General features: G+C 52.4%; 1 protein-coding gene across 4 annotated transcripts; it reads right to left on the bottom strand.

The window, feature by feature from the left end:
- Positions 1–26,671: 26,671 nt before the first annotated feature.
- RGS10 (regulator of G protein signaling 10) lies at positions 26,672–62,578 on the bottom strand. 4 transcript variants are annotated; one of them, XM_084246083.1, is made up of 5 exons: positions 62,431–62,578; positions 49,905–50,023; positions 48,671–48,757; positions 37,926–38,069; positions 26,672–26,856 (listed from the first exon to the last, which is right to left on the bottom strand). In XM_084246083.1, the coding sequence occupies exons 1-5, from the start codon at positions 62,477–62,479 to the stop codon at positions 26,710–26,712; spliced, it is 546 nt and encodes a 181-aa protein (XP_084102209.1). In that variant the 5' UTR covers positions 62,480–62,578; the 3' UTR covers positions 26,672–26,709. The 4 variants fall into 4 exon arrangements, with proteins under 4 accessions (XP_084102209.1, XP_084102210.1, XP_084102211.1 ...); XM_084246084.1 differs by having other exon boundaries at positions 37,926–38,063; XM_084246085.1 differs by having other exon boundaries at positions 49,920–50,023.
- Positions 62,579–70,473: the final 7,895 nt, after the last annotated feature.

The following is a 70,473-nucleotide window of genomic DNA, read 5'->3' as shown; positions in this document are numbered from 1 at the left end:
TGCTTCTGCTGACCTCTTCTTCTGGTCCTTCTGCCCGTGACAGTCGCCCCCCGTGACTGCCACAGCCTTTGCTGAGTGAGCCCTGTCCTCCAAGGGAGGCCTCGGGGCCCCCTGCACGTGCCCACCTCAGCCCACCCCGGCCCACCTGGCCCCTGGAGCCACCCACAGACGGCCCAGCTGAAGGCACCACCCCAGCCCGCTCCAGAGCCTTTGACTGATTCCAAACCCAGCAGATGGCCCCTAACAGGGTGGGGGGAGGGTGATTTGGGGGGTTACCCAGGGGCCTGAGCCCCTCTACCTGCGTGCCTTACCCCACAGAGGCCCTACCTCGGACGTGGGCTCTACAGTGGGGCCTTTGGCTGAAGTGGGCAGGGCCCCTGGAAGTGGGCAGGACAGTCCAGGGTCTCAGTCCCAGTCAAAGACCCACAAGCTCCTTCTCCCCCCACCTGCTGGGCTTTGTGTAGAACGTGCTGGGCTCTGTACTCAACCCCTGCCATCCATGACCTTGAACAGCACTAAGCCTGACCTCAGTGAAGTGGGGTAACTCCTGCACATCTCTGAACCCCACTTGATTCTTGACCTCGTGTAGGGTAAATGAGGTTGGTCAGGCCTTTGTGCCATTGGCCTCTGTGGCTTTCACCTGCGGCCTTGATCTTGTTCATGTAGAAGGCGCGTGGGTGTGGGGCATGCGTACCTGACTATGGACTCCTGAGCATGGGTGTGTGTGCGTGTGTGTAAAGGCAGGACAGGACACAGTACAGATTTTCTGATCCCATGCAGACCGGGTAAAGGAGGAGTCAGAGTCCTCAGTGGTTTTTTGCAGGTCTTTTATTGGGGTTCACCAGGCATATGGCAGGCAGGGGTGCTGGGGGGCCAGAAGGCTGGCAGGCCTCCCAGCCCCCAGCAAATTCTCACTCTATCTGGGCTCTCTGGCGTTTTCTGCTTCTGCTTCGGGCTTCTTCTCTTTCGGCTTCTTCTGGTGTCCCCGTGACGCCGCCCTTAAAGGCACAGTCTTAGCGCAGGTGTACCCACTTCAGGTGCCCGCCATCAGGCATGCATTCAGGACCACAGGGTTCCCTCATCTATCCTGATGGCGGGAGGGCAGAAAAGCCTGATACCTTTTACCTTACCATACAGTGTGCAAGTGTGCACACCTGTGCCTAGGAGGGAAGGAATAAAGGGCAGGTCACCCTGGAGAAGGGGGCTTGGGAGCGACAGAGAAGCCAGAGCGCTCAAAAGTGCCTTGTCTTGCAGATTTGACCTTGGAAGCAGGTGTGTAGCGGCAGGAGGACACGGAGCAGGATCTCTAGGATCTGAGCAGACGGGGTAAAGGAGGAGAGAGTCCTCGAACCTCAGTGACTTTTCAGGCTTTTATTGGGATTTACCAGGCACACGGCAGGCAGGGGTGCTGGGGGGCCGGGAGGCTGGCACCTCAGCCCCCAGCAAGTCTTCACTCTGTCTGGGCTCTGTGGCCTTCTCTGGTGGTTTCTGCTTCTCTTTCGCTCTCGTTCTCTCTGCTTCTCTGCTCTTCTGGCGTCCCCGTGACGCCGCCCTTTTAAGCCCAGTCTCTCAGCCCAGGTGTAGCTACTTACGCAGGCCCACACCCTACTCCAGGTGTCTGCCATCAGGCATGCATCAGGACCGCAAGGATCCATTATTAATCCTAATGGTGGGAGGGCAGAAAAGCCTGAAAATCACTTACCCTACAAGGTGTCATCTGAAAAACAAACCGGGGTTAGAGGGTAGAGCCCTTCGTTGGAAAGGACTATTTACTGCAAAGGAGGAAGGAAGCTTTGGTGCAGGATGGAGAATATCACAGAAGGGAGCGTGCTTGGACTTAAGCTTTGACTTAAGATGGTCAAGCCTCTCAAGGGCAGGGGTCTTCTCCAGAGGAGAGAGCAAGGTACCTGTCAGAGCACCACACTCCCCACCCCCGTTCTTTCTAGAAAAGAGAATGGTTTTCTTTTTTTTTTTTAAAGTATTTATTTATGCATACAAGAGCTAGGGTACAGGCCAGAGATGCGGGGGCGGGAGGTGGTGGTGAGAGGATTCACCAGAGAGAACGGGGAGCAGAACAGGCCGATTCACTGAAACACACCGCTGAGGGGCACAGCAGGGAGACAGGAGGGGTCTGCTGCGCCTTGTGGGTTGCTCCCTGGCTGGCCGGGGATTGAACTCGTGCAGCAGAGGCTGCAGATTGCTTCATAGTGAGATACTTAACCCCTTGCGCCACCAGGGAGACCCAAGGAGAGAATGGTTTTCCCTGAGACTAACCTTTTCACGCCGGGAGGGAGGTTGCATTCAGGTCCTGGAGGGAGGAGAGACATTGAATCAACACTTGGTAGCAGGCATTTTAGTGCAGTGGCTCTGTGGGGATGACCGTTCAGCTAGTCATTTAGAGACAAGGAAGGAGAATTCAAGCTTCCACATCTGGCCTCGCCACAGGTGAACACAGAGACATCCTGGGACTTATCAAATCATGGGAGTGGGGGTGTGGGAGTTAGCTGGTTTTCAGAACGCAGAGGGGCAAGGGGATTCCTTTAATCCACCCTGAGTTCCAGGAGCACAGGGCTCAGGTGAAATTCAACAGTGTCACATGTACGTGTGTTGGACAGTAGAAACAAAATAAAAAATTCAGAGTTCCCTAGAAATCAAACTTGTACAAAAATGAACAACAATGTAAAAATATATAAATTATTTTTTTTAAAAAGAAAGAGTTCCCTAAATCTCAAAAGACCAATCTGTCTGGATAGGCAGTTGTTAGCAGAAGCACAGAGAACATTACCAAGTGACTAAAGCACAGACATGTGACTGTGTGTCGCATAGTGGGACACAAAAGGACAAAAGAATGTTAAAAATCTTACTGTTTCACTAAATATACTGTTAGTGATAATATGGACATAACTGTGCTATTATCTATTATTATTATATATTATAGGACAAAATAAGTAATTGTGTCAATGTCTTTAAGAGCAAAAATTTTTGGCGTGAGAAAGAATAAAAATATAAGATCAAAGAAATTAAATAAAAATTAATCTAACACAAAATCAGCTTTAAGCACTTAAATATTTCTGTGCTAAACTAAATTCTCACTGCCAGAGATGAAAGGAATGAAGGAAGATACAGCTGTGAAGTGGGAAGCTCGATTTTATCCATTTTCTCCCAAATTTGACTGTAAACTCAGTGCAATTCTAATCAAAGCCTCCGCAGATATTTTTGTACAAATTGATCATCTAATGCAGAAATGTACATGAAAATGTAACATACCTAGAATAACCGAAACAATCTTGAAAAAGAATAACGTTGGATGAATTATGCTACATATTTTAAGACTCACTATAAAGCAAGAGTGTGAAATGAAGCAGTGGGGAGCTGGCCGGGCCAGACAAATAGATGGAACAGAATAGACCATCCAGAAATAGACCCACACTTGTGTGATCCATTGATTTCAACAAAAGACTCAAAGCAATTCAATGGGGAAAGGAAAATCTTTTCAACAAAGGATGCTGGATCGGCTGTATATCTGTCTAAAAAAGTTTGAAAAGTAAAAACTGATGATGGGTTTTTGTTATCTTTTAGAAGTACATGCTGAACTGTTCATGGACAAATGGTCTCATGTCTTGCTTCAAAATAATTGGGGAGTGAGGAGTGAGGAGGATGCACTGGGGACAACTCTACAATAAGGTTTTTTTTTTAAAGATGTATTTATTTATGCATACAAGAGCTGGGGTACAGACCAGAGACATGGGGGCTGAGAGGATTCACCAGAGACAAAATGAGGAGCAGAACAGGCAGATTGAGTGAAATACAATGCTGAGGGGAGCAGCAGGTGAGTCAGGAGAGGTCTGCTGCGCCATGTGGGTTGCTCCCTGGCCGGTGGGGATTGAACTCGTGCTGCAGAGTCTTTGGATTTCTTCATAGTGCGGTGCTTAACCCCTTGCACCACCAGGGAGGCCAATAAGGAGTGATTTTTAAAGAGTTCTGCTTGCAATACTGGAAGGGAGCAGAGCCAGAATTCCATCGGAGGCCTTCCAACTCCGAAGTCAACTCCCCAACCACCCTGCCTATTTCTTTTTTTTTTTTTAAACCCTATTTCTTTTTTGAGATTTATTTATTTATGCATACAAGACCTGGGGGGTAGGCCAAGGGTGCGGGAGGGTGAGAGGATTCACCAGAGACAGAATGGGGAGCAGAAAAGACAGACCCCCTGAAATACACTGCTGAGGGGAGCAGCAGGAGGGACAGGAGAGGTCTGCTGCGCCATGAGGGTAGCTCCTTGGCCGGGGATGGAACTCAGGCCTCAGTGGCTGGCGATAGCTTCATAGTGCTGAGACTTTAACCCCTGCGCCACTAGGGAGGCCCCACAGCCTGGCTATTTCTAAAACAAGCTGGTCATTGTAGCTCCTATGCAGAGCTCACACTTACAAGGATTATCTCACTTAACCTCAACGGCGAGTTAGGGTTGACTACGCTTACTCCACCCATTTACAAATCAGGATGCTGAGGCCCAGGCAGGGAAACAATGGGCCAGAGCTCTTCTGGCTACGGAAGTAGAGGTGCTGGGATTTGCACCCAGACGATGGGGTTCCAGAACTCACTGGCTTAGACTCTGGGCCACACTGATGCTATGATGAAGACATTGCTTGCATTTCCCAAACAAAGGCAACTGCTTCAGAAAGACAAATGCTCAGACAGGGAATGCCAAAGCCTGGGGCTCGCCGAGGCTTTGGTGGTCTAGTCCAATGTCATTTTATGAAACCGGAGCCCCCTATAGTGCAAGAAGCTATTGCCCAACAGTCAGCCTGGTTTGTGGGAGATACTTTAAGAGAATAATCTTCCCTACCTTCTCCATCTTCCGCCCATGAAACAGAACCAACTAAAACCAGCCAGTATGTGCGGTCACAGAGGCCCTTCCAGGGGCTGTGCTGATGGCGGTTCCGCGTTGAGAAGGGGTTGTTCCCCACCTCTGGTCCAGGTTCCTGCTAAAGCGGGAGAATGCATGTCGTTGGCTTCTGCAGAGACCGCATCTGAACAAACAGCAGCACTCAACCAAGAGGGTGGGCCAGGTTGTCAGAGGGCTCGCCCTGGCTTGGCTCCGGTGTGGATGTGGTGCCCAGGGGAGGATGCCCTCCTGACTCCCATGGCGTCTCCTCTCCCCCCTGCACCCGCTGTGGCTGCTGCTGGCCAAATGGCAGAAGCAAATTCCTGGGGCCTGGGAGGGGGGTCCGGAAGGGGACCTGAGTGCTCCGAGTGACGCCTCTAGGTTTGTGCCACTGTCAACGTGTCTGAAAGTGACATGGAAAGAACTGACAGTGACGCTGACCATTTTTATTAGTTACTCCTCTTGAAAGCCAGCCTGTCAGCCGGCACCATGCACACCCCCTGGGTAGCACCGCTGTCTTCCCGTCTGCAGCTGAAGCAAGAGGCAGAGCCTGATGTAAATATGGTCTCTCTGACACAGCCAAGCCCAGGTTCTTGACACCCCCGCCCCAGACCCACAGGCCGGCATGCGGAGTGGCACACGGAGTCTAGGGCCCCTGGTGCTGCTGACTTCCTGGGGACCAGCTGCATCGAGGGGGTGTGAGTCCGACACAGCAAAGCCCCACAGCCCAGCAGGGCGAGGGGAGGGGGGACTTCAGGAGCAGCTGTTCTCCGGCTCACACTCTGGAGGCTGGAAGGCCAGGATCAAGGCCGTGGGCAGGGCCGGCTTTTCCAGACGCCTCTCTCCTCGCCTCTTCTCCCGGTGTCCTCACAAGTCCTCCCTCTGTCCCTCCCGGCGTCTAATCTCCTCTTGGAAGGACCCCAGCCATGGTGGACCAGGGCCACGCCGTGACTTCCTTCCACGCTGACCACCTCTTTAACCAGCCCATGTCTGCCCTGAGTCACGCGGGCCTGTTCTCTCAGCTGTTTACCGCAACGGCCGACCCAGACAGGCTGGGCTTTTGAGATTCAGGGAACCCTATTTTTTTATTTGTTTATGTATTTTACATGGTTGTTCATTTTTGTACAAGTTTGATTTCTAGGGAAGTCTTTACATTTTTTATTTTTCTACTGTGCAACACACACGTGACGCTGTTGAATTCACCCGAGCCCTGCGCCCCTGGAACTCCGCGTGGGTTAAAGCCTTGCCCCTCTCCTTGCCCCTCTCCTTGCCCCTCTCCTTGCCCCTCTCCTTGCCCCTCCGCCTTCTGAACACCAGCGAACTCCCCCCACCCCGGTCCCCGTGACTTGGTAAGCACAGTCCAGGGGCGACAGCGAGGACGTCCGCTCGTACAGCTCCTGCGGACACGAGGCCCAAGGAAGGACCCGGAGGCAGCTCTCAAGTCTCGGCAGCAGCACAGGTGAGGGGAGGCCAGGGCCGGGCCACGGGGGACCCTGGGGGTGCTGACTGGCTGGAGAGAGCTGCAAGTACTGTGTGCCAGGCACTCGGGTGCAGGGGGGCTGACAGACAACGCCCTCAAACCCCGCAGAGCCTGCCCGGCAGAGAGGCAGCCAGCACCGAAGAGGAAGAGACTGCAAGAGACCCGAGACTCGGTGAGTGCTGCGGACAGAACCGGCGGCGAGTCAGAGTGAAAGAGAGAGAAGCTAAGCCAGCATGGGTGGGAGTCCAAAGACTGGAAGCAAAAGTGGGGTGTCAAGGATCCCACAGCTGCCTAAGTTCGCCATAGAGATAAGCCTGCGCAAACCCCCTCCAGGGCCAGATGTGCTGCGTCTGACTGTGACCTGCTCTGCTCTGGCCCACTTAGCCCCAGGCTGACGCCCTCAGGGCTTTCGTGAATTAGTGACTCCCTGGTTTTACTTCCCCTCAAAGGCCAGTCTTTCCACTCATCTGGCTCTCAGCATCACTGTTTCATCTATAAAAAGTGGTGTCTCCCCACCCTGAGGGAATGGAGCGCTCCCTGCAGATGTAGGTAGTGACTGCGGACATTTGTGTCTCCACTCGGAATAGATTCCTGATTAGGATCCTGACCAAGCACCTCAAGGGTGTGGACCAGAGTCTACTCCACACACATGATTCCACTGTTTATACTAACGGGCTTCAAAGCGAATGACACACAGGGTAATGGTGGGGTGAGGAAGAGCCTCAGACCGCAGATATTATAGATGAAATGCTACCACCGCACTAGCTGTTTTCTGTTTGTTCCGTTTGTTTTGTTTTCTTTTTCCTCCTTTTTTGCCTTCTGTGGGTTTAACTGAACAATTTTCATGATTCCCTGCAACTCCTCTATTGCACTGTATTTTACACCTCTTTTTAAAACCTCTTAGTAGTTGCCATAGGATTGACAATCTGTATTTTTAAACTATCTTGAGTCTACCTGTAAACGAGTCATAGAAGGGTCTCGCTGGTGGCACAGGGGTTAAGTCTGAGTGCTGTCAAGCTATTGCCAGCCACCGTGGCATGAGTTTGATCCCCAGCCAGGGAGCTACCCACAGGGCATAGCAGACCTCGCCTGTCTTGCCCGCTGCTCCCCTCAGCAGTGTATTTCAGCAGATCTGCCTGTTCTGCTCCCCACTCTGTCTCTGGTGAATCTTCTCACCCCCTTCACCTCTGGCCTGTAACCCCAGTTATTGGATGCATAAATGAATAAAAATAAATCTTTAAATAAATAAATGAGTCATAGAAGTGAAACTGAGGCTAAATTGCTTTCAGACCCTAAAGAGCACGAAAGAATAAAACGCATTTAAACTTTTCATTTGGGGGCTTGTACTTACAGATGGTTTATCTGCCCAAGCAAACAGCCTAGAGCTGGGCCGTCTCCCAGGTCACCTGGGAACCGAGAATGCAAAGAATGAAGTGGGGTGAGGGTGTATGGGGGGGGTGGCAATGGAAATCAAAACTCCAGTGACCTAAAGAAAGCCTCTTCACACTTGGCGTATGAAGTGCCCCAGGAAGAGCCAGTACACTTCAGTCCAGTCTACATTTCTTTGCCCCAACATGATTTCACCTTTTGATCTTCGCCCTTTGTCTCCCGAATTGCTTAGTTTCCTTTTCTCCAAAAGACTAGAGATATTAAAACTTCCAAATATTTGTAATTCAGGGTATAAGCACTTGTCATTACAGCCCTGTGACAACAGTCCTAGCTCAAGTTATTGAGGGAAAAATTCTGCTCCTCTGGGGGGCCCCCACGTGTGTGTCTCCCCTTATCCAGTGGCAAGAGTTCCAGAAGACGGACCTTCACCCATCGGCTCTCAAGGATGAGGAGCGGGGTGTAGACAGGAGGGACAAATCACGAGCCTGGTAATCGCAGGTTCCTTGGCCTCGGTCCATTCCTGAAAACTACGGAAAACCAGGCAAGACGGGCTGAGACTGTGCTGGAGAGCCCCAGCCTGAGGAAAGACCCAGCCCATCGCCAGAAGCCAGGAGTCAAGATAACACCAGACCAGAGCATCCGCCCAGACCCCGCAGACCCTGCCCCTTAACCCTGGTCGGCTTATGGGTCTTTGAGATTTTAGTCGGATGATCCGCCCTCCTCAGGCTACCGGCCCCTACATGAACCTGATGTCCTCCCACCAGCTCTTGTCTCCGGAGTTTCGATTTTTAAGCAATGAGTAGCCAGACCCTCCTAGTTCTGGTAACAGCCGAGGATCTTAAAACAGTGCATGTCCCCTTCCTCTCGCCTGTGTTTGTTATTTCATCATACATTTTGCTTTTGCACACGCTAGAAGCCTACACTTTGTTGTTGCTATTGCTTCCAAAATTCTGCTCCTTACATAAGTTAAAAATAAGGAAAAAATGTGTCGTTTACCTTTGCCTATTCCTTTCCCAGTGTTCTTCATCTCTGTGTAGATTCAAGTTTCTAATCTACATCATATTTTTTTTCCTGCCTAAAGAATTTCTTTCATCATTTCCTTTTTGATCTGCCAGCAACAAAATTCCTCAGTTTTTATTTGTCTGAGAAGGTCTTTATTTTTTGGTTCCATTTTTTTTTTAAGATTTATTTATTTATTTACACAAGCACTGGGTACAGTCAGAAGCGTGGGAGGGTGAGAGAATTCACCAGAGCCAGAGCGGGGAGCAGAGCAGGCAGAAGGACCGAAGTACACTGCTGAGGGGAGCAGCGGGCGGCAGGAGAGGTCTGCGCGCCATGTGGGACCCTCCTCCGGTGGCCGGGGAGCAGCCGGGGATCAAACCAGTGCTGCAGAGGCTGCGGGCAGCTTCGCAACCCAGCGCCCAACCACTGCGCTTCCGTTTCTAAAGACCTTGCTCTGAATCCATTAAATCAGAATATGCATCAGGTGCCTGATGCACGTCCTCCTTCCAGCCTCTCTGTGAAAGGGGCTGACTGTCCCCACCTGGTAAGGTCACATGAGGATTTAAGGAGGCGCCTGGCAGGAGCCCCTCACCCCAGGTCTGGAGGAAAAGCCCTGGAAATCCTGGTCCTTGTTACAATCATCCCAGCCAGGCCGGGGTGTCAGTCCCCTGCCGAGATGAGCAAACAGATCTGGGGGCTGAAGTTGCTGCCCGAGGTGAGGTCAAGGTCCTGCGGAGGAAGTGGCAGGGCTGGGATTTGAACCCAGCGCTATCTAGCCTCAGAGGCTGTTCTCTTTCCTGTGGAACAGAGCAGAGCACCAGGAGCCACTCCTGCACCGCCCCGTCCTGCACAGCCTCACTGCCCCTGACGTGAGTGGCCAGCTGGCCAAGAAGGCCGGGATCCTGCGCTCCAATGCCCTGGGGGCGGGGGTCTTGCCAGGTTCCGCATCTCACAAAGTGCGAGAAGCTGGATGCAGGTCCCTTCCATCCTTTCTCGTCAGTCTCTGCAGGCCCTCTTTGCTGCAGGTCAAACATGCACAGCCCCTCGGGGATTTAAAAGCCTACACCCCAGCAGAGCCCCCCATCCCCCCCCCCACCCTGGCCCCCACCGCTGGTCAGGGAGCCTCTATTTCCCAGGGCCTGGAGGCTGCGCAGGAGGCAGGGAGTTGGGTCCCCTGCTGTGACCGCTGACACTGCCTTGAACCCGGAGGGAGACCCCGAGTGCAACCCCAACCTGGAGAGGGCTCCAAGAACCAGGCAGAGCCTGGAGAGGTGCACCCCACTATCCCAGCAAGAGGAACAGGGGCGGAGGGAGACCCCATCCCCGGATTCTCTTCCTTCTAGAAAGCGCCAAGAAGAGCATTTGTGGTGAGGGGGTGTGCTGGGCAGGAGGACCAGGATCCCCGAAACTCTAAATGCCCTTCACACCTCCCTGTGACCTCAGGGCAGAAAAGGGGCAGGGGAAGTCTCTGTTTCCCCTGATGAAGGCTCAATTCACCCACTAAACTGCCCCAGCCCCTCAGTAACTGCAGTGGCCCACTGCCCCCTGAAGGCTGCTGGGAGTGTGGGGGTAGGGGGAGCAGGGCAAGTGCCCAGTAAGCCTCGGTGTCGCCCCACCCAACCCCCACCGCCCTGGTCCCTTTGCCTCTCCCCTGCTCTCTGCAGGAGGGATCTGCTGCTCCTGGCCCATGTCCCCCCAAATCTGTTTGCTCCTTTTCTCTGTCACTGCTGCTCTCCGGCCCCATCCCTGTCTCTGCCTTTTTCTCATATTCTCAGCCTCCTGCCTCCCCTCTCCTCAGTGCTCCCCTCCCCCCAGCTTCTTCTCCCTCTGAAAAGAGCCCATGCCCTGGGCCAAACCCCAGACTTCTGAGGTTGCAGGAAGGTGGTGGAGTGTGGGGACTCAGAGGCCGGGCCCCCAGAAGCCTCTCTGGGAAGCAGTCAGCCCCTGGCCAAGGTCGAGCACAGCAGGCCCAACGCCCCTTCTCCGAATGGATTTCACTTGTGTCTGACGCACCCCACATGGGGCAGTAAGAGCCACCCCCTTCCCCTGGGCCCTCCACCCAGGGGCTCCTGGTGTCCAGGCAGCGTGATCCCCGCCAGCGGGTCTGAGGGCGGCTAAAGGCACCGTCTGGCTTCTTCCTACAGCCCGTCCAGCCCAGCTCGGTTTGGAATCGCTCGCGTTTGGCACTCGCCGGGCTGGAGTGATGTTGTGTGCTGCAGGCCTGGGGCCGCGAGGGCAGGGCAGGGGCGCACGAGGCCCTCCTCATCTGCGGAAACTCAGGACACCTGGCTTTGCCAGGACTGGGAGCCAAGCGTGGCTCCACCTGGCCTGCGGGCCTGGAGGGCAGCACACCTGAGCTGGCAGGGCTGGGTCGTGGACTGTCCACACGGCCCGTGGCACCCACTCCACCTGGTGCAGAGCCCCAAGCCCGGGCACCCCTTACCGCTGACCAAGCCCTGCCAGGCTCACCCCCCTGCAGTTTCCAGCCACCCCCCCCCCCCCCGCCCTGGCTGCCCAGGCCCCATTTTAACTGGACGCAGGTTGGCACAGAGCTAACCAGCAGCTCCCAACCAACTTCCTCACCACCTAGTTTTGGGTTCTAAAGCCATTGTGATGCCAATCGCACAAACAGGAGCCCGGCCCAGCAACAACAGAAGGGGAAGGAACAGTAAGGATGTGAGGGACTCTGGATTCTGACAGCAGGTCCTTGGGGGTCCCGAGAGGCCCGTTTCTATGGCCCCACCCTTGACGAGGACCCGGCATCTGGGCCGCGTTACTGGCCCAGCTACAAAGGCGTCCCCTTCCCAGGAGCGTTTCCAAAAACAACTGGAGGGTTTGCGGTTGGGAAGTGTAGGTCAGGGATTCTGCTCGTGTTTCTGCCAGCTGTACAGAGGGTTCTTCCAAGGGAACGGGGCGCTTGGAGGGTTTGAACACAACGGCACAGAAGGCACAGGACGGTCCTGCACAGCCCTGCAGGCCCAGGCTCTGGGCGGCCTTTCGGGAAAGGCCTGTCCTGCCGCAGCTGGCCGGGAGGTGGGTGCTGGGCTCCGCCAAGGGGCCAGTGGTGCGGGGTGGTCCAGACTGCCCACCTCCTTGCAACATAATTTGTGGATATTCTCAAAGTCTGAAAAGAACACATTAAAAAAATGTTTATCCTCTCAAGAAGAATGGCGTTGACCTTAACCTCGGCCACACTAACTGTGCAATAATGGGTGTTTCTCTCCTCCCCGCGTCATGTCCCGTTTTCTCCTTTTGCCCGTGGCCCAGCGGAGGATCGAGTCCGCTCTTGGTTTTTGGTTTGTTTTTTTTTGTTTTTGTTTTTTTCAGTGATCCCACTGGTCCTATGAATTACGAAGATAGACAGACAGACAAATGACAGATACAGAGACTGATGAGGCTATCGGGGGCACTTTCAAGACCACCAACCTTCCCACCCCCCCCATTCCTGCCCCACCTTCTGCCCCTCCTCTTCCTCCAGTCCAGACCAGTCCAGACCAGTCCAGACCAGAGGGTCAACAATCCTTATCAACCCACTGGCTGAAGTCAGCCAGAGCAACAGGCCTTAATTTTTTAAAAACAGGACTATAAACCAAACACATTTATTGTTTTTTCCAGATATGTAAAAAGAAAACATGTTCTTGTTATTGAAAGTGGAGAGGGAGGGAAGGAAATGGGCGGTGGCCACCAAAGGAACAGATCCCCACTGAAGTGGCCAGGCTGGTGTTGACTCGAGGGGCCCAGCCCCGGAAGGTCACGGCCTCGCTCTGTGGAGCGTGTGGTCAATGGGGCTGGGGATGGCCCAGGAGCCACTGGAAGGAGGAAGGAGGCAAGTCTGGGCTAGTGCTGCTCAGTGTGGGGTCCTGGGGGCCGGGCTTTGGGGAAAGGTACCCCACGCTCCCCCCGAGAGTCTCTGTGTCCAAGGAGGTCACACCAGAGACTCAACTCTGCCCACACGATAGAGACAGGGCCTTGGTGTCATGGGGGGAATTCCACCACCATCCAGGCAGGGAGCACATTTCCCTGGTGAGCTGGTCTTGCTGGCCCACGAGGTGAGAAACCACACTGCAAGTGGTTGTGGGGTGGAGAGAGGCATTTCTTTTCTCCCAACCTGGGTCTTCCAGAGACTAACGACCTGCTGGGCCCTTGTCCTGAGTCCCGGGAGCCCATCCCCATCTGGAGGAAACCAGCCACATTGGTCTTCAACATGGCGGCTTCTCCCGGGAGGAGTCCCAGGGAAACGTCGACCAAGCACCATCTTCACCAGATGCAAAGGGAGTACAGAGAGGGACGGTGGGGCCCGTGTTGTTGAGGAGGGCAGAGCTGGGAGACGGCGGTCTCAGCACCTTGAGAGTACAGCGTGGTCCCAGCTGACGCCAACTCCCCGCCAGGCCGGCCTTGCCGGACAGTGGCCACCAGTGTGCCTTGTTGGTGTTTGGTGAATCTCAGGCATCTCTGGGGGTGCTCAACCCCATCCCACCCACCAAGTCTTCAGTTGCTCCCCACTTATGGCCTTAAGCCTCTGGGGAATGACAAATACAAGGTTCCCCCTCGGAAAGATGGCGGAACCTTGAACTAGAGAGTAAAAAAGAGACCACATTCACATAGATTTTATTGCAGGATGTTGCTATAATTGTTCTATATTATTAGTGATTATTATTAGTGCCCAACTTATAACTTAACTTCATCATAAAGTATGTGTAGGAAGAAGCAGGGGCCTCACAGGCCAGTACTCCCCAGGGGTCCTGGAACCCCTGCATTTGCATGTCAGGGCTGCCACAATGAGGTCACACAAACCGGGGGCTTGAACTGCAGAATTTATTTCCTCTGGACATCCCAGATCAAGACGTCAAGGATTGATTTCTGCTGAGCGCTGCCCACCAGCCTGCTGGCCCCACGGTTGTCTCTCAGTGGTCTGTTATTTGTCTACTCTGGTCTACTCTTGTCTGTCCTGGTCTACTCTTCTTACAAGAACCCTGGATTGCATGGGGGCCCACCCCAATGACTTCATTTTAACTCAGCAGCTCTTAAAAGACCCTCTCCCCACACATATTTCTATTCTGAGGTGCTGGGAGCTGGGATTGTAGCATATAAATTGGGGTGGACATGCAGTTCTGCCTATCGTCCCTCAATTTAGTGCTCCCCTGAGCTCTGTCTTCTGTTCATCTGTCTTCTCTCCTGTTTAGTAAAGAGAGAGACCCCAGGCTTGGAGACTTGAACCAGAGTTCATCGTGTCCTATCTCCATCAAGCGTGTCTTGACACTGTCTTCTAGCACACAAGACACGGATTTGTCACTTCAGCAGTGATATAATTTTTAAAACTAAATATACTTAAATGAGGAGGTGATTGAATTTTCAGTATTAGGAGGTGCATTGTGAGGAGACCCAGGGACTGGGGTTTGGGGAACTGTGAGGTAGCCTGAGAGGCTTAGCCTGGAGGTTTAGCAAATGTATTGGATTCATCCAATGAGCTGTGGCCAATGTCCTAAGGCCGGCTGTGTCAGAGCATGAACTGGGCCCCGGGACCCTACATCCATGTCCGGAGCTCTCCTGGCACACCCGGTGCTGGGCCGATTGGTATTTGGTGCCAGACTCAGGTGGCCTGGCGTCTCAGTCTGTTTGGCTGCTGTAACAAAATACTGCAGAGTGGGGTCTTATAAGCAGCCAACATTGACTTCTCGCTGTTCTGAAAGCTGGAAGTTTAAGATTAGGGTGCCAGGAGGCTGCAAACACGGCGGGGGTGGGAGGTTACTCAGAGGTGAGGGGCCCACCAACAGAAATTTAAAACTCCAGTTCTCTGGGGTAAAAAAGGCCTCCTCATACTTCTGCGTGACTATGCGGTAACTAGCCAAGAACATCAGCCAAGTCCACGTCTTAGCTCACTCTTTAGTCAATAAGATCTAACGCCTTTGTTCTCAAACCTCGTCCTCCAAACCTATATCACCTCTTTCCTTTTCTTTCTTTTTTCGAAAGATTTAATTATTTATGCATACAAGAACTGGGGTATAGGTCAGAGGTGTAGAGGGTGGTGAGAGGATTCATCAGGGACAAAGTGGGGGGCAGAACAGGCGGATCTACTGAAACACACTGTTGAGGGGAGCAGCATGCGAGTCAGGAGAGATCTGCTGTGCCATGTGGGTCAGCTCCCTGGCCGGCCAGGGATTGTAGTCATGCTGCAGTGGCTGTGGATTGCTCCATAGTGCTGAGACTTAACCCTTTGCGCCACCTGGGAGGCCTCTTTCCTCTTCTTAACTGGAGATTTGAGGTTACATTTTGCCTTCTTGCCAATCAATTTGTAACCAAGCTTTCTTTTCTCAAAACCTGGTGTCATGGTATCAGACAACGCACATTGGGTAGGGAGCCCGAGGCTCAGTGCCACATAGATCAAAGCCGTTCCATGGGGTTCAAAGTTGCAGGAAGGGGAACCACTGCAGAATGTACATGCTTGATGCTGAACCAACAGCCAGGTGGGAGGAAAACTAGCGAGTTGAGAGCTTGGGGGCATGAAGCTGGGGCTGCGTTGTTAAGTCAGTGCTACAAAGGGAGCTTTAAGTGGGGTGTGCACCTGAAATCTACAAAGACCCAAGGATACAGTGGAAATGATGCAGGACTGGACACCAAACTCTCTGTTGGGATGCCAAGGGGAGCAGGAGGAAGCACAGGGAAAGTCACATGATTTCTCTCTCCACATCTGAACTGAAGGAATAAAGAGGTCAGTCTCTTCCCACTCTAGATCTCTATGAGACTTACAGCAAATTTTGCCAAGTTAGTAGCATCTTGGAACCTAGTTTTTCTACACGAAAGAAAAAATAGTGCAATAAGCTGGTTTCACCTCTGAAGAAACTCTGTGGTTTCTCCATCCTGAAATTGAGCAAAACTGAAACATCAGAAAATTCTTTCCTTCAGTTGTATCTCTTCAAATCTCCCAGGGTGACACCTGATCTATCCCCTCACCCTGTTTCCATATAGAAACTGGTGGGGGGGGTGCCTCCCTGGTGGCACAAGGGGTTAAGCACAGCACTGTGAAGCTATCCACAGCCTCTGCAGCACGAGTTCAATCCCCAGCCAGGGAGCTACCCACATGGCGCAGCAGATCTCCCCTGACTCGCACGCTGCTCTGCTCTGCAGTGTATTTCAGTAGATCTACCTGTTCTGTTCCCCACTCTGTCTCTGGTGATCCTCTCACCCCCCGCACCTCTGGCCTGTACCCCAGCTCTTATATGCATAAATAAATAAATCTTTAAAAAAAAAAAAAAGAAGCTGGTGAGGGATATAGCGCAGGGGTAGAGCATTTGACAGCATCATATAGAAGCTGGATGAACAAGCTTATCTCAAAATATATTTTCTTGTCCCTCTTTCTCCTCCCTCTGCACTTGCCTCCTTCCAGGCCCATAGAAGGAAAGTTCTTGTTTGAAGAGGTAATGTATAAGCCCCCCTTTTGAAATGAACAGCCAAGTCATTTGTTTGCTTTTCTTTTTCATCTAAATTCCGAATCCTGCAGAACCAGCACCTGCCATTTTTTCCTATCGTATCCTTTGAACTTGCCACAAGTCAACCATAGAACATTTCATTTGTCACTTGCAATATTTGTTGCCTTCCCCCACCCCTGTTTGCTTCCAAGAAACACACTGTCCCTCCTTCCTACCCCGCTTCCCAGTAACAACCAAATGGAAATAAGCACTTGAGCAGCAGCGCCCTTGCTTGGCCCCGGCGGACACCGAGGAGGGGAGAAGGGCCCAGCCCCCTCACCTTCCTCCCTCATGTCTGAGCTGAAAACCCGAGAGAGTAACGGCTGGGGGCACACGGGCACATTCAGACGGGACAGATGTAATTAGCAGCAGCAGGTCTTTGTGTGTGCAGAGCAGACAGCAGAATGCCACCACCCACATGACGCTTTGACAAATCGACTGTCACTCATTTTCCCAGACGATTCAATGGGGTTTTCAAAAGTGCCTACAACCAGCCAAGAAAGGCACAAAGAAACCGAACACACCCAGAATATCAATCCAGCCTTGTGTTCCAAAGTTGCTTGAGACTTTCTCTAGAGACAGGGAAGTTAAACTCACCTGATGATGCCTCAAGACGAAGTTCAGATGGGTAGGGTGAGCCTGGAGCTCAGCGCCCACGGGCTGCCGGTGGGAAAAGCACTGGAGTCACAGAAAAGGAAACTGTTCCTCGTGCAGCTGTCAGATCTGCCTCTGAATCTTACTTGTCCCGTCTGCTTAGTGGGCACAGCATACCCGTGTGCTCTCTCGACTGGCAGGGAGGCTGGAAGGGGATGGCTGGGAAGAGCAAGGGTGTTGTGATCCGTAGAGTAGGGGTTGGTAAGGGAGTCAGAGAGGTGGTACCATTCCTAGGGCACATCCAGTGACTAGAGGCCTCCCTCACCACCCCTGACTGCCCTGAGCGTTGGCTCCTCCCCAGCAGCAACGCCAGCGGCCTCAATGCCTAAAGCCAAGCTCAAGGGCTAATCATGCAACCCTTATAAAACCCAGGCCTCCCAGACATGCTACTCTGGCATGGGGACTGTTTCAAACCGAGGTCCTTCAGGCTCACAAGACACTTTCCCAACTCCCTTAACTACCCAGAGAATAAAAATTGGGGGTTTTACCCTGAATTAGGATGTTAACCAGATATAAGCTTTCTAGTCAAGAAACCTAACTACAAAGCATCTAGTCTTCATCCTATAATCACCTTTTCCTTGTCATTTGAGTCCTCTCCTCTCTCCTGAACTCCACGTCTCTGTCAAATTCTTTGTATCCCCTCATTGTGTCCCACTGGCTTTACAGTGTACATCCATGTAGATTCGCCACACACATATAACTAAGTTTGTTCATTTCCCCTACTACTCTGATCATGTTAATTTGATGCTCAACCAGCCAGCGAGGAATCCTGAGGGGTGGAAGAAACTTCTGACACTTGAGGCAAGGGAGCTCCTGTTGAAACAGAGTCCTGAAGTAGATGTGTAAGTGACAAAGCAGGTACTTGGAACCCACTTGATCACTTTCTCTGGGGTGGGACTCAGGCAGGTTCAGCTGAATAATGAACCTTCTGGAAGTTTCCAAAGGCCGCTAAAGTAGGACACACTGCTCTCGGCGAGGACGTGGTCTTCTCTGTTCCCTTCATCGAGACAAGCCTCTGCTTGCTCACTTTGTCCTCAAACTGCTTGAAATCCTTGCAGCTAAACGACCAGACACTACACACATATTTTGGTGCCCAAGCTGCCTGCCGGGGTGCCCAAATGTCACAGCAAACTGGCGGGAGTACCATAGGATATTTTCAGTTACAAAGGGAATACAACAATCGTTGCCGCTGTGAGTTTCACTGGTTTAAGTTATACTTTAAGGTTATACTTAGCCTGGTTTCTTCAAAAGGGCAGTGTAATAAAAAATCAGGAAGACTGGGAGACAGGTCTAAATTGAGAGGCATCACGATGTCTGACCTTTGATCAGATCCTGGTTTGAACAAAGACATTTCAAAGTGTTCTACACCTTGGTATGTTGGAACAAAGAGTAGGTATGAGATGACATAGAAATAGTTGTTCATTTTATAGGGCATAATAAACATCTTCATTTTAGGTGAAGCATCACATCTCGTTTTCTTTAAAATAGTTTGGCAAAAAATATGAAAAGAAGGAGCAAATGTGGCAGCGGCAATAATGATTAAATGCAGACCATGGTTTTATTGCAACTATTTTTACACAGTTGGCAGTTTCAACACTAGATCATGCTACTTTCTTCCGATCCAGTCATCTCTTTGCAAAGCAGGGTTTTCAGTGATTGCTGTGGTAAAAAGTGCCACACAACAATCACTGTGAATGTAAGGGTGGTTGTGTCCACCTGACACCAAGGTTTGGGAAGCCGTGTGGCACCCCAGGAAGGAACACAGTCCCGTAGTAAGCAATTTTGGTTATTTGGGAGTAAAAAGGAAATACTCTTTATTCACTGTAATTTTGTATTTTCTTAATTAGCTACTAAGTTGCTAGGACTTTTTGAAGATTTATTTTATTTCTTTAGGCGTCCAAGAACTGGGGTGTAGGCCAGAGGTGTGGGGGGGTGAGAGGATTCACCAGACACAGTGGGGAGCAGAACAGGCAGATCTACTGAAATCCACTGCTGAGGGGAGCAGCGGGCGAGACAGGAGAGGCTTGCTGTGCCATGTGGGCAGCTCCCTGGCTGGGGATGGAACTCATGGCTGCAGTGGCTGACGATAGATAGCTTGATAGCTCTGAGACTTTAACCCCTGAGCCACCAGGGAGGCCCTGTTAGGACTCTGTGAACGTTGTGGAATTCTTCCTATCTCAGGCCTCTTTAAAGTGATGGGTTGGGGGTAAGAAACAGAAGCGCTGGCTGGGTAAGCAGGGCTGTGAAGACATGGACCCACTGAAGTCCTTTCCAACCTGGACACAGCAAAGGCAAAATGGCACCTTGGCTGCTGAAGATTTTGCAGGAACTGCTTTCACTCTGGGAAAAAGAAGAAAATTTCAAAGAGTTCCTTGCTTGAGGAGGGGCCACTCGGCTGTCACTCCACACCGCACGAGGCAGAGCTGGGGACAGGGATGAACCCATGTGCTGAGAACTGAGATCAGCCACCAAGGTAGGGCCTGGCTCCTCGGCACCCCCCACCCCAATGTCACCCAGGCCCCCAGCCCCAGAGCTCGCATCGAATTGCTGCTTTGGAGTGGACTTCTGGAGAAGCTGCCCCTTTAAAACGGTACCCCCCGGCTGACAGTGTTCTAGAGCTGGATCTGGTGCTGGCCACACGTGTGGAGACCCATGTGGACGTTCGCTGAGCTGCCTGCTTGGGACTGATAAACTTCGCCGAAGGTTAGCTGGACCTTAGCTTTAAAAAGTCTACTGCGGAGGGAAGAGAGGCCTTTTAACCTTATCTTGGAAGCTTCAAAAATTACAACTACAAAAAAATACTCTCTGCTTTTCTGAGCAAACGCCCACGATAAAAGATGAGGATTTATAGGTACACTCTTAAACCCAGGAATGGGAGAGAGTGAGATTTTATGCCTCAAACCATTTTAAAGCTTTAAGCCTCCGGGCACACTGCCAGGCACTTCTGGATCTCTTTGTTAATAAAACGTTAGTACCAGGCAGTACAAAGTCCTGCCGTTTTTAAGTAATAAACTTGCCTCAAAACCTAACTCCATGTGTTTTTTAAAACGCAGCATTTAGTAACGAAACCGTCTCCCCCTGATGGCTGGATGGGATATCTGGGTTAAAGATTCGGTGAAACCAAAGCAGCCTGAAGTACCTCAAAACCTCCTCCTCCCACCTCAGCAGCCTGGAACTGGGGGGGGCCCAGGGAGGCCCCCCGGCTGCCCCGCCCCTCCGCCCAGGCCGGCCATTCACGCCTGGCAGCCGGGACCGCGGGCTGGGCCCGGCGGATCCCTTCGCACAAGGAGCCCTTTGCAGTCAGAGAGGCGCAGGGGCCACGGCCAGTCCTGCTCTGGGGCGCGGGACACCCCTGGGCCTGGGACAGCGCCCCACCGCGCAGGCCCGCCTCCTGCAGAGACCCCCCCACCCCCGCCCCCCAGCGGCGGCCTCTCCCTCCGCGGCTCGGCAGCGCCCCCGTGAGGCCCGCGTGAGGCCGGGTCCGCGCCCTCGGGAGGCCGGTCCCGCCCAGGGGCCTCCGTCCAGGGGCCTCCAGCAGCGGCTGCTCCTCCCTGGGGAACCATCCCCCGCCCCCCCTCCGCCCGCAGGCACGGGGAGACACACGGGGTGACTCCCCAAAGGTCACCTAGTGGACTCCCCTCCTCTGGAGGCAAAATGCCTCCTGAGGAGACAACCAGCTCCCTGCGGGGCCCCCGGGGCCACCCACCCACTGCTACCCTCGCCCCCTCCCCGGCCTTCAGCCCCTTGGCCGGACGGGGAGCCCGGCCCAGGCTGGCCTCACCCTCCAGGGGTCTCCCCCGCACCCCTGCTGCCCCCGGGCTCTCGCTGTGAGAACAGGTGCACACTCACCTGAATCACGTTCACCTGCGCTCCCCGGCCCTGGGGTCTCCCTGGGGCCCCAAGAACGCTGTGGGCGAAGACCCCAGGCTCGGCGGGGCGGGGACCAGCCCGAGCAGGAAGCCGGGCGCACCTGCGCGACCTGAGCAGACCAGGCGCCGCGCTGGGCCGCTCTGTCTCGGCCCCGCGGCCAGGCGGGCTGGCAGTTCCTACACGTCACCTCTTTGCCCTTATGCGGGGGCCAGTCACCCCCGTGCAACAGGTGAGGACCCTCTGGGCAGATGGGCGGCTGGGAGGGGGGTGACGCGCCCACACTCACACAGCGGACAAGGGATGGGGCGGGGCAGGGCAGGGCGCGGGCAGTGGAGGGAGAATTTTTTTTTTTTAATTCTTTCCAGAGGAAGATAAAAAATTTAAAAAGTGGGGGGAAAACTTAGGCAGTGGAGCTCCATGATGGGATCTAACCAATAGTAAAAAGCAGTAATTCAGGGGGCCTCCCTGTGGCGCAAGGGGTTAAGTCGCAGCACTGTGAGGCTGGACAGCCACTGCAGCACGAGTTCAATCCCCGGCCAGGGGGCTACCCACATGGCGCGGCAGACCTCTCCTGACTCGCCCGCTGCTCCCCTCAGCAGTGGATTTCTTCAGTCTGCCTGTTCTGCTCCCCACTCTGTCTCTGGTGGGTCCTTTCACCCCCGCCACCACACCTCGGGCCTATATCCCAGTTCTTGTATGCATAAATAAATAAATCTTAAAAAAAAAAAAAAGTAACACTGACAATCGAGGCTCTCCCACTGCTAAGGTTCTGGAGTCAGAAGAGACCCACGCGTCCATGCCTGCAGGTCACCTGGGAAACCAGGAGACACGCTCCCTGCAGGAGGGGAGGGCCCGGCTGAGGAGCAGCCTCCTCCCTGCTGGCCACCAGGATCTGGATGCAGATATTTACAAGCAGCCTGCAGGCTGCCTCCGCCCACCCCCTTCTCACAGGGCGAGGGGGCCATATGCACCCAAAGCCACATCCTTGCAAGGACATCCTTCCTCCGGAGACCGAGCAGCAGCAAATTCTTTTCCTGGGAACAACTCAATCACGCAGACATCTGTTACTCTTAGGCGATCTGAATGCCATAACAGTTTAAAAAACAGAGTTTTAAATGCTTAAATAAGAAGAAAACAGTTTGCCAGCGTTGCAAAACAGCATATAAACTGTGCTGGAATTAGCATGAGGGAAACATTTATCTCCCCTAGATAATCTTGGAACTGGACTCTTTTTATGGTGTGTAATTATGTTTATTGGCATAGAAAGATGGTCGTGATATATTGCTAGAGGCGGGGGGTGACGGGGAGGCTGGTTGCACACGCCAAGCCAGACTTGTCCAGGGAGCACTTGATTCTGCCTCCCTGGCTGCGCGTCCCCCAGGAAGGGAGGGCTGGGCCAAGACGGCTGGGTGAGGGCCTTCTTTCTCCCCGAGAGAACAGAGGGAGTCCCGGTTTCAAGCTGGAATGACCATGTGGAACGGAGTGGCCAGAGCTGAATCTGGCCCAGTCTGGTGGGCCGTGGGATCCAAATGACCGGGCTGGTCCTCCTGGCACCGCCAACCCTAAGCCGCGGTGGCTTTGGGTGTTGGCTGGAAGGGGTTCCTGGTGTAACTCCACTAGAGGGAGGGGCGGGTTTTCTCCCAGTTTCAGCAAAGCCATTGGATAGTGGCCTGAGGTGGGTGCAGAGTGAGCTCGGCTCGTCTCCACATCTGAGCTGTCGGTCCTCTAGATTCTTCTCCAGAATGCAGCTCGAATGGAAGGTCAGTCCCCACTGCACGGAGGAGCAGACACTGTAGCAGCAGGATGCACAGCAACGTGCCCAGTCCTGTCCCCAGGGAGAGCTGGCACAAGCCCCTAACAGCCACCTGCAGGCCCCCGAGGGACTGGGGGATCGTAGGGCAGAGGGCTGCTCGGAGGACTGTGGGAAAAGCCTCCCCAGATGACGGAGTGGCCAGTCCACGTGGGAGGAGGCGCCTGGGCAGAGGCTGCAGAGAGCAGCCCTGTTCCGCTCATGGGTCTGCAGAGAGACCCACCGGGCAGACCCCACAACGGGCGAGGCAAGGTGGGGCCGGGCTCATGGGGAGCAGGTGGCCACAGGCCTGATCTGAACGTTTATCCTCAGGACAAGGAAAAGGCACACCAGGGGCGCAGGCAGGTGAGCATGGTCAGGGCAGTGCTTCTGGAAGATGGGGAGGAGGGAGGAGTGGGGACTGGCCAGCAAGGAGGCAATCCCATCTGGGCAAGAGACGGGGAGGCAGCATGGTGGGGCCCAGGCCCATGGAGACTGGGGGGCACAGACACATTGGAGCTGCATTCTGGAGAAGAATCTAGAGGATGGACGGAGATGTAGAGATGAGCCGAGCTCACTGCGCCCACCTCAGGCCACTATCCAATGGCTTTGCTGAACTGGGAGAAGACCCTCCCCTCCCTCTAGGTGGAGTTACACCAGGAACCCCTTCCATCCAACACACCCATTTAGGTGTAAGATCTTCTCTCAGAGCCCCCAAGAGAAGGAACCCCGGGTGTCTGCTTGAACCGCTTTGGCTTGGCAAAGACGGGGTGCTGTGGAGATCCCGGGAGAACCAGGGCTTTATCCAAGACTGGGGGGCCCTCTCCACACGGACTCCACCTGGCCCAGCTTTGCTTGAGGGCTCCCCTCCCCGCCCAGGCGCTGGGTCTTTCACAGCACTCACTGCACGGCAGGCAACAGCCTGGAAGAAATGGCGTCTGAAGCCCCTGCACGCTGGTGTACAACAGACCACTCAGCGCTTAGATAAATGCAAGTAGGAAAAAATCCGCAGCCAGAATGAAAGTAAATAATGACAGAACGTGAGTCCTGACTGTGCTGGCCTCATCGTTTGCAAAGCTCGTGAACAACGTGCTCCAAATGCAGAGCCAGTACCTGGGAGCTGGGCACCGGCCCGTCAGCCCCAGCTCGAACCTGTGAGGTGCCCGAGTCCTCGGGAGCAAGACAGCGTGGCAAACGTCATGGACGGACTCTTCCTTGTCTAGCGTTCACCAGCGACTGGAACAAAAGCTTGTCCCCTTAAGGACAGTCATCCTAATATTGGGGGGAAGACCTCTGAGCTTGGGAACTTGAGGGGTGACCGCAACCAGCCCAGCTCATCCCATCCGTCCCTCTCCAGAGGCCAGGCCCTTTCTTGTGGCAGTTTGTCGTGAATACCCCATTCTGACTCAGTTCCTCCCTGAAGGCAGCGGACGCCTCGTTCCATCACCCCCTACATTCCTGTGTCTGGTAATTGGCTGGGGTACAGCAGGAGCGCATCAAACATCTGTTGTGTGAGCACAGCCGGGCGTTGCTGACAGACCTTTCGGTGGCCAGCAGGCTGCTGTACCATGTGGTCCCAATCAGCTACACCATAGGTGTGAAGTAGGAGATGCCATCTAGGGTTGTGTCACTTGGCACAAAATCACCTGATCTTGGCACAAAATCACCCCGTGACATGTTGCTCAGAACAGATCTCTGTTGCTAAGCAAAGCATGACTGTGTGTGTCCATCTTTGCCAAAGACCAGTGTTCACTCCACCCAAGCTTCCCTTGTCCAGGCAGAACATGGGCCCATCACAAAGCTGGGATCAGACCAAATGCTTGGTTCCAGCCTCAGACTCCACCACTCCCAAGCATGTGCCTGTGTGAGTCATATAATTGGTTCTGAGTTTCCCAACTCTATAATGGGAGAAAGTGCTGGTCTCCCACGTTCTAAGATTTTGTGTATGAGGCAATGGGAGTCATTGGGAGTTTGCCCTGCAAGCTTATGGTGATCCTATCAGGCTCAACTGAGGAGGCAGAAGAGGGGACTGTGGACCACACTGTACTCTGAGGAAGCCGGGCAGGCAGGGAGAGTGAATTTGGAGGTTTAACTGGCACATGCAAAGTCACAAAGGGAAGGCCATGCAGGCCAAGCTGTCTGCACATGGGAAATGTAGATCAGGGCACAAACAATGGAGCTAGCAGAACATGAGTGGCCTGCTGGAGGCAACAGAGAATGGTGAGGTCTGTGGCCAAATGCTCTGCCTAAATTTTAAAACACATGTCCCATCAAATACAACATCCATGGCCTGCAGGCCTAGTTTGGGGCCTTGCAGACCGCCTTGCTGATCATGCTTTTTGCTTGGATGCTTTGACATCTGGGGTTTCCCTGACACTGGCGGGATGCCTACCTCCAGTCACCTCTTTTATCAGGCTCTGTTGGGCTCTCACACTTGACCCACATCACCAGGTAAGTGGGAGCAGCCCTGTGCCTCAGAGCCCATGGAAGTGATTCCAACCTGCCAGTGCTCTGGAGGGGTGGGTCTGCAGCACTGCATCGCTCTGGTGCATAAACTCTAAGTTGAGCTAGAAAACCTGTGTCGTTTCTAATCCTTTTTTTTTAATGCATCTGCCCACTTTGGTTAAAGAGGGACTGAAGCTCTCAGGTGTCAGGGCTCTTGGGTGTCATTCTCAGCATCGCTGTCTCATCCCAAGGTTCTGAAGGCAGGCACCCAGGCCTGCCTGGGAAGAACTAGAGAAGTGGGGAACTCCCCTGTTGGATGTAGCAATTGCCATTTCTGATAAACTCAGGAGACCTGGTTCTCAGCAGTGAAGGGCTCCCCAAAGGCCATCCTGTCCCCCAGCCCAAGCTGGAAGGTTGGGTTTTAGACCATGATGAATGGACAACTAGGCTAGAGAATCTAGGGGGCTACCCAAGAGTCTCCCCTCTAGGGGAGAGGTGAGCCTGGTGACCAAGTGGACGAGGTTACCCCAGACAGAACCAGCACGCCTGCTTCATCCCAGTGGGACTGAGAAACTCATCCCTGGCTCAGAAGCATCCCAAGAAACTGTACAGAGCCCCTCGCCAGCAGGGGTTCTACGTGGGCAGGTCCGACCGCAGCTCACAGCGGCTGGTGGCTTGGTTTGTACAAACAGGAGGTTAAGGTTTGGCAAACATGCCTGCAACAGTCTGGCAGCAGCAGATGCAGGGACGATGAGCAGAAGGGAACTGGCCGACCTGGGCCCCGCGGCCTCGCTCTCAACACCAGGCCCTGGGCTGGGCGGTGGGTGGGTAGGGGGGAAGCGGCGGGGTGGGGCTAAGCTTACTTCCAGGCTCCCTCCTGAGAGGAAGGGACTCGTAAAGACAGCACTTCTTTCCCTTTGTGAAAGTCTCAAGCCCAGAACTAACAAGCAAGGGGTAGGGACATAACAGAGGGGTCACGATGGACCCCCAGATGGGCCTGGGGAGAAGGGGCATCCCACCTGCCCATTTAACATTTAACACCAGTCAAGATGCCACAGGGCCCCTGAACCACTTCCCGCTGTCTGTCTTTCTTCATGGTGGAGATCCTGTTTCTGTCAAGATGAGCTATTTGTCTGTGTCGCATGAAATGTCACAGATTGCGAACAAAACCAGGATAAACCCACACGTAAGAAACTGAACCTTCTCCTGCTACTCACACATTGCCCCCCAAATCTGCAGGAGCTGTCAAGGCAGACGTTTCTTTTCCCAGCACTGAACTTGCTCTTGAGAAGTGCTTACCCCAACACACGCCGGACAGACACCACCCCAGAGGCCCTGAGTTTGTCAGGTCGACTCCTTCTTGAGCTGACTTGCGGGGGATCTGGGGACATGCGTGACCCCTCCGCGGTGGCCAGGGAAAGACTCGCAGGCAATAGGTGGCTCTGAGTCTCACCTGATGGTTTCAAGTGAATTTTAATCAAACTATAAAATGCTCAGTGTGAGCATTCAGTGTGAGCTCAGTGTGTTTGTGTATGTACTAAAATTTCAAAGCTATTTGTTTTCTTAAGCTAGATCAGCGACAGTCATGCAAAACTTACTGGCCAAGCAGTGAAGGAAATACACATATCCCACTGAAGGTTTTGAAAATACACATATCCCACGGAAGGTCCTGGGGCTGGGGCCGGGCCCCAACGCCTCCGACAGCTGCCAGTCCTGCCGGCTCCTCAGACATTCAGGTGTTATAGATTCTCGAAGCTCTTTTAGCGGCTGTTTGGGCATCGGGTGGCTCTTCCTCCTCTTCCTCCGTCCGCTTGTATTTTAAAAACAAGTCAGACTTCAAGAAGCGGCTATAGCTGTCATACTTCATGAGATTGAAGATCTAAGGACGAGAAGGAGAAGTGTGTGAGCTACATGGCCGACCGGGCTGTGACTCGCCCACCCAGCGCTCACCACCCTCCCATCTCATGCCAGAGCAGGCGAATACAAGGGACAGGCCCACGCCGAGAAAGCCGAAGTCAGCTGGTGCAGCCCCGGCAGATTTCAGGTGATTGCAAAGGACTCTCACAGCTGAGGGGCGCACACAGACACATCTATGAGTATTTTTCATGGAGTATAGAGTCCCACCACACTGGTGCACATCCCTGGATCAAGAGATTTAACCATCTCCACATTCTTTGGGTAGATAACACAGGGCTCTCTCTCCTCCACGTCTGAGATAGAGGAATTGACACTGTCTGCAGAGAAAAGACGTCTCAGAGGCCTTATCAGATGATGCTGATACTGTCCAGCCCCGCAGGCCTGGCGTCCAAGACCTCAAGCAAACCTATCATTACGCCAAGAGCAAAACGGGTTTGTTTTAGGCTAGGCAGGAGGATGAAAGTGCAGCCGTTACAAGGGGAGGCGTTGGAAACGGGCCCTAAATAAGAAAAGGGCAGTGGGCCAGATTTGGGACCTCCGCAAAATGATCGCAATGGAATGGGGGCTCAGGACCCGGAGGTAGCCCAGGCCCCTGGGTTGGAGAGTGGCGTCCTGCTGCAAGGCGGGCCCTCAAGGGCGTCCCCTCTCTTCTCAGCCATGGTCCCTCTGCCCAGTACCCACTATCCCCCACTCCCAGCCCATCCACGGCCCCGTCCCTTGCCCGACAGAGTGGGGGGGAAAGGAGAAGCAGGAAGGAAAACCCCTCTGAGCGCCCGGGGTACACTCTTTTTGGAGAAATCCCTCTCCTTCCTTTCCTCTCAGATCTTTCCACTGAACTCTCAGGACCCTCTGCAGACTAAAAACCCACACGGTGCACCCCAGCGCCTTCACCTAACGGCAACACCATGGGCTCCACAAGTGGAAAATTCCAGAGGTGCTCAGAACGTCTCTCTCTGCCAGGCGCGGTTATCAAGTGGGTGGCAAAACCTTGACATCCTCTAAGCCAGTGCTCTCCCGACAGGCACCAGCGCGCTGTAAGGGAGATGTCTGGAGGAGGGGAGGGCTCAGAATACCCACCCAGAGCCGACCTTCATTTTCTCAAGATGGCTTTGCCCACAGGGGAGACGCCTAATCCCTTGGCTACAGACACAGCCGGGTGAAAGGCTTAGGATTTGGGTCTTCTTGGGACTCTCGCCCCCTGGCTGCGCTCCCCGGGTGCCCTTGCTGTCTTGTCCAAGTTCCAACCATTCAGAGACCACGACTCCCCAAGCCCCCACCGCTGCTCCTCACAGCGGTTGCCTATTTTGGAGCAATGCTGTCACCCTACACTCGTTCGCTGAGGTTTAGAGAAATTACCTGAAATTCTTAAAAAAACGCCCAGAAAATCCCATCACAGCCAGGGTGCAGAGGGGATGGATGCCATTATCGCTCGGTGGACCCCCACAAACGTGCTGAGCGGGCGTCACCACCTGCATTGCTCAGCCCTTCCAGGCCCCGGAGCCCCAAGAGGGAGCTGGAAGACACCCCCCTAGTTCAGAGTCCGGAACGGATGCTCATGGAGGGGCTGAGGCTCTGGCGTCACGAGCGCCCCTCCTCACACCTGGCCCCGCTCCCCCCCCACCAGGGACCCACCACTGCCAGCAGGATGCGGTTCAACCCAGTGTCTCATGTGCAGTCTGCGTGTGGGAGTGGAACATCCTGTTTGCCTGCGATGGCTCCGAGGCTCACGCTTCAAAGGCAAGAAGAGAAAGAGCAGGGGCTGGCGGGACCCCGGCCCGGGAGCCGGGGAGGGCGGGGGAGGCACTTCAGCTGCAGGGAATGCTCCGTGCCTGCGCTCAGCCCCGCACCCCACAGACCGCAGGCTCTTCTCCCCTCGCACCCCAACTATTTAGCAAGAACGTAAGGACCACTCCCAGCGTGGGCAGCCGTGGAATGCCCAGGAATTCCTTCAAGCTGGGGCTTCCCTCTCCAGGAACCTCCCCGCCCCGCAACCCTGGTGCTGCTGCCGGGTGGCAGGGGAGGTACCTGCAGGGGACAGGTGCCTGAGAGATTGGAAAAAGGAAAGGGAGGTGACTCACAAGGGGCGCCTTTGCCCGGGGTCAGCTGCCTGACTGCCTGGGTCTGCAGAGCAAGCTCCCCACTGCCACCCAGTAGGGTGTCCTGGGCGCCGGCCTTGGGCAGTGAGTCCAGGGTCTCATCACAGGCCCCCGTGGTGGGTGTGCTCCGCCAGGCTGGCCTGGAAGATGGATGACGCGTCTAAGACCTCTCACGGTGCACGAGCCAGCCGGTCCATCACGGCGCGATGGCAGACGGCGCCCAGTGAGCGCGTGCCCTGTGAAGGAGCGGAAGCCAGAGCGCTGGAGAGATGTAGCTGGGGGCCCAGCACTGCCACCAGCACCTCCGACTGCACTGGGCAGTGCACACCGCCTCCTCTCATTTAACCCTTGTCAGGCCCAGGTGATGCCAAGGAAGAGTTTCCGTGCCATGACCCGCGGTCCTCTCGGGCCACCATAACCAGTGCCGCAGGCTGGGTGACATACACCACAGACATTTCTTTGCTCACAATTCCAGAGGCTGCAAGATCAAGGCTGTCAGAAGGGGTGCAGCTTCCTGGGCCTCCCTCCTTGACTTGCGGACTGTCTCCTCCCCTGTCCCCACGTGGTCTTTCCTCCACGTGCATCTGGGTCCTGACTTGCTCTTTTTGTCAGATGGGAGTGGGGTACCCCAATGACCTCACTGAACAGTAATCACCCCTTTAAAGACCCTGTTTCCAGCGACACATTTTGAGCTCCTGGAGAGTCTAGCTCTGCCCCACACCCCTAGCCACTAGGCCACCCTGCCATTTCTGTGGCATATCAGCATGTAGTCATTAAAAACAAAGTCTGCATAAAGATCATGTGACTGTTAATGACTAAACACTACATTTTAAAAATGTACTAGAACTAAACACGATATCTCAAATATATTCTTAGAGTGTGTTTGTGTGTTTACTGTGGCATGACCATCCCTAAAGATCAATGTGGTGGGTTGGATGGCATTCCCCCTAAAACTTACGTCCACCTAGAACCTCGTAATGTGACCTCATCTGGAAATAGTGTTCCTGGAGGACCTGACAAGGTGTGATCCTGGATTTAGGGTCTATCCGCTGTCCAGGCGTGGTGGCCTTGTGAGATAAGGAGCGTTTCTGACTGAGGTTATCAGGGAACAGGGGAGAGACAGTGGGGGATGGGCCCATTGGAAAATGGCTGAGGTTACTGGTGTTTTGGTGGTGACAGGTGTGATGTACATTTGTAGAGGTGTGAAGCTGTACCCCTAAAATATGTACAGTGTTTTTATCCTAAAATAGGTACCCTAAAATACCCCTAAAATATGTACAGCGTAACATTATAAACCAATGTTATCTCGATAAACATAAAAAAGGAGCATTCTGAGCATGTATTCAAAGAATGCAAAAACACTGATTGAAAGTGTTATATATGGGCTCCCCCATGTCCATCACAGATAAGTCACAATAGCCAGGAATAAGAACAATCTAAATGCCCATCAACGAAAGACTAGATAGAGAAGATGAAATATACAAACAGTGGAATATTACTCAGCTATTAAAAAGAGAAAGATGATATCCTGCCATTTGCAACAACTCGGATGGATCTAGAGGGAATTAAGCTAAGTGAAATAAGTCAGAGAGAGACAAACATTTGTACGATCTCGCTCATACATAGAAGATAAAGAAACAAAACAAATGCAAATTCTTAGACTGTAAGAACAAAATAGTGGTCACCGAAAGGGAAGGGGGTGGTAAATCAGGTATGATGAGGGAAGGAAAGCTGACATCTGGTGATGAACATAGTGTAATATATAGGGATACTGCTTGATAAAGCTGTACACCTGGAACCTATATAATGTTATAAACAATTGTTACTTTAATTTAAAAAAATTGTAATGAAAGAGAGAACACACAGAGAGACAGAGGAAAAAGGACATGTGAAGACAGAGGGTGAATGGGAAGGGATAAAGCTACGTGCCAAGGAAGGGGAGCCGCCACCAGAACTAGGAAGAAGCACGGAAGAAGCCCCCTGGAGCACACAGAGGGCACAGCCTGGCTGACACCTTGTTCTCAGGCTTCCGAGAACTGAGCTACTGGAGTCTCCTGAATCATGAGAAAATCAACTTCTGTTGTTCTAAGTGACTCAGCTTGTGATAACTTACACAAACAACCCTTGGACAAACTGATGTCACCTCACTCCTAGCTTGAGCATAGAAAACAAGATGGCCCTAGAAGGTTCCAGAAGGTTCTACAAAACCAGGCTTCTCTCATGAAAAGAACTGGCATCACCAGGGCTGGGTGGTGACCTCACCTGGCAACATGCCTAAGGTCACCTGCAAGGAAGAGCAGGAGGTGGAGTTCCAGAAGAGGAGCAGAGCCAGACAGCAGATGGTCCTTCAGAGAGCCAGGCAGCCATGAAGCAGAAAATGCAAGCTGACAACTAAGTTACATTCTGCAGATTTGGGCTTTTTTGTTTATTTGTTTGTTTGTTTTTTTGTTTTTGAGGGGAGAGGTCAAGACAGCTGTGGCTCAGAAGGCTTGGGTTTTAGCAGCCCCACATCTGTGAGCTGCAGGCCCAGGGCTGTGAACTTTAGCATCGCTGCCGTGGGATTCAAGCCTGCAGGTGGCAGGGGGTGGGGTCTTGTTGAAAGGAGAAGGGAGGCGTCCTGCCCACGTGCCCAGTGCACAGGGCCACAGACGCTGTCCCTCGCCAGCTCCCGACAGGATGGTGCTTGATCAGGATTTGCCTTTATTCAAGCAAAAAGACACACATGGTGTTTGAAGGTGAAGCTGCCCCCAATGACTACAGCACACCCAGCCTCGCATTGGAGAGGCCTCACCAGCCGGAAGGCGTGTCAGTACAGGCTGTGTCTGTCTCCAGCAAGTGCACTCCAAGTCTAGTCAGTCTTTGAACATGTCTCAGAAACAAGGACAGGGCCTCCCTGGTGACGCAAGAGGTTAAGTCTCAGCACTTTGAAGCTATCAGAAGCCACTGCAACATGAGTTCAATCCCCGGCAGGGAGCAACCCACATGGCGCAGCAGACCTCTCCTGACTCGCCCTCTGCTCCCCTCAGCAGTGTATTTCAGTCAGTCTGCCTGTTCTGCTCCCCACTCTGTCTCTCATGAATCCTCTCACCCCCCACACCTCTGGCCTATACCCCAGTTCTTGTATGTATAAATAAATAAATCTTAAAAAAAAGAAAAGAAGGACATTGGAGACACAAACTAAATGTGTATCCTCACTTGTTTTCAGAGCCCTTGCCATGTCCTTTCAAATGCAGCATGAGGGGAAATTAACCCTTTAATGAAACTAGAAAGAAAAATAGTTTTATGAATGGGAGTTGCAGAACTGGGTTTAGTTTAGATGAGGTGCCACTTGGCATTTTTTGAATTAAAATTATGTGAGAAATAGGCAGTGCAAGAAGGCCTTGCTGACTTCCTGGCCCCTGAAAAGGAGATAAACCTCCCCTGTGAGAGGCGGCCTCCCTGTGCCAGGAGATAGAGATGCGTCCTGGTCACCACAGACAGGTGCCCAGGGCCAAGGAGGTCGCGCATACAAACCTGCCTGTCCTTCACCAACCAGCACCCAAGCCCGCGTTTCCTTACTTTGTCGGTTCTTGGCAGATTTGTTGCTTCTTTGTCCAAAAAGTGTAAAATTGTCTGCTTTGGTCACTTCCGAGGTCCCATATCTATGAGCCTCTGTACTTACGAAATTAAATATTTTTTCTCTTGTTACTCTGTCTTGTATCAATTTAATTATTAGACCAGCCAAAGAACATAAAAGGGGATGAAAAGCTCTTCCCTGACAATTTTTATATGAAAATTGCTGAAAAAAATGTCAAGCACCACAAGTTCTCAACTCAGTTCTAGAATGTGCTCTCTCAATACCCTTCACATGTGGCCCTCAGACAACAGAGTGTGAAGGAAGCCAGCCCAGCTCTCCCGGGCCCAGCTCCCCCTGGGACAAGGTGACAGTATCCCTGAGCCTGGACAGGCTACTGGTGTGGAGCTGGGGTGTGCCCAGGAGAAGGTCTGAGGGTCCCTGGCAGAGGGTAGGTGAGAAGAGGAAACAGCTCAGCTTAGCTCCTGCTCCGAAGTGCCAGGGCGGGCCACGGAAGTTTCTGATGCCCCGGACAGTGCTCCTGTTTCCTGGACAGACCAGAGGTGGATGGGCCATGTTAGACAAAATCCCCTGTGTGGGGCAAAATCCCCTCACAGCTCATGAGTTCAAGAAAGAGTGTGTGTGTGTGTGTGTGTGTGTGTGTGTGTGTTTGATCTGTCTCCATAAGTCCTGTGGAGTCCTTAAGACTCAAATTCAAAGTCTAGAGGACATGCCTTCTATGGGTGTCAAAAATAAAGGTGTTTTCAGGGGACTCTGGTGATGGTGCATGGGTGAATTAGTGAATTGGCGAAGTAAATTCTATAGGGACTACACCTGGGTGTGGGGGGGGAAGCAAACATTGTTAGAAAATGAAAATGAGGTGGGGCTTCCTTGGTGGCACAAGGGGTTAAGTGCAGCACTATGAAGCTATAGGCAGCCACTGCAGCACAAGTTCGATCCCTGGCCAGGGAGCTACCCACATGGTAGCAGACCTCTCCTGCCTCGCCTGCTGCTCCCCCCAGCAGTGTATTTCAGTCTGCCTGCTCTGCTCCCCACTCTGTCTCTGGTGAATCTTCTCACCCCCCCCCCACCCCGCACCTCTGGCCTGTACTCCAGTTCTTGTATGCATAAATAAATAAATCTTTTAAAAAATGAACCGTGTTGTAAAATATATATAAATTAAAAAAAATAATAAAAATAAAGGTGTTTTATTTATACATTTTGCCATCAGGAGGAGAGTTAAATGCTATTCTGGTGCCCTCTCTGTACCATAAGTTGATTTAAAAACAAAATCTCAAAGTATGTCACATGCGGTCCTTCCCACCCCATGTCTCAAAAGGCAAATGCCTGGGGCAGGTGGGGACAGGGGGTGGGCAACTTTGATTCCATTTAAACAAAAATCTATGAACTACCTTCTCTGGCATTGCACAGTCTAAAATGGAAATGCCAGTTCTGACCCAGGCGGGAGAGGCCCGGCCAGTCCTTCCCAACCTAGCTTCTGTCACCTTCATCACTCATGTTCCAGCCTCACTCGGCAAATCCTGCCCCAGGCCCTTTGCACTTGTGGTGGCTTCTCCCTGGATGGTCCCGCTCCTGAGACTTGTCACCTGGCTTCCCCATGTCACAGATCTCAGTCCCCTCTCAGTCGGCCCTCCCTGACCATAAGATTCAAGACAGGTCCCTCCTGGTTACTCTTAGTCCATTACCTGCTGTATTTCCTACTTAGCATTTGTCTTTTTTGATCCCCCTGGGCAGACAGGGGCTGACTTCTGCGCTGCACACAGCTCCTAGCACATTCCCTCCATCAATATTTGCAGCATAAAGAATCCAATCTGCACACTGACAAACCAACCAGAACTGAAATACACCTGGAGTGAATTTTTAAAAGAAAAAAAAAGGCATGGCAAGGAATTGTAATTCATGGTGTAAGGTCGCTGCTTCCCGGCTCTTACACTAATTTGAGGCTGAAGTACCAGAAAATACCAAACTTCCCTTAGGTAGCACTGCGATGAAATGCTTACTAAAGTATCCAACAACATCTTCACATCATACACTGGCCACAATTTGACTTTGGCTTCCTGCCTTGAGGTCATCAGGATCACGGACCAAGTCACGGATCAAGGTTTGCCCCCACCAGGGTGTATTGGGGGGGAGGGGTTGTGCGCCCCCTCACTCAGTGGCTCCAGATCGCTGTGCTGTGGTTTTAAGTTTGGTATCTGACTCCTCCCTGCCTGCTAGTCATCATCCTCTCACCGACAAGCCACAGTCCTCGCCAGCACTTCCATTCTGCTGTGAACTGAAAAGACCCAGAACCTGTTAGAATCTGTGTGTGAACCAAGAATAAACAGGACCTGGATGAAGACCCAAAAAGCTCTCCTGTTAATGAGGCCTGGATGTTGGGTTATCTCATCTGATGCTCGGTGAGGACCTTCCAGCTGTGCCCGAGTCCACGCTGCGCGGGCAGCAGCCTCCTGACCATGCAGCACCCCACCCACCCTGCAGTGTTCCTGGTGGGGGGTGGGGTGCCTTGGCTCCAGGGTGAAGCCAAGTGGTGCTCAGGCAGCCAAAGCCACTGAAAGGCTTTTAAAAGTGATGTGAAATCCCCTTGGCTTCCCTCTCCTCCACCTAGGAAAGTGGGGGCCTGCGGAGCAGAGAACCACAGTGAGCTGAGTGCACCTTTGATGGTGACCAGCAAGGCCCTCGGGAGCCTGCGCGGAGACTCGCTGTGGAGTTAGCTCTGAGTCCAAATCCTGGGTCCTCAGACAGTTTCGTTTTAGGAAGAGACAGCTAGCGCCTCTGTCTCCGTCTCAAACAAATGTCTTTTAACGAGAGGATATAAAATGCGTCCTTTCCATGAGGCAGTTTGAACCGCACTGTACCACATTTGTTCTAATGTGTGTGCATATGCAAATTTACAGGAAAAAAAGACAAAGTCTAAAGATCAAACGACTGAGTGGCCTTTGCAGGTCTGGGTCATACGGGTACTTCGGTTTGTTTCGTCTTTGTATTTTGGCTCCCTGAGTTTCTTTTGTGGGGCATGCGAGACTTTTATAATTGGGCAGATAAAAACTACTGTAAGATTTTCTTTGTCACCTTCATGCTACCCACTCTGTCCCATGTGTTCCCCTTTCCGAGCCTGCCCACCTCTCCAATCTGTGCATCCAGTGGGGTGGGCTGCGGACCGAAGTCCAGCTCCATCTGAAATGCCCTCAGCCCCAGCCACAGGGTATCTGGGCCCCCGGGAGCCCTAAGTCCCACCACACGGGAGATGTCAGGCCCCCCCATCCCTCCCACCCAGCACCTGGGGCCCTGGGAAGGAGGTCTGCCTGCATGGCACAGCCTTACAGGTGCCCCAGCTCCAACTACCCTCCCGGGAAGCTAAGGAGCCAGGAAGGCTGCCCCTGAGCCCAGACTGGGATGGTGGCAAGCAGGGTGTGGTCTTGAAGACAGGTGAGCCCAGTCTTCTCCCATCAGCAAAATGGGGTAATCGTCCTCATTGGACAGGATAATAGATGGGATAATGCACACAGGGGAGCGTGGGGCACCGTGGGGGCCCTGAGTAGATGTAATTAATGAGAATTCCTAGACCACAGGGGCTTCAGTCCAGGCCCTGAACCCTGCCCCTTTAGAGTGCCCAGGAAGTTCTTATCCACGGGTGGATATTCCCAATCCCCACATGGCCACGGCCGGCCATTCTGCTGAACCTTCCGGTTCTGGCCTCCACAAATCCATGGCTCAAAATCGCTACCTCCAGGAGGCTCTCAGCGCATCTCCCTGCCAGCTGGGGTCCCTGAACGCCCACATTAGACTCAGAATTCCTGAGAATTTGCACTTTGCACTGTGCCAGCTGGCAAATTCCCAACTGACTTCTCCGATTTGCATTTGTACTTGTTCTTCCCTGACTCTGCGGACTCCGGCGGGTTGGGGTGTGCGTGGGGCTGGACACTCCAGGTGAGCCCCACACACCCCTATGACTTCTCATATTGCAAGACTGAGCAGATACAGAAAGGGACAGAGGAAGGCTTTCTTAAATGAAAGAAAAAAAATTTTAAGCTTTTTTGATCACTCCAGCTGATCGAAAGACCAAGCAATGCCAGGACTAGTCCTTCTCAAAGCTGCAGCCCAAGACCTCCAGGTCAGCAGCACTTGCTTGTTAGAAAGGCAAAGTCTCAACCCACCTGGGAACCAGTGAATTTGACAGTGAACCCTGGGGTGGGGCCCAACCCTGTTTTCACAAGCCCTCCAGGTGGTTCTGGGCTGGTTTGCCTTTGAGGGGTGCAGAACTTAGCCAAAAGCCAGTCTCCGCCAGGGGCCAAGTGAGGCCTTCGCTTCCTCAGGAAGGACAGGGCAGCAGGAGTTTGCTATTTGTCTGTGTTCCGCTTCTGCAAGTGTGTATGTAACATTTCACAAGAGCACAGCAGTCATGTCTGCAAATTCAGGTCTAAAAAAATCTCTGGAGTGCACTTCCACCCTTCAGCCTAGCACCGCTGGCATTCCTCATAAATTAGCCAGAAAACTAAAGTTTACCCTGTGGAAGTCCATTTTATAAATCTAATTTTTCCTGCTTTAAATAGAATCTGCTACCGAATGTTCTCCTTTTCATTATGACCCAGGAGCCTCGTTATGAACTAGCTCGCGGAACTGGGCCACCCGACAGAGGGTGAGGTTTGGATGTTTGCAAAAAGACAGCCCCCAGGTTCCTCCACTGTGAGTTCCCGTGCTTGCTTTCCAGAAACTATGTCCATTCCTAACTCGGCAGCTCTCTCATGTCATTCCTCGGGGTGGGCTCCCCAAATAGTCCTAGTCTCCCTTCTCATCTGGGCCGAGAAGACCAATAACCCTCCTGGTTCAAACTGTGTGTAGAGGCCTCCCTGGTGGCGCAAGGGGTTAAGTGCAGCACTGTGAAGCAATCCGCAGCCTCTGTAGCATGAGTTCGATCCCCGGCCGGCCAGGGAGCAACCCACATGGCTCAGCAGACCTCTCCTGACGCGCCTGCTGCTCCCCTCAGCAGTGTATTTCAGTAGATCTGCCTGTTCTGCTCCCCACTCTGTCTCTGGGGAATCCCTTCACCCACACCCACACATACACCTACCCCCCGCCCCACACCTCTGGCCTGTACCCCACCTCTTGTATGCATAAATAAATATTTAAAAACAACAACAAAAAATAAACTATGTGCAGAGCATGAGTTAACAGTCCTAAGGCGACCTCTCTGAAGGGGCTCCCTGAGCCTGGAGCTCTTTCCTCTCTTTCACCGCCCACAGTACCTCAACGTGCCTCAGCCAATGGGACAACTTCTAGAGAATCTGACATTTAGTGTTTCACTAAATTCTTCCAAGCTGGGAATAATGGTGTCAAGGTGCAGCAGGGAAGTCAGGTTACCTGGTCCTGGAGTTTCTGGAACATCAGTGGGTGTGGTTCTTCCAGAATCTTCTCATTGAGCCGGGACTGCCCCTCGACGTTGACTTGTGATGAGGCCTTGCTGGACAGAAAGGTCATGTAGATGTCCTTTGCCTTTTCCTGCATCTGGGGAGACACAGCACCTGCTTATTATCTGGCCAGGCCTGGAGGAGCTGCTGCAGCAAGACTGGCCAGTCCACTGCCCTGCGTCTCGGCCTCCCAGAGCCCAGCTCCCCTGGGGAGGGGTCAGTGGGCCCAGCCCCCAGCTTCTACCCTGCAGCTTCCACAGATCTGTAGCCACATCTCCTGTCACTAAATTGCTACACTATCCACTCCGAAATGATGACAGGAAGACTCCTGGCCCAGAGTGAGGGGTATTTAGTACAAACTCAGGACCACCAGGAGAATTCTCTAAAGTAAGGACTTGTGGGAAAACTACTCAGTCAAAAAAGGAACAAGGTACAGCAGGTCTTGAAAGAATGTTTCCTTCAACACTATTTCATTGTAACACTGATGAGAAAAAATGGATTTCCAGCAGTGCCACCATGTGGGGGTGCCCTCCTATGTCTGTGTGGACTTCTCCAGGGACCCCAGATCCCTCTCACATCCCAGATATGTGTGCAGAGGCATGCAGGTGTCTCAGTTGGGGGATTGTGGGTGTGCCTGATGTGCTCTGCTTTGGAAGGGCATCCCGCCCCACCGTGTCCCCTCAGCTGCCGGTCACCTGAAACCCTGAACTGGAATAAGCAGGTTGGAAAATGAATGAATGAATACAAATGACTGTTTAATACTGGAAGTATTTTACGGTCTTTATTTAGAATTTTGGTGATGTCTTTATTTAGAAATATTCCACAGGAACTTAGCTCTTGTTTATACCAATCAGTCTGTGGTCAATTTGGTTTCATTAAATGTTGTTTTACTTAAAGTCACTGTTTCCAAAAACCTGCTGCCAACACAAATGACTGTCAGAAACTCACTAGACACTCGCTCGACATGGGTGACAGTCACAGCTAAAGGCCACGCGCTGCAGGACACTATTCACACAGAATGTCCAGAATAAGCAAATCTACAGACACAGACAGTGAGAGCTGCCCAGAGCTGGGGCAGGGGAGGGGGTTGTGGAGTAGACCGTGGTCGCCTGTTTCTGTTTGGGGCGGTGAAGAAATTCTGGAACTAGAGAGCAGAGATGGCTCTACACCATTGCGAATACTTAAAGCTCCTGCGCTCTTCACTTTAAAGTGGCTAAAGTGGCAAAAAAAAAAAGAAAAAAAAAGAAAAGAGAGATGAATGAAAACTCTAAGAAATGGTTAAAACGAGAAAAACTTAAGTCAGCCGTACTCCACTACAATTTTTAAAAGTTAAGGTAAAGCACGCACACACATCCAACCAGCTCTCAAGCTCCTACTGTGCTCCAGACACAGACCCTGTGCCCTTTGTCCCCTGAGCACCCATCCCAGCTCTGTCATGCCCTGATGAGGACCCGGAGGCCAGGAGAGGGGCCAGGCTCGGCTGAGGAGTCTGCTTCATGACAGAGTTTTGGGCTCCCAAATGCTGCGTTTCTGCTCAGTTCCAAGCGCAGGAGATACACGGTTCCCTCCAGGCTGTGTGGTCTGTCAGGCTTCCCGCAGGGTGTTCTTTCCAGGTAACAAGACAGAAGCATAAGTAAGAGAGAGAACATTCGCAAGTGCAGCCCTGCTGGGAATTGCCAGCACCAGGCAAGCACCTGCCCTGAAAGGCTCCTCAGACCTTGGGGAAAGGTGCCGGCACCTGCGCTTGGAAAAACCAGGCCTGGCTGGAGCAGGGACGCTCTCCCAGTAAGTGCTTGGCCTCAAGAAGGCAGGCCTCAGGGCTGGGGCAGCTGAGGGAGCCTGGTCCTTCACCGTCCCCTGAGGGCTGTTTTCTCTTGGAGAGGATGACTGTGCCCACCCCTCCAGCAGCACAGAACAGGCGGCTTCTCTAAACGTTACAGGCTAAGCAGCACCTCCCCCATGGGGCATAACCGCCTGTGAGATGCAGCTGTGGAGCTATGATTTGTGGAGCAGGTGAAGGGGCTCTGTGGAGCCTGGAAGACTGCCTTCTCTCCTGAGCCCACCCGAGGCCCGCGCAGGGTGCAGAGCCTTAGGAAGCCCCAGGCTCTGAGAACCCACTAGCTTTATGGAAACCACCAGAGGCGATTCCTGCTGCTTTGGGGGTAATATAGCCCTTCATTTATTTTGGTTTCAGGAACTAGTTGACAAAAGACCCCAGGGGGCTGAGGCCTGACCACTGTGCAGAAAGAAAGTCTGGACGGGCATCCGTGCAGGAGCCCAGGGTAGGGGTAAGGCCCGAGGCCTGGTGTTTGTTCCTGATCAGCTATGAGGGTGAGTAATGAATGAGCAGACGCCTGACTCAAGGGCACAAGGAGCATCTCAGGACGGACACGGCTGTTCCAAGGGATGCGGCTGGAGGCCACCATGAGACCCCAGGTGGGGCAGGTCTCAGGAGCCGCTTTCTCTCAAGGGCCTACCTGCTCCGTGAAACCATGAGCCTCCCTCCACCACTGTCAGGAAGGAAGATTTTTGGAAAACTACTTCCTGTTTTAACAAAACTTCACAAAAGTAGAATTTTAGCCAGTCAGATGAGCAAACTCTACACACAAATCACGTTGGGACTCTCTCCCCCTCCTCCCGACACACACTGATGGGTGAATCCAGGTTCTCGAGGGAGGTTCTGAAAGGAGGTGTAATGAGTATTTGAGGCTGGAGAGGGGCTGGGACAGGAGGAGAGGCGGGTTCAGGGGCCTGTAGGGGAGAAGCCTGGGCATCTCAGCCCTGCCCTGCACCCCCAGCGCCCGGCCCGGGCTGACCTCCTGGTCTCCCACCCCCGCCCCCGGCTGACCACACATGGTGGTGCCTTGGGCAGCAGTGCTTATCTGGGCCCGGGTAGGAAGCGTGACTGAAAAGGGAAACCCTGAGGCTGTGACCACAAACTGGTCACGGGAAGGCCCGGTGTCCATGCTGAGGACACCAAGCGAAAAGAAGAACTAAGTCCTTTGAGTTATTCTGGTAGATTTTCCAGAGCCTTGTTAACCTTGTTCTAGCTCCCGTCGGGATAGAAACAGAACCTCCAGCTGTGGCGGAACTACCCAGGTCTGTGACCTATAAGAAGAGCCTCCCCAGGGCCTCCCTGGTGGTGCAGGGGTTAAGTCTCAGTACTATGAGGCTTTCCGCAGCCACTGCAGCAAGAGTTCAATCCCCGGCCAGGGAGCTACCCACATGGCGCAGCAGACCTCTCCTGTCTCACCCGCTGCTCCACTCAGCAGTGTATTAAAAAAAAAGGACAGCCTCCCCTCTCCAGCACCCAGTCTCCACTGAAGGGAAGCAAATGTGCCCACAGGGGCTGACAGGGACCCACAGGGACCAGTAATGAGGCACCAGAGCAAAGTCTGTGGAGCATCAGCCCCCCCCTCCGGCCTTCCTCCCAGACTTGGCAAGGCCTGAGCCATGACGACCCCCAGGTGGGAGTCAGCCCTGGAACGCTGGTCTCAGCAAATGCTGGTCAGGAAAAGCAAATTCTCCTTAACATCAGCCCCGAAACAGAAGTCGACTCAGAACCACCACAAGGGCATCCCAGTCCAGCACTCAGAAGAGGCTGCATGCCTGGTTTCTCTCCCTCGCCCAGTAAGCATTCTGAAACTTTTTCCACTGGGAAAATAAAAACCTCTTTAACTCCAGGTCCCCTAGAGCCAATGATCTCCCCTTGCCCCAATTCCTTACTGGAACATCTCAAAGGGAAAACACGCCCTGTCTTCCTTTCCACCCTTGGTCCACTCAGTCCGGCTGCTGCCTACCTGCCGGCTCGGCATCCCACAGCTCACTGCTGTCCTCCAAGTGGCTGAGTCCCTCAGGCCTTCTGCAGACCACCCTCCAGGCCCGGCCTGCTCACCACTGGGCGTTCTCTGACATCCTGCCTCTATCTGTCTCCTTCACTGGTTCCTGTCCCTCTGTCTCCTCCATAAATTCTGGGGTTTCTCCAGAGTTCTGCCCTGGGCTTTCCTAACCACAGGGTCTCCCAAGATTTCTCCCACAAGCTACTGACCATGTAGCTAACTGACTTCTAGAAATACAGGCTGACACATCCCACAGATGCCTGAAGCTTAACAGCACAGAGTGAAGTGGTCTCCTCCGGGGCAGTGGTGTCTCCTCCAGGAAACTGAGAACTGTGACCCCTGCACCTCCCTCAGCCCCACGCCTTGCCTGTCTCTGCGTCCCGCTCGCCTCCCTCATGAGTGGGCCTCCACCCACCTGTTCCCCTCCCTCCCCATCACGCCGCTAGAGGTGGGCGATGGGAGAAGATACATAAGGAAATCAGAGCAGAAAGAGCAAAGAAAATATCATGTAAATGATTTGCAAATATTTCCGAGAACTAGCTCAGGAAATGGAAAGCAGTTGGAGGGACAGCGGATGACTCCACAGAGAAGAAGAACAAAGCCAAGCACCTGCAAGGCTGGGGGGCGGGGGTGCTGACAAGAAAGCCAGAAGAGCAGAAACCTGGGGACATCAGGTAACCCAGCCAGAAGGGAGGAGAAGGGTGACCGAGAGCGGCTGAGACCCTCGCCCAGCGGTTATCTCCTCTGCATTGTCTCCCTCACCCTTCCTGGGAAGCTGGAATTTTCTTCCATAAAGAGACCATAAAGAATGGACTCCAGGGACCTCCCTGGTGGTGCAAGGGGTTAAGATTAGGATGCAACCTATGAAGCTGTCCACAGCCTCTGCAGCACGAGTTTGATCCCCGGCCAGGGAGCAACCCACATGGAGCAGCAGACCTCTCCTGTCTCGCCCGCTGCTCCCCTCAGCAGTGGATTTCAGTCAGTCTGCCTGTTCTGCTCCCCACTCTGCCTCTGGTGAATCCTCTCACCCCCCACACCTCTGGCCTGTACCCCAGCTCTTGTATGCATAAATAAATAAATCTTAAAAAAAAAAAAAAAAGGAATGAACTCCGGGAAGCTGCAGAACAGCGACATGAGGGAGGCCGGGAGATGTGGAGCCGAAATCAAGGTTGAAGAGAAACTCTGTACAAGACCCCAGCCAATGCCTCAACTGGAGATATGCTGAATACCTACACACATCGGGCTTGTGGCCACCAGAAGAGACAAGAGGGACAAGTCTAGAGAAAACAAAGGCAGAAAAATCCAACGGAAGGATTTGAAGACGAAGTTGAAATCTCCAAAAAAAAAAAAAAAAAGAAGAAAGCAAAAGCCAAAATGATGAAAAACTAGGAGGGGAAAAAAGATCAAATTTAAGGGTTCAATTTGCAGAGGAGGGACAATCACCAGGGAAGTGGCAGAGAAAATGAAAGGAGTCACTCCAACAAGAATGGCAATGATGATGATAACAGAACAGTCTCCAGAACTATGCATTTCCAGAGTAAAAGCTCCAGAAAATGCCTGCACAGTGAGTGGACCCCCCTCTTCAAAGCCCAGAATCCTGGTGACCTAAAAATGGGCTTATACTATACAGAGAGTGAAAAAGCGGACAAAACAGAAGAGCTTACGAACAAATGATTTCTAACAAAAATGGAAGCCAACAAGACAATGTCTTCAAAATTTTCAATGACTTTCAACCGAGAACTCAACGCCGCATCAGATTGCCAGGGAGGTGGGAGGTGGAAGAGAAAGAGTTTTCCACTGAACAAGATCTTTAACCACCTACCTGCTGTGTCTCCTCTCTCCAGAAGTTACTGGGGGCTCCATCACGGTAAGAGGGGGACTTGGGATGGAGGAGACACTGGATGCAGGAAGCAGGAGGGGGCGAAGGGAATGACCCTGTGTTGGTGGCCAAGGGTGACCTGGGAGGCCCGAGTGGGCGCTGTGGTCAGAGGGCAGTGCCCGAGGAAACCAGGACTGCAGACTTGGGAGGCCTGAGACCACGCACCGTGTGGTTGGAGAAGCATTTCAAAGGGCTGCGGCCAGTGTGAAATAAGAAAAGCAGATCACAGTTCAAGGAACAAAATGTAACTGCAGCATCCTCTGTCGCTTGCCAGTGAGCCATAAGCACTCAAGTTTTAACAATGAAATCGCAGTAGACTGGGATGTAAGTAAGTGAAACCTCGGTTGTAGTAAGAGGAAATGGGTAGATAACATCTAGAAGAGATGAGGTGAGGTGGGAAGGAACAGAGGTGCAGGCGGGCCCAGACTGCACGTGAGCAGCTAAGCCCCAATCCTGTCGGGCCTGGACCCCGGCGAGTGCAAATTCAAAGACAAAGTTCAGAGACGCACAGCCCGAACCAGAAGGCTGGAGGGAATGGGCCTTTCTTACTCCACCCACTTATGAGTGAATATCACAAGAGGATGTGTCGCTTGGAAACATTTAAACGCCTTTTTAAATAAAGAAGATGGTGCTTCAGCCTCTTAGGAAAGTCTTTCAATTAGGATGTCAAAGGCTGTCTTGGTGATGAGCAGAGTGGAGTATAAACAGATGCTGACATGTAAGTCCAGAGCCTAAAACCTACATAACGTTATAAAGCAGTGTTTCTTCACTTAAAAAAAAAAAATTAAAAAATAGTAAAAGAATATCGAACATTCTAAACACACACACACACACACAGACCTAATCTTGGATTAAATGTCAGTGTTAAAAAATTATTTAAAATAATAAATGCCATAGGCCCCTGCCTGCCCCCCCTGTAACTCTATTAGTTCTTAAATGCTATAAAATGTAAGGTACTTTCATACTTAAATACTGGTTCAAGTTTGTCTCTGCATTATGATTATTAGGAACCTTGTATTACCCCACATTCCCCTGCCCCCACTACTGGTTTGGTTTTTATACATGTGCACAAGCTGTCCGATCCATTTCAATCTTTGCCTCGTAGCAAACAGGCCCTGGATGGATGGATAGATGGGTAAGTGGATATTTTGATGAGTAGGTAGGTGGGTGGATGGATGAATTCAGCCAAAGGATGAGCACTTTGTTGGAGCTTTCTCTAAAATTTTATAAGACATAAATGTTGCCCTGCTTGAGAAGGAAAGTTCCACATGCTAACTCAGCGGCAATGTCACAGAGAAATTTTAAGCCATAAAGAAATTGCAAAGGGGGAGAATGTCTTTGAAGCTGACTGCTGATATGAACACCTGGAAAGTATAACCACCCCAGGAATCCCAACCTGGGAGGGCGGGAGGCATCAACTTCCTAACGCCCCAGCACCACCCCCACCTTAAATGCAGGGTCCAGACACTACCAAAGAGGCTTCCAGGCAGTGAAGCACAGTCCAGGGGCGACAGCGAGGACGTCCGCTCGTACAGCTCCTGCGGACACGAGGCCCAAGGAAGGACCCGGAGGCAGCTCTCAAGTCTCGGCAGCAGCACAGGTGAGGGGAGGCCAGGGCCTGGCCACGGGGGACCCCGGGGGTGCTGACCTGGCTGGAGAGAGCTGCAAGTACTGTGTGCCAGGCACTCGGGTGCAGGGGGGCTGACAGACAACGCCCTCAAACCCTGCAGAGCCTGCACGGCAGAGAGGCAGCCAGCACCGAAGAGGAAGAGACTGTGCGAGAGACCGGAGATGCGGTGAGTGCTGCGGACAGAACTGGCGGCGAGTCGGAGTGAAAGAGTGAGAAGCTAAGCCAGCACGGGTGGGAGTCCAAAGACTGGAAGCAAAAGTGGGGTGTCGGGCCTCCCCAGTGGCGCAGCCGTTGGGCGCTGGGTTGTGAAGCTGCCCGCAGCCTCTGCAGCACTGGTTTGATCCCCGGCTGCTCCCCGGCCACCAGAGGAGGGTCCCACATGGCGCGCAGACCTCTCCTGCCGCCCGCTGCTCCCCTCAGCAGTGTACTTGGGTCCTTCTGCCTGCTCTGCTCCCCGCTCTGGCTCTGGTGAATTCTCTCACGTTCCCGCGCTTCTGACTGTACCCAGTGCATGTATAAACAAAACAAACAAACAAACAAACAAACAAACAAATAAATAAATAAATAAATCTTAAAAAAAAAAGTGGGGTGTCAAGGATCCCACAGCTGCCTTAGTTCGCCATAGAGATAAGCCTGCGCAAACCCCCTCCAGGGCCAGATGTGCTGCGTCTGACTGTGAACAGCTCTGCTCTGGCCGACTTAGCCCCAGGATGACGCCCTCAGGGCTTTTGTGAATTAGTGACTCCCTGGTTTTACTTCCCCTGCAGCCAGATCAGCTAGAGCGAAGGCCTGGGTCTGAATCCTGGCTGTCTGCACCCAGCCCGGCAGCCGTGGGCGGACTGCTGCTTCCTCTCAAACCACAGCCCCTGTGTCTGGTCTGGAAGGATAGGAACAGTCATGAGACTGTGTGATAACCCTGACTGTGGGCATCGAGGGTCTCACCACAGGGGCCCCCTTCCCAGTCCTGGCTGCATCCCACTCACAGCACCACCAGGTGCCTTCAGGCCAAAGGACACACACCTGCAAGGAGTCAGTTGCTGGGTGCTGGGGCTCAGGCCACAGAGGGGCCTGCGGGATTCCAGATCCTCTCTGTGAATGTAGCAGTGCCATCCACACCAAGGCTTTCCAGAGTTCACCCTGGTACCCAGGTTCTCCAGGTTTCACCCCACCTGCCTCCCAGCTTGTGCGCATCAGAGCCGGCCTGCCGTCAAGCATGATGAGCCTCCACCATCGGGTCTTCCTTCAGCAATTCACTCTGGCCTTTCTCCCCACCTGCGGTTCCCCTTCTAGAAACGCCTTCACACCCCCACCTCCACTTCAGGTGACAGCTTAAAGGTCACTTCCCCTGGGGCCTTCCCAACAGCCTGAGCTCCCACGGCCACACTTCCCATTTCTGTGGCAGGCACACTTGCAAAGTCCTGTGTAACAGCTGGCTTCCCCTCTGATGCAGTCCTAAAGGAAGTGCATCTGTCTTGTCTGTCTCGCCCAGGAGGCCTGGCCCTGAGCAGGCAGGCCCTGCACAAACTGAACTGCAGGACACACCAGTGCTGTGTGGGGGAGCAGGACCAGGAGGCAGCAGAAAGCTGGTTCAAGTCTCAGCTCAGCAACAGGGAGTGGGGAGGTGGACTCAACCTCCTGCCTTTGCAGGGGTGGGCTGGTCCTCCTGTCTGGCCCTTTGACCCCTACACGCAAAGAGAGAGGAACGGACATCTGTTCGTCCGCTGGACCCTGAGCGAGGACCTGGCTGTGAGGCTGGATGAATGGGCTGAACAGCACTCAGGGATGGCTTTCAGGAGGCCTGTTCTGGGTGCTGGACAGAGTAGAACAGTGAGCACTTCTGCCCATATTGTAGCTTTCTAAAGCAGGCCCAGTCACCTGCTCGCTCACTTCTCACTGGACTCCGTTCACCACCCGGGAGGCTTGGGCAAAATCACCCAGGGAGGAGAAGCTGGAAGGAAGTAAATGCCAAAGGTCATGGCCAGGATGGCTGTCTAAGCCAAGGGTCATGGCCAGGATGGCTGTCTAAGCCAAGGGTCATGGCCAGGATGGCTGTCTAAGCCAAGGGTCATGGCCAGGGTGGCTATCTAAGCCAACCTGGGGTCTTTAAGCAAAAGGGAGCCAATCTTAGAACCCACCCCTATCCCTACAGAGAGGAAGGCCATGCTGCTTCATCTTGGGGGAAGCATGTCTCAGTGCACAAGAGCCTATGAATAAACCAAAGATGTACGTTTTCCAAGCTGTTGTCAGCAAACATATCGGCTGCCGACGCTGTGGATTCCAGCTTCAGAGACACTCAAAAACTGGCAGCCCACATGCCACATCTGCCCATGGATATGTTTTGCTTGGCAAGCAAGGTTTTACATTTTTAAAAATCAGCTTCAATACTTATAAAATCAGATGGTTTTACATAAAAACCCCAATGTCAGAGTCTCTGGAATAGAAGGTGGTATTGGGCTAAAGATGGGAGATGATGTCTTTGGATGAAAGGGCCCTGGGGACTCTAGGGGCCATGCTAGGCAAGCAAACACCAAGAAGACGCCCATCAGTGAGCTGTTGGAGGCAGAACTGAGAGCAGGGAAAGCCCAGGCAGCAGCTCACTCCAAAACATTCACAGCCAAAGTCAGCTAAACAACGCCCTACATCCCGAGGCGGCAGGGCAAGCCACAGTCCCCACCACTCCTTATAGCCTCACCCCAAAGTCTCACTCGTGAACACTACTTACTAAGCACTTAGCTCATAACCTCTTGGAAAAAACCCAGGCATGGACCTTATTAGCACCCCCAATCCACAGGCCTCCTTCCTCATATTCTCATCCACCTCCTTTTATACCCAATCTTCAGTGGCAGAAAATCCAGCTGTCATGGGGAATTAAAGGATACCTCTTGCAAAGGGTACACAACTACCAGGGAACAATCAGATTCCTGTGTGGGGTGCTGCCAACTTTGGGACTTGTAAAGATACACTGAATAACTGACAATCCATCTGATGCATGTTGTGCTTTTATCCCCACACAAACTGCTTGTCACTTTACTCCACCCGTACATAATGTCAGCAGTCGAACTCTGGGAGAAGCACCCTCGTAACTTATTCATGAGGAAAAAAATCACATGTAATGAGGAATTTTAAATGACGTGCACCATTATTTTTCTTTAAATATCTGTCCATTCAAACAACTCCATTTAAAAATGGATTAAAACACTGTAAAATTAGCACTGTTTGATCAATACAAGATATCTAAAGGAAGTTTAAGTCTCTCCCCCAGGTCTACTGTGGATCTGATCTTCTTAAGCAATTTCAAAGTCTACTGGAAAGTCAACAATTATCAAGAAAGCAATTGCAGAGTGGAATACCTGCTTCTTATCTTGCGTTTTCTTAAAATCTTCACATGCTAGCCAAAATAAAACATTTTCTTCACTGAATTCCTTTTTTAAAAATTCCTATGGATAAAGAAAAGGGAAAAGGTCAGTATTCGCCCTCAGAAACATAAAGCAAATCACACATTTCCCTTCAAGGACAGTTTTGGCAAAATTTACCAAAGAAGCAAGTTGCCATCAACAGAGACCCAGCCCTGAACGACAGGGAGAGGCTCAAGGTGAATGCTAGGACTTCACATGCATCTGAACGCAATGGCTTTGACATTGTAAGAAAAAGTAAAAACAAAGCAAGAATCTACTCACAAATCTAAGCTGACAATAAATTACCAAAAAGTAAATTAAAGTGGATGATTTATTAGTTCCTTCCAGACAGTGTTTAAACAAAGTACATTCCTCTAAAATCAGATCCATTTTTTTTAAACAAAAAAAAAGAAAACATATTACACATGTCTAAAAATGCTGTGATGAAAACGACTTTAAGTTGGAGGTGTGTTTTCTTTCTGCGGATGTTGAGGGGTCATGGGGACAGCTAGCTGTTCTGCTGTGTGCAGACGAGTGTCCTCCCTACAAATCTAGACAGCAGTCACAGTGGCCTACGGGATGTTGGTAGCCCTGCCTGCCACCCCCTCCGGGGATGGAAACAGTGACCAGCAGCATCAGGGCTCACCCCAGACTGGCCCAGATGCAAGATCTGGGGCCCAGGCAGACATGGGGCATTCGTGCAATTCACAGGTGGTCCTGCTAACAGACACAGGGGTTTCTGCTGGCCCAAAGGTTATTTCTGGGCAGCTCGACACTTCCCCAGCCATCAGCCCTCCACTTCCCTCCACTTTGCCAAGTTCTCTTGGCAAACTGTGGTCCAGCCTCTTGCTCTGTGGCGGGGCAGACCCAGACCACCCCCTCACAGGTGTGCAGAGCCAGGGGCTCTTCTGAGATCCTGCCAAAGAGCAGACACCTCTTCCCAGCGCCATCACCTCCTCTGCTCCGACACTATTAAACCCAGAATGTCTGTGCGTGCCCCTCAAAGCCAATCCTGTTCCCGGAAAGCGTTTCCATCCCAGGGAAGAGGGTCTCACTCTCACACTTGGGTAGTGATTAAGATGGGTCTGCTCCCCCCACCCACCCACCTCGATACACACACACACACACACACACTTCTAAACTTCTTTGCATGTTGCATCAATCCCAAACAACAAGGAAAAAGGCAAACCCTGAATCTTTTCACGCCTTCCGGGTCTTCAAGCAGATTCTCCAGAGAGGCCGCCCACTTGGCTGTGCTCTTGGGGTTCTGGTGGCTGCTGCTGGAGCTCCCATCGCTGTCATGGATATCTGCAGAGCCAGGTTGAGACCATCACTTAGAAACACCCACATGTGAGGGTCACCGTCACTGCCCCTCCCCAGTGCCATCACCGTGGGGTTAATGTATTGAGGTTACGTGCCAGGGTCGCGTCTTGGCACTTGACACAGAGAACTTGCCCTGGTCCTGCCCACCTGACAAGACAGGCGCCACCATTTCCTCCTCCATGTCACAGGTGAAAATACTTGAGGCTCAGTTTTCTTGTCATCTCCCAACACCCCCACAGCCCTCCCACCCACGTGTCCACTGGCCAACGCTCAAGTCTCAGCTCACTGGCTGGGACCGTGACTTAACAACGACCCCTCCCCATCACTCAGTGCACCGTGTCAGCATTACTTCGCTCGAAGGAGCTATGACTGACTCACTAGCCTGAGAACTCCTTACGCCTTTATCTTGTCTCTCCAGCAAGCAGTGCATTGCCTGAGGCATCAAGAAACGGGTACCTGGGTGAGGAAAGTGAGGCCCCCTACCCCAGGCCCAAAATTGCAGGAGCATCCCCAAAACTTGGGCATCAAGAGAAATAACATGTTCATACAATATTTTGAAAAGTCAAAATCATTGCCAATATATTCCATAATGAGAAAATATTTCACTTTAAATAAAGACAGGGTGGTTAATAGATTTCCCTCCTATCCAGCTTCCAACATGGCAGCACTGTTTCCGTGTGTAGACTGAATAAGTGAATGACTCTCTCTGGACATCAGCTGCACTCTCTTACTCAAAACGCTAAGGCTGTCGGCCTGAGGAGCCTCTCCAGGAGAGGAAGGGGCACAGGGGACACCCACAACACACTCTGGCTACTTGGCTGAAAGAGGAAGTGACAATGAGCAAGCTTCACTCTGCAGAATTCTTCCCCTTCCTGGGGTCTAGGGAAAACCAGGGGTGTCACTTTGGAAGGGCCCCGATACAAAACCCAGCATGGCCAACTGAGCGACCATGGGCAAAATTCTTGGGTATAAAATAAAGATAAGCCCCCTATTTTAGGGTTCTGGGAAGACTAAAAAGAGGAAGCTCAGTGGATTCTCAACAAATCATAGTTCCTCTCTCCCCTTCCTTAAAATAATGATCTATGAAGTGAACTATTTTTACAGCCAATGCTATGAAGAAAAGTGTGCTTTGAAGAAAAGTTTTATGCTAGGAGAGAAATAAACTTCATTAAGAAAGTCACCTTAAAAGCAAGTCACCTTAAAAGAATAAATAAAAATGTCTTACAAATATTAATTGCTGCAAAAAAGCTTTTTTTGGAGGAAAGTCATGTCAGAATGCAACGAACTTGAGAGTAACTCAGCAGCTAGAACCTCTCATGGTCTCCCAGGGGTCATGCCCATTTCTGAGGCAGCTGAGACTCCATCTCCAGCATCTGGGAAAACTACCTGGATTTCAGATATTTACTGGCTGACGTGGGCTAAGAAAGCAGAAACCCAGAGGAGGCCCGTTTCTCTGGGCACTGGTCCTTGAGCACATAAGGAAGTATCTGCGCCAAGTCCATTCCTTTAATCGAGATGCAAACTCGCTCGAACACATCACAAATGGACCTGATGCGTCTCTAAAGTGCATCTTTAGTTCATGGATATTAAATTAATCCTCTGCCCTCTTTGCAAATGCTGGAATGGCAAGCTTCTGAACACTGGGTTTCTTCCCAACCAAGTATAAATCAAATTAAAAGATCATTATTATAAGAAATTTCGGCAACAGGGCTCATTCTGTCAAGCATTTCACTAATTTACTCTTCTGTTCTTTACCCAGCGAATATAGTTTGACAGTCGACTCCATTTCCCCGGCAGAACTTCACTTAAGTAAATAAATAAAGAGACCCAAGTTCACTGTTCCAGGAACAGTCTTAGGCAGCTGCAAATTTCTCCTGCCACAGAAGAGGGATGCGGCCATAAGTTTTCAACCTTGGTCTGAAAGGATTCCAAAACTCTTGACATTCTTCTCAGTAATAAGCCAAACCACATTTGGGGTTTCACCGCCACACTGTCTTGCAAATCAATATACGGGGTGGATTCCCATTTAGCCCAAAGAGTGCACTGGCTATGCAGAGCTTCTAGTAAAGTGAGAGATAAGCTAGCTGGGCCCACCTTAGACCATGGCTACCTTCCTCCTAGAACTATACTCCTCTAATCAGTTTGCAGATTTTTTAAAAAAGATTTATTTATTTATTCATACAAGAGCTGGGGTACAGGCCAGAGGTGTGTGTGTGGGGGGGGGGGGTGACAGGATTCACCAGAGACAGAGTAGGAAACAGAACAGGCAGATTGACTGAAATACACTGCTGAGGGGAGCAGCAGGCATGTCAGGAGAGGTCTGCTGCGCCGTGTGGGTAGCTCCCTGGGCGGCTGGGGATCGAACTTGTGCTGCAGAGACTGTGGACAGCTTCATAGGTTGTGTCTTAACCCCTTGTGTACCAGGGAGGCCCCCCTTATTTTATAGACGGGAAAGTAAAAATCCTAGGTGACCTAGCCAGCTAAGGGACTACTGGATGGAAAGAGTGTTTCAACCTACAGTGAGGGCGACTGGCCCTATCAGGATACCCCCACGAACCCCAGGGCGCTTGGAAACCCTGAAATCTAATGGGTCCTTCTTTCCTCAGCTACTACCTCCTTTCCAGAAAAAGTAATGAAATACCTTTTTGGCTGACGAGATAATGAAATGCCTTTCCAGAAGGGCACTGAATTTCCAGGGCTGGCTCAAAAAGCACAGCAAGACCCAGCTCCTCTCCAAAGTCACAGTTAAATGGTTTTCTGGATTTGGTGCCCTGGATACATAGAAATTCCTTCCTGCCTTTTGGCCCACCTTCTGCCCCAACAGTCCCAACTTAAAAATCCTCTCCCCAAGCTCTAGCAGGTCTTTCACTTTTCTCAGTGAATGGGTTTGCCCAAGACCTCCTAATTGTCTCTCCATTTTGATGAAGACTTTTGGCCATGCATGCATTTTTTTCTTAATCCTTCATAATTGGCATCAATATAGACAGACAGATCCGGCAGGAGCAGCGTTTACAAACTCCCTTCTTAATGGTATCTCTCTTTTCCAGGTCATTATCCCAAGCTTGCAATGAGACAGAGCAGAGGTCCACTCCATTTGGCTTTGGCCTAGAGATTACCCTGGAACTGGAGGCATTTTCATCACTCAGGAAACATCCACTATTTTCTGATGCATCTAAGTAAGGGCTTCCCAAATCATCTCAGCTGACTTTAAATGTCACAATCAATCCAATAATGTATTGGAGAAAGGAATAGCCTTTCTCCATAGCAAGCAGGTTTACTTCTGAACATAAGTACTTGGAGCAAAACAATCCAATGCTTTTATATCCTTTTTCACTGATGTGTCCATTTCCGATGGATTGCATGAGAAAAAAAGTAAGTCCACAATGCATAGTTTTTTAAAAAAAGTTTAAACATATTTTTCTAGGAGCTTCAAGATCGCTCAAGTGAGCAAGGGAGTGTTGGGGATGATATTTGTTTGTTTCCATCCTGTCCAGCTCTGTTTACTTCTTTGCTGGTGTTCAGTTCAACTGTAAAACATTTTTGCCATAAAAAAAAAAAAGTCTGACCTCCTGGACTCTTTAAAGCACTTTAGATCTTCATATTTTTTCAGGCATAATACTTATTTTTCAGTAAACTTATCTTCAATAGATCTGTCATTAGCTAAAGTATCAGTTAATCCTTGGCGTTTCCAGCGTGCTGGGTTCTATTCTAGCTTTTATTTGAGTTAAATCATTTTGTTCTCACAAAAGTCTCTGGTGTAGGTAATATCATGCCCCCTTCACAGATGAGGAAACTGAGGCACAGTAACCTACAGGGACCCTGTCAGGGAGCAAACAGGGACCCATGTCCTGGCAGCCCCGCTCCAGAGCTCAGGGTCTTGACTATGAGGCAGCACAGCCACCTTTATTTTTGATAGCTGCCCATCTTCATACTTACAAAGGCCACAACGCAAGGCCTTGAGAACGACAACCATCTCGCCAAGGGAAAAGACTGAGAACACAAGGTAAGAGTCCAATTCCAGGCAGACCAAAGCCTCGCATGCCGGCCAGGGTCAGCCAGGCTGCAAAGAACGCACACACACACCTCACACTTTCGTTCAGGCCGCTCTGACTTCAGGAAAAGCCATTATTTCAAAGATGGGGGCAGCCTCCCGGTGCAGATGGCGGAGTCTGGTTGCTTCAGCACAGTGTAATGTATTATTTATAGAGGCTATGATGTCATATCTATCAGAGACCTTCTCCAGACATCAATTCCTCGGAAATCCATACTCAAAAGGCATCTGCAACACTCATCAGAACTGAATGCCTACAGCTTGGTGGCTGCTGTTCCTCCCTGGGGCCTGTGCAGCCTCCAGCGAGGCCACTTCCCCCGTCACGCAGTATTTGATTGTAATTCCTAAAGCATACGGTTGTATGAACAATCAGCAAATCATTAAATTGGGGGGTTAAATAAGGAAAAAAATTTAATGATATATATTTTTCATTTTGGAAATCTTTTGAATCCATTTATTACTGTTTTGTTTTTTTTTTTTAAGATTTATTTATTTATTTATACAAAGCACTGGGTACAGTCAGAAGCGCGGGAGGGTGAGAGAACTCACCAGAGCCAGAGCGGGGAGCAGAGCAGGCAGAAGGAGCGAAGTACACTGCTGAGGGGAGCAGCGGGCGGCAGGAGAGGTCTGCGCGCCATGTGGGACCCTCCTCTGGTGGCCGGGGAGCAGCCGGGGATCGAACCAGCGCTGCAGAGGCCGCGGGCAGCTTCGCAACCCAGCGCTCAACCTCTGCGCCACCGGGGAGGCCTATTATTGTATTTTTTAACAAATAGCTACAGGGACAAGGGGCTTAGGGGGAAGAAGGGAGGCCCCTCCAACCCTCTCCACCTACCCCCCCCTTAATAATAATAATAATATATTTTGGCACCTCCCTGGTGATCGAGGGGCTCTCAGCACTATCACCGCTAAGACCTGAGTTGGCTCCCCAGCCAGAGAGCTGACCTCCCCTGTCTCGCCCGCGGCTCCCCTCAGCAGTGGATTTCTGGGGATCTGCCTGTTCTGCTCCCCACTCTCTCTGGTGAATCCTCTCACCTCCTGCACCTCTGGCCTACACCTAAGTTCTTCTACACAAAAATAATATTTTAAATTAATCAATTAAAAAATAATAATAAATTTTGGTAATATTTTGAGTCCAGCCTCCTCAACACCAGAACCAACTTATACCCTCAAAGTACTTATACACTAAGTACCCCCAAATTCATAGCATTTTAGAGGGGAACAGGTAAACATTCAAGCCCCAGAAAAGGCAGAAATGTTACCCCTAAATTCTAAAGTGGTTTCTCACACACACATACACACACGCACGCACATGCTCACGCACACACTCACATACACACTCACACACACCAGGCTGACTGCTTTAGAATACTCAAGGAAAACACATACACTACAAAATTTATCTAAAACCTCCTGTCACCTGCGCCACATCGAGCATAGTACATTTTTTAAAAAGTCATCCCAAGTTAGCAGCAGAGTCAGTTTGTTACAACGGATGATCTAGGCAAGGCTCAGGAGACACTGGGATCATGGAAACCCTCTCGAGAAACATGACTTAAGAGTTCATGGGGGCCTCCCCGGTGGCGCAGCGGTTGAGCGCTGGGTTGCAAAGCTGCCCGCGGCCTCTACGGCGCCAGTTCGATCCCCAGCTGCTCCCCGGCCACTGGAGGAGGGTCCCGCATGGCGCGCAGACCTCTCCTGCCGCCCGCTGCTCCCCTCAGCAGTGTCCTTCTGTCCTTCTGCCTGCTCTGCTCCCCGCTCTGGCTCTGGTGAATTCTCTCACCCTCCCGCGCTTCTGACTGTGCCCAGTGCATGTATAAACAAACAAACAAACAAGCAAATAAATAAATCATAAATAAATAAAAATACATGCCTCCTTAAAAAAAAAAGAATTCATGGGCTTTCTGAGGTCACCACCCTCTGGGCAAGCTGTCCCCATGTGGAGAGACCGGCATGAACTGCAATCAGCAGAAAACAGCAATAAAAATGAAAATGCTTTAAAAGAATCATCATAATAAGTAATCACAATAATAGCAAACATCAAAGACCAACAAGCCACAGAGGGTTGGCTTGGCTCAGAAACTTGATCACTATATTTTCACACGAGGTCTGAGGCCTCCAAGCAAGCCAGGTGCTCACTCACAGGGGCTTCTGGGGTCCCCTGTGCAAGGGTGTCTGCATAGGACACTCCCCCAACCCCTACCCATCCCCTCACCCCGAGCCGGGGGAAGCCGAGGATATCTCCCGAAGCTGCAGGGGCCACTCCTTACGTTCCGTGCTGTGGGATCCACTTGGGGAGTTCCACGCAGCCCCTGAATTCGCTGCCATCTCAGAGACACTCAGCTCAAGACAGGCTGGGGGCTGCGGGGCTCCCAAGCACTCTTGTGTCCGAAGGAAAAACAAGCCTCAACATCCTCTTTTGAGTGGACTAAGCAACAGATGGCCACTGGTTTCCAGTTTCTATCAGAAGGAAGGAAATAAGAACACCGAGCTGTTACTTGTGACCTCCCTAGAATCCTCAATTTCTCGGCACAGGCGCCCCCCCAAAGAAGATTACTCAGGAACCCTGGCCTGGGGGTGAAAACGAAGACCGGGAGTCGCCACGCTTCCATGGGGACCGGCAGCCACACATCAACGCGCCCCCACTCCCTGACCCCTCTCTCGAGGCAAACAAGCGACTCTCCTGTCGGGGCTCAGCCAGCCCCACGGCGCTGCTGGAGTAGGAGCTGGGTCTTCCCGGGGCCCGCCACCGTCTCCATGCACACGCATCTTGCTGTATTGCAGTGTGCAAACCTTGCACTTTTTTTTGTAAATTGAAGGTTTGTGGCCACCCTGCACCCAGCCAGTCTACTGGAGCTGCTTCCCATCAACACATGCTCACCTCGCGTTGCTGCATCTCATTTAACTGAGGTGTGTGCACATGTTTAGACACCACGCCATTGCACACTTAATCCTCTCCAGTACAGCTGAAACATAAAATTCAGACTGCACTGGGGAAACAAGACACTTGTACAGCTCGGGAACCCCCCACCATGTCTCCGAGGGACGCCATGCGGACAGGGTGGGGACAGAGGGCACAGCCATGAGAAAAGCTGGCATCGCAGGTGCACTCGCTGCCTCCCATCTCGGCTTCATGACAACCCTGGAGCTCAGCCCCACTGGTCCGCTTTACAGATGAGGAAACGGAGGCACCGAGAGGTGAAATCACTTGCTCGGAAGGCGGGAGCAAAGAGTAGGCCAGGAGCTGGGATTCCACCTGAGGTGGTGGCTGCAAAGCCTGGAGGGGGACGGGCAGCAACAGACTGAAGAAGCAGAAAGCAGGGCCGCTTTCTCACGGAACTTGACATTAATTGAGGAGACGAGAGCAGGACTTCCCAGATGGCCCTCTGCCCACCGTGCCCCCGGCTGGCAGACGGTCGTCTGCTGCCCGTGGAGAACCGAGATCAGGATGAGGAAGTGTTGATCGAGTGGGCTGTGCTGGTGGAGCAAGGACACGAGAAAGAAAAAATCCTGGGACTTTCTTGGGCAGGTGAGCTGAATTTTTTACATGGTAGAAAAGTCTAGAATTACAAAGGGAGCCCATGGAAAGGTGTACCTCTCCCCTCTGTGTACCTCTCACCCCCAGGTCCAGGCCTCGCCCCCAAAACGACACCTCCTAGATGATGTGTTTTGGGACAATGCCTCCCTGGAGATGATGAGCTCCTTCCGATTCAGGGAATTAAAACAGCCTTTCCCTGGAGGAATGATAAGGAGAGTGGGGGTGGTGCTGCTTCTTCAACATCCTGACTGGAGAGCCGAGGAGAGGGAAAAGGGGGGGCAGCGGGTGGGGAGGGGGGAGCCAGAGTGGCTCCATATTCATTCTCTAAATAAGTGAACGGGATGGCCAGGGCCGCAGGGGCACGGAGCCCCCAGCTGCAGGCAGCTCTCACTTGGGGTCTGTGCCTTGCTCCCGTGAAGTGGGGGGCTCCAGGCCAGTCGCTGCCCCTCGGCGGCCAGGGAGCGAGGAAATGGACAGGCGGCCTTACAGGCGGGAGGACAGAGGCCGCAAAGAGGGAGCGAAGAGGCACAGAGGTGGGAATACCAGCCTCCTCTCCCGCCCAGCTCGGGCCCCCAAGACTGCATCGGTGGAGCAGTGGGGGAGTAGGACTGGGAGCAAAGGCAGGCCAGATCAGGGGTCCCTGAGCACCCCACCAAGGGGACAGCAAAACTGACCGACAGGTACGCGGCAAGGCCCTTGGGAGAAGGGAACTCGCTTGGAAGGGAAATGTGTCCCCCAGAAGCCTGCAGGGGACTGCTTCACTCGAGGGGAAGCCTCCCGACAGCTCTTATCAAGCAGGAGCCGCTGCTGTTGCCTGTCCCCCCACTCTGCAGCCCTCACTGCCACCCCAGGCTTCTGCAGCAGGGAGCTATCAGGGGGAAGCAGAAGAAAGTGGTGAGAGTAAATTTAGTACAATTTAAACAGCAAGTTCACTGAGGCCCGCACCAGGGACCAAAGGGATTACTCACCCCTGGGAGGGAAGTGACTCCCTTCACCCAGGAAGCCCGAGGACATGGCCCAATCAGGCACCTGCCGCAGTTCCCAAAATGTCTAACAGTAAGGGAAAGAGAGATGAGTCCAAACAGAAAGTTGGTGAAGGCAAATGAAGCCCCTGCGGCACCTCACACCCACCGCCTGTCGGCTGCTCGGGGTGGGCGACCCAGATCTGGGCCGACACCAGAGACCCGACCTCTCTGGCCCAGCTCCGCCTCACTGCACCCACAGGCCAGGGGAGAAGGGATGGTTAAAACAACGACATTCGGGCCTCCCTGGTGGCGCAGCGGTTGGGCGCTGGGTTGCGAAGCTGCCCGCGGCCTCTGCTGCGCCGGTTCGATTCCCGGCTGCTCCCCGGCCACCGGAGGAGGGTCCCACATGGCGCGCAGACCTCTCCTGCCGCCCGCTGCTCCCCTCAGCAGTGTACTTTGGTCCTTCTGCCTGCTCTGCTCCCCGCTCTGGCTCTGGTGAATTCTCTCACCCTCCCGTGCTTCTGACTGTACCCAGTGCTTGTATAAACAAAACAAAATAAAAATAAGTAAATAAATAAATACACATGCCTCTATAAAAAAAAATAAAAAAAAATAAAACAACGACATTCAATGGATATGCAGACTGTCAGCTTTAAATAAAAAACCTAAGCCCAGCAATAAATCTGAAACTGGTCCCAAGGTTTAATGGGATAACGGGTAACAGGCCTGGGGGGGGGGGGGTGTTCTGTGGCCAGGATGGGGATTCCCCTAGCAGGTCACCCTCTGTATGGTGGGGTGGAAGGCTGCGGCTTTGGCTTCTCTTTTCAGGTGAGCAGCACCCCAGTTACTCCCAACAGTGCAAACTGGGGGTGGGGGATGGAGTGAGGCAAAGGATAGAAGCCTCCAGGGGTCCTCACACTTCAGAGCATAAGAATCAACTAGTGGGGGCCTCCCTGGTGGCGCAAGGGGTTGAGCACAGCTCTATGAAGCAATCTGCAACCTCTGCAGCACGAGTTCGATCCCCAGCCAGCCAGGGAGCTACCCACATGGCGAAGCAGACCTCTCCTGTCTTGCCTGCTGCTCCCCTCAGCAGTGTATTTCAGTCAGTCTGCCTGTTCTGCTCCCCACTCTGTCTCTGGTGAATCCTCTCACCACCACCACCACCACCACACCTCTGGCCTGTGTCCCAGTTCTTGTATGCATCAATAAATAAATCTTTAAAAAAACAACAACAAAGACTCAACGAGTGGGCTTGCTGAAAATGCAGCCCCTTTTGTCCCCACTTTCAGTCCCCAAGGCTGAGTCAATGGATCTGGGGTGTGGTCTGTACAGCAGCATTTTATGAAGACCCTGCCCAGCCCCATCCAGCAATTCCTGCACACACTGGAGACACCTCAGAAAGGAGACTAAGGGAATCCCATTTTAAACCCTAGAGTTAGAGGTTAGGAACCCCAACCCCTCAGTTTGAAGACGCTGCAGTGAGACGGTGCCATAATGCAGAAAGGTCTACAGTAGAAGGCGCTGAGGAGGGGGGCCTGCAGCCAGGTCCAAATCAGGTGTCCAGTAGCAGTGGATCCACTTTGGGGGGCCTAGAGTTTATACAATTTGGAGATCTTCTTCAAGAAAAATAATTGAAAATTACAACAACAAAAAACCCACCCAAATTCAGTACAGGGGTCCGAGGATCATCTGGCCAGCTTGCCAGGGGCTCTGCCTCAGGTCCACACCCCCTCCCACTTGGCTCCTTCTGCTCCACTGCTGGGTGGTGACAGCCAACTGGCAGAGGCTCATTTGACCCCCATCAGGAAGGCAAACTTTAAACCTAAAAATCCTAAGGAAATCAGGCTCTTGCAGGCCAGGCACCCACAAACAGTCCATGCTGTCCAGCTACTCCCCCTTCTATCAGCAACCTCGACCCCTTTCATGAGGCTAAAATCTGCTGCCTTGAAAGAGGTGCTTTCCACTGGTGTCCCTTAAATGGCCCCAATCTTTCTGGGATGCCACCTGCCCAAAAACAGCAGCACATCCAGACCATGGAAGTCCCACCATTCAGTGGTGCTATTTGGAAGACTTCAACCCCAAAATGATCCAAAGTGATGACTAACTCTGCAGCGACTCTGTTACAGGAAGAGGGGAAAGCTAACAGCTCATCACTATCACCCGCTTATTATGTGTCAGGCGCTGCACTAGGAACTCCACTGTGTTCCCAGGAATTCAGTCCCATAACTCTTTGAACCCCAATTTACAGATGGGAAAATGGACACAGAGGTGTGCTGGTAAACCAGCTTGGGTGGCAGGGTGGAGCTTGATTTTTAACACTTGCTGATTTCTGGGGTGCAGTGGTAGCTCATTTCAACCTACCTATGGTTTAGCGGCCACCTCCCAAGTATCCTGATAATTTAGCAACTTGCCCAAGGCAATATTAAAGTCTGAGTGGGAACCAGTTTAACTCCAGAATCAAGGCTCTGACCACTGCTGCACAGGTCCAGGATCCCCCACAATAGGGAACAACTAAACTAACACCCCAAGGCAATTCTCTGACTCACAGGCTAAGCACTGAGAGGTTTACATGACCACAGTGTCACATGACACTAATATCAGCCCGTGACAATAACTCTGTGAAGATCCACTTTACTAGGGCTGAAACCTTACTTTATTAGGATTGCCCTGAGTATTAAACGTGACGATTAGCATAATTTTATGGATGGGAAACCAGCTCCAATGAAGAGCTCAAGGGGGGGGGCTACTGTTACTCCCACTTTGCAGCCTGTACCCCACCCAGAACAGGGAGTACGGTGGGATTCCCACCAGCCAGTCTGGTTCCAGTGCATTTTCCTCACCAGTGCCCTCATAAAATGCAGCATTACATGCAGATGGGGGAGAGGGAGCCCTACTTGCTGACTCTCCCTGCTACGCAGAAGTGGATCTTGAGGAGGCAGGAGGCCGGGAAGCCCCTGCACTCCCGAGCCAAGCAAACCTGGGTTGCAAAGATTCTCCATCACCTACTTCAGTGTGACTTGATTGAGCAAGTCACCTAAGTGCCTCTGGCTGCAGTTCCCTCCTTTGTAAAGTGCCCCTTGGCGGTCCGTCCCTGGGGAGCGGCCTCCCTGGACGCTAAAGCGCAGCCCCACATGGAGAGCTCGAGGGCTTGGCCTTGGCGTGACCGACAAAGGGCGCGGTGCCCGGGTCAGGGGCACGGTGTCATCTTCCCCGTGGGTCTGTCAAGCTGTCCCGAACCGTGGCTCGGGCTGGTCCAGAGTGGCGGTCCGGCCCAAGCCGGGGTGATGTCCGCGCGTCCGGGCGCTGGCCACCGATGCGCCCGCGCCCATCCCGGGGTCTCCCCTCGTCGTGGCCCCACATTTGGGCTCTGTGGGGCCGAACCGAAGGTGCCAGTCAGCCCCGGCCGGGCTCCCCAGCAGAGCGCCCGGGTCGCGCCTGGCACCCACGCCCGCGGCGGCAGAAGCTTCCAGAAGGGGGGAGCTCGCGGGACCTTCTGCTTTCAGAATCTCGGGCCCCTACTCTCTCCGAAGTTCGGTGGCGTTTTGGATCTCCTTTTCCGCCCACACCACCACTCAAAAGAAAACTGCTGCTGTTCCCTCTTTCGGGCAAACTTCCTCTCCCGGGCGCCCCTCGGGGCTCCGCGCCCCCGCGCGCAGGGACCGCAGGAGCGGGGCGCGCGGCCGAGAGGGGCGCGGGGCCCCGTCGGGGCGGCAGCGCCCGGCCGCGCCCGAGCCCGCGGGAGGGGAGATGCGGGGGGTGGGGTGGGGGGGCAGCGCCCGCCGGGCGGCTCCTCGGGCCTGTGGGGCGCCCGGACCCCCAGCCGGCCCCGCGCGCGCCTTACCTGACGGCGGCCGCTTCCTGCTCAGGCGGCTCACGGCGCGGTTGAACATCGCGCGGCCCGGAGGAAGGAGCGGGGCCCGGGCGGCTGCGGAGCCCGGCGGGGCGCGGAGGAGGCCGGCGGGGGAGGAGCCGGCTCGGCGCCGCCCCGCGCGCCCGGCCCCCGCCCCGCGCCCCCTCCCCGCCCCGCCGCGTGGCGCGCTCGGGGCGCCCTGCCCGCCCCAAGTGGGGCCCCGCGGTGCCGCGGCCCCCAAAGCCGGCCCCGCCCCGCCCCCGGGGACGGAGCGCGCTCGCAGGGAGGGAGCCCGCGCCGCCCCCGGGCCGGCAGCCCCAAGGGGCTCTCGGAGAGGCAGCCCCGGCCCGGCCTTGCCCCGCCCGCCCCGGCCCGCGGCCCCGGCTCTCCAGCCCTCGCCCCCCGCGCGAGCCGCGCTCGGTCCCGCCGGCACAGCGCGCCTCGCCGCTCCCGGCGCCCTCGCGGGGTGGCCGGCGGGGTCACCCCCGGTTCGCCAACCGGGAGACCGAGGCCTCGCGGTTCTGCAAACCCGGGCGTGGCCCAGGGCCTCCGCCTCCTCGCCCCGGCCCGCCCGGCCCCGACCCGCGGGCGCCCGGCCCTCCAGCAGCCGCGATCGCTGGCGGGTGTCGCCCCTCCCCGGGCGCGGAGGCTCCGGGGGCGCACCTGGGGAATTCTGCGCGGGGAGCCGGCTCTGCCCGCGCCCTCGCTGGTCGGGGACACTTCTGTAACTTTGGGGACACGTGGCGCACCTTCCGGCGGGGCCTGCGCTCGCGCTCAGGACCACTCGGGTGACACGCGCTCCCGGGGAGCCTGCGCCCCTCCCCGCCGGTCACCTGCTCGGGCCGCGCGTCCACTCTATTGTCTCCTTTCTTCTGAAAAGCAGCCCAAGACGGGGTATCATTAGCCCCATTTTCTTGAGCAATTGGTTTGCGAGGAATTGTCTTTCTGGCGAGTCTTATTTTTCTCCTTGTGTATCTGGCTTTGTCTCCAAATTGGGCTTTATTTTTAGCGTACTAATTGCTATTTTTCTCAACTGTTCCCCAGTTGCCAGCCCCCCCCCCCATCCTTTGCAGTATTTTCACTAGTCAGCACTTTTTTTATATCTTCTATTCTGAGCTCCCCGGTCCGCTCATCCCCCCTCCTTCTGCCCGCCCCTCGGTGCCAAGTCCACCCCGTCCGTCTCCCCGTGGGCGCCCCATCGTGTCCTTCCCCTCTCAGAGTGTTTCTGAGCACTCTCCCCTCTGCTGGTGGGAGAGGTTTTTCTGGGATTTCAGTTGCAGCTCGAGGGGACCATGGGGACCAGGAACAGGGGGCGAACCCAGCCTGGAAGCGCGAGTCTAAAAAGCACCCCTCTGGCGGGCCGGGCCTCCCGGGGCACGCGGCTCCCTCTCCCCTGGGATGGAGCTGCGCTACCTCCGGGGCAGGCAGCGACCTGCCCCTTTGTAAAGACTTTAAAACCCTGGCAGAGCCCTCGCTCGAATGAGGTCGCTTTCTCAGAACTAGGGAATGCGCACAGCGCACCTCGGAGAAACTCCAGACCCAGCCGCAAGCCTTCCCGAGGCAGGAAACCAGGCGCCCCGCGCGAAGAGAAGCCAGGCCAGCGAAGTGGTGTGTTACTCCAGATGCAGGGCCGCCCCGCCCGGAGCCCAGAAAACCTTGGCGGTGACCTGGGTCGAGCTGATGACTCCCTGCCCCCAGCTGAGGTGGCCAGGCCTCTTTGCAATAAAGGGAAAAAGCCAGCAGCTTCGAATCCCTTGCACTGTCCTGTTAGCCTAGCAGATAGTAAGTGCAAATATAAGGGCCCATGGCTATGATGTCAGGCACACAGTTTATTATTTTTTTTTTCTTTTAGGACATTATAAGACCATGCCCACATTGTTATGCCTGTTTTGAGTGTCTAAAACTTGCACTGTGTCGGAGACCAAATATAAAAGTACAGAGCCTTACAGTTCCTAAAACTTGCCAAAAGCAAACACACACCCAGCGTGGCGGCTGTGGCTGCTGTGCCTGCTGGTCTCACTTGGCTGGAACAACTTTCACTGGGACCAAGCAGGGAGGGACAGCCCAGGGCATCTTCTGGCGGAGCAGGAGTTCTGTGATTGTTGACTTTATGGTTCAGAGTTTTTTATTTTACTCAGACCCTTGAAGGCATTGGTGAGCTGTGTATGCATTATAGTCTCTTAAAATGTATTTTAGAGTTTCTTATAGAGACTATTTCAGGCCATCTGAGGCAGGTGAGGGTGAGTAAAAGAAGTCAGTAGCTAAGGACCTGACTTGGAGTCCAGAGGCCTGGGCATCGGTCCTGGCGGTAGAGCCGGCCCCAGCTGCGTGTCTGTCCTTGGCAGCCTCAGCCCAGAGGGACTGGAGGAGACAAAGAGGTGGGAGTTTGTGGTGGGAGCCCAGCAGGTAGAGGGACTAGTTTATAGCAGTCTGAACCCCTCTTGCTCCCCCTACAGAGCTGCTTTCATAGATAATAAATTTTAGCCTGTAAGCAGTGAAAAGCAGTATTTTTTTAAAAATATATGGGAAGTTGGCAGGATGAGTAACAGCTTCATGCAGCTGATCCACCATGGGGAGGGGAGAGCAGTTGTTACCACCTCTCTGGAAGGCAAGAGGGGCAGATGTGTCAAGATGCTTATTTGGCAACATGTGTAAGAGTTTTCAAAATACTGACACCCCATGGGCCACTGTATAATTTTACGACTGGTAATTTATGCCAAAGAAAGCAAAAAGAGATGCAAAGATTTATATGCAAAGTTGAACAGAAGAACACTTTTTGTAGTGCTATTCATAGAAGTTATAAGTGCCCGTTAATGGAATGACTGATTCCTGTGGTGGAATATTTAACAGTTGTCAGGAGTGAGGAATATTTAGGATGTTGCCTTAGGAATATACTTAGGATGAAAAAAAAAAAAAAACAAACCAGGACACAAATATAGAAAAAACTCACACTGGAGAGGGGATACCATTGCTGAATAGAAAAAATTGTAGAAAACTAGTACCCAAAATGTTACCAGTATGTCTCTCTAGAAGATGGGACAATGGGTGATTTAAGTTTTCATTATTATGCTTCCTGTTTTGCAAGATCTCTGCAGCCTGCGTACTGTTAAATGGGAGTGGGGAGCGTGGAAGGTCAGGAGTCAGTAGCTGGCAAGTAGTCAAAGTCGCTACTGGGTTTAACCTACAAATATTTGAGCCCACATTTGTACAAGATTCATTTTGTGTTATTTAAACTCTTATTTTCCCAGGGAAGGAGCAGGCAGACACTGCCGACTTTTCCCATCTTTGATCTCCCTTGCATTTCAAGTCACAGCTCGTGGCATAGCACAGCTGGAGGCATCCTTGGGGACCAGCGTAGGAGGCTGCAGATCACGGAACTGAGGCCCACATCCCTCTACCTGGGACGTGGTACCGGATTCCTGAGCCAGGTGGCCTTCCGGGGGCAGCGTGCTGTGCTGTCGTGTGCCATACCTCACCCCTAAGGCGCATCCAAAAGGGAAGACTTTGATGTCTGTTTACGATTCTAATGGGGATTCCTGCTCAAGGGGCAGATCCCTCCAGCAAGCAGCCCAATTTGCATTTCTCCAGACTCAACAAAAACAGAACTCCTTCGCTCTATTTCACCTCAGTACTTCTCAGCAATGTGCCTCAGATGAATTGGCTGGAATCCCCCTCAGTTCCTGCGCCTACTCCCCTAACCGGCTGTGCTCCGGCCCCACCTCTCTCTGCCCCCCAGCAAACTGCTCTTCCACCCTGGAAACCTCACTTGAGCCTCCCTCTTCCTGGGCCCATTGTCAGGCCTGGGGACCCCTCCAGGCCCTCCTGGAGCACCTTCTCGCTTCTACCTCCGATGCCACACTCTCCTGGTCCTCCTGCTGCTGCTCCCACCACCACCTCCCCTGCCTCTCCTGCAGCCTCGCATGCTCATCTGCGTCTCTTGCACACTTACTCCCTTGGCCATCTCATCAAGGCTGGTGCCTTTTAATATCATTGAGAAGACCGTTCTAGAGTTTTACAAAGTGTAGCTTTCCCAGGGACCCCTGCCCCCGAACCCACACAGCTTCCCCCACCATCCACCTTCCCCACCAGAGCACCCCTGTGTTTTAGCCAATGACCCTACACTGGCACGTCCACATTAAGTACCATTTTTACAGCACGCGCTCCCACAGTCTCTCTCCAGCTGGACCCGCCGCTGAACCTCTCCTCTGGGAGACCTCAAAGGCCTCTCAAGCAGAGTCTCCCCTGAACACACCCCTCCGCGGGCCCCGCTCCCGTCTCCATTAGAGGCAACTCCGCCCTTGCAGTTGTTCAGACCAGTTATCTGGGACTTATTTCCTGTCACCCTTTTTCTCATCCCTCACATCTAAATCCACCAAATAAGCCCCATGTCCTGCCTTCAGAATGAGCCCAGAAGCCCACGCTTGTAGCAGCGCTGCTTCCACCACCCTGTCCTCATCCAAGCCACCATCCACACCTGGGGTATAGCAACAAGCTCCTCAGTCTCCCTGCAGCAGCCAGAGGGGAGCCCCCATGTCAACCCTTGGCTCAGAGCTTCAGCAGCTCCCCATGACACCCCAAGATAATCCCAAGACCTTATAGAGACCGGCAGGACCCCATATGACCAGGACCTCCACTGCCCCCCATCTGTACCTCTCCTCACCCCTGCCTCCGCACACGCCCCTCCTGAGCTCTGCACGGCTGCGCCCACAGTTTCTTCATGACTTTATCGAAATGTCACGTCATTAGTGTTTACCATGGCAACCCACCCCCTGTCCCTGCAGACCCCTTTCCCCTTCCTCCCAGCCCCAGGTTTCTGTTCCACCTTCCAGCCCGCTGTCACTCACCTGTGTGCGCTGCTGGCGTCGGCGGACGGTCCTCCCAGGCACCTGACATTCCGCCCACAGGGAGAGGGCCTGTCGCAGCGAGCACTCGACAATGTGTTGCTGAATCTAGAGAAGAGATGCTTGTCTCCGCTCTCCCCAAACTCCACTACGATGGCGGGCAAGACATTAGCACCAAGGTGTGTTTCTATAATAAGGTATAAGCCCACCTGGACAAGGTTAAGGGCAAGGAGGTAGTCACGGAAGCGAGAGTTCAACCAATCTGAAGGCAGATGGAGAGGCAGATGGATGATTTAACCAAAGGAAGCGGCAACAACCCAAATGCAGGCTGCCAGGGGCGTTGAGAAGAGGCCAGTTGCCTGCAGAGCCTCAGATGAGAGCCGGGTGCAAAAGGCCTAGGGCCTTGGACAGCAGGGCCTCAGGCCCCCCTCCCACCCCACTGGGAAGTCAGAGCTGTTGGGGGAAGAGCTTCTGGCTTCCTGCGCTGGGACATACGAAGACTGTGGGCTTAGGGCCCACAGGTGGAGGGGGGGGCAGTGAGCTGAGGGTGCAGGTGAAGCCCCAGTGGCAGGAGAGAAGGGAGAGTTTGCATCCAGAATTGTGAGGGCCCTTCTCTCCCCCGCCCAGAGGCCAACCGTCTGGTGTCCTAGAAAAATGCGTTACCTGCTTCCAAGTGATAAAAGTGAAACAGTAGATACTAACATTTTGAGATCCTCAAAGTTGTCAAGCTTACCTGACCCTCACGTGAGGGAGAATGAGGGGTTGACAGCTACAGACTTTCATTTGGGGATGATGAAAAGTTCTACAGTTAGACTAGGGGGATGGTTGCACGACTCTGTAAAAATACTAAATGTCCTTCATGGGCTTTAAACAGGTGAATGGTCTCTATATAAATTATATCTCAACAAAATTTTAAAAATTCAATTCACAAAAATCAAAAAGTCACATACAAAGGTCCAGAGATCAAATTACCCTTGGGCTTCCTGGAGGGGTCCCAGAACACGCTGCGGATAAAACGAGAAAACACAGAAGACCAGAACAGGGGCGCAGAGAGTAAGGGCGCCGAAAGGAGAGAGTGGCAGCCCTCGCGCGGGGCACCAGGGGTAGGGCAGCAGGTGAAAGGTGTGGTGAGGCTCCGCTCGCTAGGCTGAGTGTTTGCATGAATGGTTTTGCAAACGACTGGTGCATCTGTTGCTGTGTTTGATCTATATTAGTGACACGCATATAAAACTAAGCAAAGACCAATCAGACAACCGACTCCAGGAAAAAAAACAAAATTTCAAGAAAGGAAACAATCAAAATATACTATTGAATATACACCTGTGATCAGTATTAACACAGTCCTAATTAGTAAACACTATTAGCTTAAAAATATTTGTGCGTGTGTGTGTGAGAATGGGAGGACTAAAGAGTAATCATTTATCAGAAATTTCCCATTTGACTTCCAAGAACCTTCAGATCAGCCATCAAATTTCACCTAGTTTTGATCTACATGTGGTTACAGAAAATGTAAAAGGAAAAAAAAAAGTAGTGACATCAAGTAAGATAATGTCTGACAAAAATGCAGGAGCTACAGATCATATTGATCTTGCTTAAGTTTTAGCCAGATGGAAATTTCCCTGAAACACTACTTCAGAGATATACATTGACCAAGTTCTCAGGAAATGTGCTTTGGCTTACATTTGATATTTTTATCAGGTGTTTAAGGAACATCATATGTGAATTTTTTGCACTATATGAAGCTTTAACACAGACTTTGGAGATACTTGGGGTGGAAAAATACATGTGCATATTCACATGTGAACACATGTACACATACACGCATGTAGCTATGTCTATATACATACACGAGTTTGTAAGCAAGCCCAGAAACAGTAAGGGTTGTTGGCTACAACTAGCTAATTGCATTTTAGAGACAATCTGTGCAGCCTACATCTCTCAAGGGTAGGCATTAATTCCACGCAGAGCTCTGGCAATCATCAGATCCAAAGTTTTTCCATAAAAAGGAGTTACCTTTATGGGAAGGCAAATACCATAAATTTCTGGTTATCAGGACCATTAGATGATCTGTACTGATAGACAGGAGAATGCATTAATGGTACTTAGTTTTTTAGGCTTCCAGTCAAATGCCAAAACACTTTTAGTAACTGTAAATCCCACACATTAACATAATAGGCTATAAAGTACCACTTTGGATCCGGTCCATATTTTGAAGGGATTTATAGATACAGGTAAATTTTGTTGCCAGGCACTATTACAACCTCAAACAATCTTTCTAGCTGAAGCCTAGTCTGCTCTCAGCCACCACTACCCTCACCAGAAAGTTTTCTCACCCTAACATAAACAGTAAATTCTCCAAGTGCAAACATACCATTCTCAACTTTACAAATGAAATGGGTACATGGAAACTGAGGAAGAGATTGCTTTGCAGGCACTTAGAACCTGCCAGTGCTGCTGAGGTCGATGATGCGCCTTATATCTTCATGCCTAATATTTTTACGCCATTAGATTAAAAATGCCAGATTAAAATCACCTTAAAGCAATTTGAGTCAAGAAAGAGGAAATTCACAAATAAGCCGATTAGCTGAGATCTTAACTCATCTAATAACTATGTTGTCACAAGAAATTGACACTCGATAAAGCAAGGGTACGGACGAGTACTGTTACTCACAAGGAAAATAAGAACAGTCACCTAGCAGGGAGAAAGCTGAGTGAACTTACAAAGTCTCTAATTCTGTCAAAAAGAAAATGAGAAGAATTTGGGGAACAGCAACAAACCTGCAAATAGCATCTCGACCTAAGCAATGAGTCTCCCATTCATTATTTTTAGTCCTAAGCAGTAGTGATTTTTAGACCTAAGCAGTAATGGTTCTCCCATTTATTATTTTTAGTGTGGTCTGCAAATTTAAAAATTATACTTTATTGTGGGGTGAATACACAATATATTTACCATCTGAGCCATTTTTAAGTAGGATCAGGTACACAAGTCTGTAAGTTGTAAAGTTGTAAAACAAGTCTCTGGAACATTTTCATCCTGCAATCTAAGACTACCCATCACAAATCCTCTTTTCGCTCCTCCTTCAGCCCCCAGTATCCACTGTTCTACTTATTTCTATGACATTGGCTTCAGACACTGCCTGTGAGCGGAATCTTACAGTAGGTCTTTTGGGGACTGACACCTCCCCCAGCATAA

The sequence above is a fragment of the Talpa europaea genome (assembly GCF_964194135.1).
Source record: "Talpa europaea genome assembly, chromosome: 10".
Lineage (NCBI taxonomy): Eukaryota > Metazoa > Chordata > Mammalia > Eulipotyphla > Talpidae > Talpa > Talpa europaea.
Note: the sequence above shows the minus strand (reverse complement) of the source record. Positions and strands in the feature narration are given on the sequence as shown.

Excerpts from the sequence above, each read along its gene's own strand:
- RGS10 (XM_084246083.1), bottom strand. The coding sequence starts at position 62,479 with ATGTTCAACCGCGCCGTGAGCCGCCTGAGCAGGAAGCGGCCGCCGTCA. Across the intron at positions 38,070-48,670 it reads AAACGCAAGATAAGAAGCAG|ATGCAGGAAAAGGCAAAGGA; the intron begins GTATTCCACTCT and ends GTGTCTCCCCAG. Across the intron at positions 26,857-37,925 it reads TCCAGAAACTCCAGGACCAG|ATCTTCAATCTCATGAAGTA; the intron begins GTAACCTGACTT and ends TCTCGTCCTTAG.